The following is a 72,089-nucleotide window of genomic DNA, read 5'->3' on the forward strand; positions in this document are numbered from 1 at the left end:
GTTCAGCCTGTATTCTGCCTCTATTATGTCTTTATTCACTGTAAGTGAAATCCTCTCCAAGTATATCATGTTTGCTTGACAAGATCTGTTTTTCATAAGACCGTGCTGACTGATATTAGTTATGTGCCTTCTCTTTAATTCTTTATGAGACAATTTTAATTCTTTATACTCTTACAGGCTTAATGCCTGGACCAACAAGCCTACATACTGACTTTCTGATGCATGGATAGAGCTAACAAATATTGGCTGTTCCAGCTTCAGCTGCTGCAAGAGCTGGATCTGGATTTTCTCAGTAGAGCATCCCATAGCAGTAGTTTTCACCTCCCAAACCAAGCCCCCTTCAGATGGCAGCAGCACATTGTGTCACTGTCGCACTTTGGTGTGTAGTTGTCTGGGTAGTACCAGCTGCTTGGGAGCTTGATTGGTGCTTGGGAGCCTGAGATCTCTTTTCTTTCCTGAGAAAAAAACTGGGCCCAGATGGAAGCAATTCATGGGCCAGCCTGGCTCAGAACTGCTGAATAAGCTGCTAGTTGCAGCCAGGAACTTGCCCAGTATTCCAGACTTTACTAAAAATAAGCATCAGCAAACTAGCTTTCTCCTCAGCCAATGCTTTTGCTACTCTGGGTAAACTGTCTGGCCCTCCTTAGCTTACATTCTCTCTCCACTATCCACACAGGATGGCAGTTAAAGCCTCCCTTAATTATTAATATAATGAAAGGTACTTCAACATTCATGTGTAATATAATAACTCCTTGCTTCTTTCCAAGTACAAATCAGAAATATTTATTAAACACTTCACACCTTTATATTTAATGACATTTTGACTATACATTCTCTATTCATGTATTCTGGCTTTTTTTTCTGCTTTCAAGCAATAAATCTGCAGTGTACTATAGATGTCTAAAAATTAAGTGCTTCTTTGTGTATTCATGGTATTAGTCTGAAACAGCTTCTCTTTTTTTTTTTGTGCATTTTACACAAAAGGAATCTTCTACTGTTGCTATTTATGTCTCAATTTAATTCCTACTTTATTTTCCAAATCTTTAATAAAAATATAACCGATAATAACTATAATTTTATTTCTCCCTGGATGTGGAGTGAACACTTTCATCCTGAAACATTAGGAATATTTGTTTTTAGAGAGTTCCTTCCTCAAAAGACAAGCAGCCTGTTTTTCATTTGGCTCATATTGCAAGAAAAGGAAGTATCAGGTATGTTATCCCTGCTCTATGTCTTTCCTTCACAGCATGTATCCAGACATATTAAACTGCATTCCCTGAAAGTTTTACACCTTCCTCTTTCTGGTGGGAGGGTAAAAGCTACTTTTTGGATCTTATTAATAAGCTGGATCTGAAAACAGGCAGAGAGACCAGTGCCAGTGCCAGACTGCTGTCTCTCTTGTGCAAATCTTGTGGCAAATACGCTGGCATGTCGTCCTATGTCTGCTGTTGGGTCCGTGATGGACCCAGAGCACGCTGTGCAAGAGCAGTGTTTATCTGTGCAGCTGTATCTCAGTAGCTACCATTTCTGCACTATGTGTTACTCTTGACTCAGAATAAAGAACATGATGCTACCTCTTTTAGCATTCTTTTACATATAAATGTCCGTAACAAATGAGGAGAGTGTCCTTGGCTGGGAGGAGAGCACGGAGCTTAGAGCATCTCAGGTTGGATCAGCTGGGTCAAAGGAGTTTGACCACGGAGAATTTAATTTTGATAGTTTTTGCAGCATTGAGGCCACTGGTACTGCAGAAGGATATTTCATTTTGTTTCTTCATTTTAGATGTATTACTGTTGGAGAAGGTGACAAAAAGTTTTAAAAGTAATGAAACGGTGAGGTTTTTCCATAGAAAGCAGGATCTTACAGCACATCCTTCCATGTCCTAACCTCTTCAGAAAACTTGTTCCACAGCTGTAGCTGCTTTATTTCCAGCACTTTCCATTTCCTGGGCTTTGTAAGCTGCACTGCCAAAAGCATTAAATTCTAATCTGAAATAAAATGCAATGAGTGAGTATAAAGAAGGAAAATGTGAAAAAGAACTTAACACAAATAGCTTTCTTGATCTTTGATTAAACTGAGGTACTTTGGACAGTCTCCTTGAAAGCCTGTTCTTTGTCATAGCTAGAACTATGCAGAGGAGAACAGTAATAATTTAAAAGTATTTAATGTTTTATGCAGAATTTTTCATATCTGGAAATGCAAGGAAAAATGTATCATCTAAAAACAGCTTAAATGGCTGTTTATATTGCATTGCTTATATTACGCTGGTAATACACTTTTGTTACTCTACACCTGGAGCACTTTTATATGATTTCAAAATGAATAGAGATGCTGAGACGAAATAGCTTTAAAAGTTTTGCTATTAATGAACATACCAACACAGGAGTTCTGAAGAAGTTCAGTGTAAAGCAAGTCCTTTTTTTCTTATTTGCAAGAGCCTGGATGCTTGAAAGTGAGCCAAGGTATTCCCAATACTTATTTTGATGAAGTTTGTGAGTGGACACTGCATATTGTATTCTACTTCTCAATAACCTTCTGAAGCACTAGAGGACTGCAGATTTTGATAAGAGAATCAATAAAAATATTTTGGTGTGTCCCTTGGATGGCTTTTTTTAGGAAGGTTGAATGTATTTCTCAGTTTTATTCATAGAACGTGATAAATGGGTATTGGGTTATTGGTGCTACAGAATACTGAGAAATTGCTATGTGATTTCAAGTATGTTGAAATGCACGTACTTTAGTTTAACTGAGGCTGATGGTAATTTCTTTCTCCTGAAGTAAATTTCATAGCACTATGCAATCAGCAATAATATCCATCTGGTGTTTTATTCTGCGTAAAGATACCATTGATCCAAGTTACTGCCAGCCAATCTTAATCCATCAGCAAGGATATTTTTCACCTATGAACTACTAGTGTTTGAGTTGCAATACTGCAAGTGTTAGACCTAAAAATAAAGACCTGCCTTGTTTCCATGTTACATGTAGTAGTAGAATACTGATTATTAACCTAGCAAATCTCAAAAGGACTTGCCTACATTTATAAGTACCCTGAAGAAACCCACTCCTTAATATCAGACCAGAAACAAATGAAAGGAGAGTGCAATTACTAAAAATTATCATCACTTTAAACTATGGAAAAAAGGAAAAGAAGTTAAAGAATTTGGCACACAGATAATTTTGAAATTCAGTGGGAACTGAACTTCTCAGACAGCTAGATATCTTAAATTTGGGGCCAGATTTTGAAAAGATTTTACTTATTGAATGCAGATGTGCATATAGTCATGTTCTCAGAAGCATGCTGGCTGCCTAGCACAGTGACATCCCACACGAGTGAATACTCTGATATCAGCATATTAAATATTTTTACTTAGTCACATGCTTCTATAGCTGGAGCCAAGTAATACCAAGAGTAGGTACAGTGTTTGAAACTCTCTGCTACATTTTTCTTATATATTGTTGACTGTTAATGACTTTTAATTTTCTGGCCATTTAAAGAACTTTATAGTTATATTTATTCTTAGTCAAAAGATAAAATACGTGATAGAACATTGTGGTCCTGAGACTACTACTGTAATCATGAACAGTCTTACTTATCCCAAATCTTCTGAAGTCCATTTCACAGGAATTAAAGTGAAAATCTTCCTTCACAACAGTTGTAGATATTTAATTAAATATTTCTTTATCAATGGTAACGATAAAAAAATATTTCCAATCCTTTACTGATTAAGTAAAAGACTGTCTCTTAAAGCGTTAAGCTGCTTGTTTTTGAAATCTTCACACAAGTAATTTCAGAGAATATTGATAACAGAAATGTTTTTCAATTAAAAAGTGCCTATAGAGGCCAAAATAAAAGACTCCATGATTTTTATAATCCAGTAATGTTAGCTACATTTGAAAGTAATCTTTTTCTAAGTAGGGCTTGAAATGAAACAATAGGCACAGTTGTAGGTTGTATGTATACAAATAGTATACAACTGTATAGGTTGTATGAAGACCTTAAGAAAAAAAGGAACTACAAGTCTGCCACAAGAATTTTGTGTAATAAAAAGAAGATTAATTTACCAATTTCTTCTGTTCCCAGCGAGAGGAGAGCAGAGAGATAGTGAATTAAAAATCCCATCAGTTACTAGTTCAAAAGCTGAAACCCCATGGTTAGTTTTTCTCTTGATATGATTCTAGGTTTTTAATATCTCTTAAAATATAAGGATTAACTTTAGGCTAAAAGAGTTGTGTTAATAGTACATGAAGCTCTGTCATAGTCCATAAAATAATTATTTTCTAAACTTGTTTTTCTCAGAAATTCAGCTGGCCACCTCACTTCACCTACGGGGAGATGCCATCCTTCTGGAGAGACCTTGCAAAGCCCACCACTATGCAAAACAGCCACCTGATTCCCCTCATAAAAGTGCTGCAGGGAGACCTGCTTTGTGTTGCAGTCAGAAAAGGAGCTTGAACTAGGGAAGAAAAACTATTTTATAAGCTTGGAAATACCTTAGCCTTGCCATACTGAGCAGAGACCCTTCCAACATGCCAGTGAGGACAGTAAGGTGCTCTTGCTGACTGCTGGGCAGATGCAAAGCAGCAAGCAGGTAGTGGGCATGGAGGGACACAAAGAGGGAAAATGGGGACCCAGGGACTGCTTGGGAGAGCAGGCTCAGAGCTGGCCCCTCTCATGACCAAGCTGCCCCCAGTATCAACCAACCTCATGTCAGGACTTTACTGAAAACAGAGGAAAGAACTTGAGAAAAGTGGAAGTGTTGTCTGCTGCTCGTAACAGGAGGGAGAAAAAGAGATGCCGAAACTCAAAAAACTATAGTAATCTCAGTATAAAGACTCCCAGTTTAAGCAGTTCCCATAATCTACTTTTCAGACCCAACACTTTTCCAGTAATAATTTTATAATCTCTCTGACTCGTAAATTCATTGAGTTCTTTTCTATATCAGTCAAAAATTTCCTTACTCGGGTCCCAATAGATGCAGTAAAAGACAGAGATAATGGTAAAAGAAAAAAAGACTTAGTAATACTCCTGCCTCTTCCCAGAGACTGTCAAATGACTCCTTACCACATATCCCACTGTAGTAGTAGCTGCCTAATTAAAATTCCGTGCAGCTCTTTGAAAGTAGAGAATGTTTGTCTTAAGATGATATGTGCTCTATTTTAATGCATTATCTCACTCTGCTATTTACTAAATGTTGCATCTGTCTGATATCTACAGTGCTATATATAACTGCTAACAGTCTCATGATGCCTAATGAGCATACTCAGTTACTCCTGATCTATGCATTTTTCTTGGAAACTGCTAGGAGTATATTTCATTGTTGTAGCTATGTCTAGCAATTGTGCTTTAGTAACTTCTTCTTTAGAGAAAATGGTGTGGAGGCTGTCTTGTCAGATGCAGTTTTGCACAACGTATCCTGAGTAATTGCTCAGAGATGAGGGAAGATGTTATGATGCTTCTATCACTGGAGCTTCTTACTGCAAAGAAAATGAGACAAGCATGGCAAACAGATCCATGTTTCCCTGTGTTAGTATTAATGGAAATAATCTGAAAACATACATTGTGATTTGCCCCTAAGTATGAACAGAGATCTGTGGGGAATTGTGCCTCTATTTAACTTATAATGCCTTCCAATGACAGAACTATTGATTGTTACCTCTGCCTTCTGCGCTTGATCTGTCCTTTCATGAATGAAACATATAGGAGTGAAACTTCAACAATTTACTGTTATGAGTCTTATTGCCACAGAGTAAGATCACTAGCATCTTTCATGCATCATTCAGTAAGTCTAAGACAGGGCTCTTCAATCATCGGTTCCTCATAAACTGTAGTATCTCTGAAACTTCAATGCTCCATGGAGCTTTTTCTTACAAAATAGATATTTAAACAAAGCATGCTTCATTGTTTCTCTACATACCATGTGGCATATGGTTAAATTGCCTTTAGGATATCCATTTTGTTGTACAGATAGGTCTTATTTATTTTTTTACTGTTCCTTTTCCTCACCCATTGTGCCATTAATTATGACTGTAAAGTAGTCTATTAGTTGAGATTAAAGGATCTGGTTACAGTCCAGACCCCTGGCAGTACAATTTCATTCAGCTTTAAGTTTAACTTTCTGCAACCTTTTTTAAAACGAAAGCCATTGCTGCATTTGAAGTAATAACATCATTTTAACTAAATCCAAAAGCATTTCAGAGAAAAGGTAAAATTAGAGGTCCTGAATTTAGAAGCTTGAAGACAGAATAAATGCTTTATAGATATTGTCTACTACACTGAAAAAAATCAGGAAAATGTTAATTGAAAAAAAGAAATCACATCTATTTGGGAAAGATCCAAATCAACAGCAACTAATCTCTTCCAGGAGATAACCAGCAGCTAGTTTCTTTCAGTGTTGTGGCTTGCCAGGAATAATCATGTAATATTGAACAGTTCAGAGGTTTATTTAGACTGCAGTCTGTTTAACACAGACTGTTCTGTGTTTGTGCAGTGCTTTGTCTACTCTATTACTCTCTTTTACTCTATTACTCTCTATTACAGAGTAATAAACACTCTCTCCTCCTCAGTTCTGGGACATGCTTAGCTCTGTAAACTTGTTGGTTCCTGTAGCAGAAATCATGAATAAAGAAAAAGCCCTACAACATTATGTTTATTCCAGATGTCCACTACTAAGATACAATTAAAATGTGATAATTAATTGAATTAGAACTTTGCCTAAACATATAAACATTATATAAATATATAAAATATATAAATTTATGTTTTGCAGAAATGTATTAGACACATAAATGTTCCTTTATATATATATAACCTTCATTTAGAAAGCCAATACTTTGATTGTACAGTGTGACTGTCATTTTTGATGCAGTTTTTGTATGAATAGGTGGCTCAATACAGAGAGTATTGTGTGGGAATGACTGACTGGCTAAGGGAAAATGAAAACCTGAGATACTGTTCATAAGTGTTAAGAGTTCAGTGCTATTTATCATGCAATTGTCTGGCCAGGGCTATGATTTTTAGAAATTAAAAATCAATTAACTAAATTGGGTTGTTTCAGGGTTTGTTTGTTTTTTGTTGTTTTTTTTTTTTTTTGTTCCTGGCAGTAAAGCTGGATTTGATTTGTACTGAACTGCAGCTCACAGTTTTAGTAATTTAGTAATTTTGAAACACAATCTGTGTTACACTTAACAGTCTCACTATGGGAAGCCTTGATAGCTTGACATTTAGCTCTATTAATGTTCAAGGAGGAATGAAATGCAACCAGTCTTTTCACATGTATATGATTAACGATTACAACAAGGCAAATAGACAATTTTTAGGATAAAGTATTTGGTTGTAACTGAATAGTGTACATTTGGACCATACTACTGTGATATAGCTTGGATGCAGGAAGGAAAGTCAGCAAACTACTAATGTTCTGTGCAGGTACCAGGTTTAGACGTTGCTCAGGTGTCAAAATGATGACTACAGGACCTAGGCAAGTGGTACTGAATTATGGATACTGTTGCATTTTTGCTTCAACATTTTTTATTGCCAACAGAGAACCTCACTTATATGAGCTCTTGTTGTTTCAGTTGCTTAGTGAGAAAAACAGAAAAAAAACCACAGCATGAAAGGGTGTTACAGATCACAGTACAACTATCATGTAATCTTTCTGGGGCTGAAAACTTATGTGAAATCATAAAGTAGTTTCCAGAGGATACAAAAATCCCACTGGAATTCTGACAAATTTTAAAATCTGTCAGTTCATTGTAAGGATATTATGAGTGACAGCATAGCCTTGGTGCATATTTCCCGTCAGTGTTTTGTCTTTAATTTTCTATTGTTGGCAACAACCTTGTATTAACTTTCAGACAAGAAATCACTTAAAAATAGCAACATTAGAAACACCTCTTCATAATAAAGAGATGACATACATACAATTTACAGTGTCATTTTTGATCATGACTACACATGAATTATGGTCAGAAGCTGGTTGTCTTCAGAAGACAGATTAAATATAGTTCAGACACTAAAAACCCGCAAGAAAGAAGAGTGTCTGTATTCCACACAAGCTAGTCTCTGAGGCTTTTCTGTGAGATGATGTCTACCTGTCATCTGAAAGAGCTTTAGAGCAAATTTTGGCATGTTGAATTTGGTAATTCCTGAAGCTTTTATTGACATTGTTGGCTATTGTTCAGCCTCAGATCATTCTTATTATATTCAGGACGAGCCAGACTTGGTATAACTAGCAGTCAGTGTGTATGACTACATCTGTATCTAATCTGACTAAATGATGAGCACGAGAGGCAGAGTGCAAAGTATGTTCCTTTTAGATAGTCATCCCTAAAGGAAATTCTTCATGTGAGTAGCAGGGTTCACAGTATTAGCGGTGTGTAAGTCTGGCTTCACAGGCTAACTCTGTTTTGCTTAATTGATTGTTTGGACATAATCCTAATGGCCCTCAGCACTGCTCCATATGCGGAAAACTACAATACAGCTCAGGTGAATATAGACAAGGCTGTGGTTCCAAGAAACACTTTCAGCTTTGATTGGAGAATATGGCACTTTCATGGATTCACAGGAAGGTGTGAAGGGTTGGCAAGGACCAGCAGAGGCCTTCTAATCCATCCTCCTGCTCAGTGCAGGTGCAATTAGATCATGCCATGCAGTGCCTTGCTTGAAGGATAGCCACAGTTCCTCCTATAAACTTCCCTTTCAATTAATGAAGATGATAAGTGAAATAAAACCAACCAACCAACCATTTTTTAACATGCAGACATTCTCCTGAAGTGAAATTCAGCACTGTGACCCGAACCAGCCCAGTCTGAAGAGCAGGAACAAACCTTGATCTCTCGGTTCTATACCAGCCTCTGACTGTTGAAATATTACCGTATCTGCTGTGTTTCTTCTTCCATGTTTTATCAGGGCTTTCTCTTAACACTGGGAAGCAATTGGTGAAAGGATTGCTCTCTGCTATGCAAGTAGAATGAGCCTGGCATATCAGGCTTCTTCTCACCTTGGCCTCCTGGGTCCTAGTTTAGTGTAACAACACTGCAAAGGAGTCACAGAGGCACAGTGAAAAGCTGACTCTAATACTCTAATGAGGCATCAGATCACTGCATGGAACAAAGCACAGAATTATTTTTAAATACTGTGTCCCCATTCACATCAATTAAAATGACAGGCAAATATGTTTTTTGAAGTAAATACTTTTACACTAATTAGGTGCACGTCAAAAGCTAAATTACATGAAATAAATGACAGAAAACCTCACAATTTCTTTTAAAAGTGAAACTATAATAATATAGATTAAAGCAACACAAATGTTCTTATGTAACATATATTTTGAGATAATGAAGTTTTTAGGCACAGGGTGTGACTCTTAGTCTTTGATATGGATGACAGACCTTTATCTCACATTTGCAAATTTCATATAAGGAGGGAGAATTGGAGGAGAATTGGAGATAGGTGTGGGTAGGGAATAAGAGTGCTGATCTTAATCTTCCTTAGAGAAAGAAGAACAAGTAGGCAGGAAGAGTAATCTAACTGAAAAAGACGGAATATGTATTGAAATGTTGTTTTCTTAATCAAAAGGGTAAGTACTGAAATATTCAAGAACTTCCCTGCTAGCACAAATAGACATGGCCTGCTTTATTCCTTTCTACTTATATCACATTTGCATCAAAGAATAACGTCTGCCTTTTCTGAGCCCGGGTCCAGCAAGACTTCTGTAAGCCAGTGGCGCTTCTGCTTTGGATAAAATAAATCATGTGTGTAAATCTTTGTACTACTGCACTTCTTAAATAAGATGTAAGGGGGGAAAACTCTGCAAAGAGCTGCAGGTAAGTGTTCACAGAAGTAGCAGTGTAAGGACTTTGTCCAGAGAAGATTCAGTTTCAGAGGCTGTTGACCCTGAACCTTTTCCCATCCAGAATTCTATATTGGCAATTGCATATAAATAGCATGAACTGTGTATGTCTGAGCATAATGATTGTTTGTATAATACATCCATTCCCAGTCCTCCCTCCTAGGGCAAACTCTCCCACTCTGTGGTTGGTTGTTGCTTTGGGTATTCTTTGTGGTCTGAATAAAGTTTTGAAAGTCATTCTTACTTGGTTTCCCCCTGGATAGAATCTGCATGTGTCAGGGGACTTTAGTGTTGTATTCCTTCCCTTCCCAGGAAGAAGGGGAGAAAGTGGCACTCCGTTATTTAGTACATTCAGAATGAGTTCCACTCTCATATTAAGGGCTCATAAGCATCTTTCTTGGATGCTGTGTTTTGGCCTTCAACCTACAGTCTCTCCCATTAGTTCATTGTCCTTCTGTACCTGTACAAAGCTGTGATTGAAAGACTGGTAACAACACAGACCAAATAGGAAGGTGCAGGATTGGAAGCGTAGCAGGGATAGCAGAAAAAAAATTGTATGAATGGTTTGTGTTGTTGACTCCTAGACCAACAGGTCATCAAGGTCACATCTACTTGCAGCCTGTCATAACACCCAGATCAGGAGGAAAGCAGGCAGCCCAATACTAGCTTAAACCAAGGGACAGACTACAGTCATTAAAAGCCAGTGAATATAAAGAAGAGGCTTGAAGTCTTAAGTGACCCAGGCAGACAGACAGGAAAGGCGGACAGGTAGGAGACTCAGATAGGTAGACAGGTAAAAAATCCTAATGATATACAGGGGTGACACAAAAAAGCAACATCCAAAAAAGGGTCTATCTAAACACAGCATCTGTCACCAAGCTAAGAAGAACCTAAAAGACATACTGAGGACTTGACAGCTTGTGTTCCTTGTCCTCTGTGAAATTCTGACAAAACTACTTGGATATATGTATCTTGGTGCATGTATCTGAGCATGTTGGTATGAGGGTGTGAGTGATTACAATTCCCACTTCCATTTCCTAGTACTTATACTTCTTAAATGGAGTCCTTCCATGAGTTTCATCACTTCCTTTCTTTTGGAGAATTCAAAAGTTTCTTCCAGATGAATGGAAGATCTTTCGTGCCCAAATGTAGTTGCTCCACTGATTTCATTAAAGGCATAGAAACACAGAATAAGGAAGACCAGGAGGGATCTCTGCAGGTCACCTCATGATCTGCATGAGGTTCAGGTTAGAGCAGGCTACTCAGGGCTTTCTCTACTTTACTTTTTGAAACCAGCAAGGAAAGAAATTCCACAGCCTCCATGGTCAGCTTGTTCCAGTGAATAATAACATTTTTTGTATTACTCACCATCCCATTCCAAATGTACTTTTTTTTCTTTCTTAATCTTGTTGCAGATTAAACATTACTCTTTAGTAAATAGTCTTTTAGAAAATCATAGAAAACAGGATATGTCAAGAGGCCAGAATCTTTTCTGAAACCCTGTGCAGAAGTTTACAGTTAATATTCCTGTACTTAACTGACACAGCACCGATTTGGATAGATCACTAAACTCTCTCCAATATGCTCTGGAGTCTTTTTACTTCTCACCTTTGGCTGAAGTAAATATCTTTGTGACTTCTGCAGGTTTTGCAACTTGACTACCACAGTGAATGTAGTTTTTTTAGTGTGGTATGAACTTCCAGATAATCCATTTCAGTCTTTTGACGGGGAGACTTCCCTCCTACTTCATATCTGAATCCTTGCCAGCTTTTAGTTGTCTTTGCATCACTTTGCTCAGCTTCTGTAGTAACTTCTTGTGCAGTATTTAATGAAAAAAAAAATGCTAACAAAAGCAGAAGGTCAGTGAAAAAAAACCCCAAGGAGGTCAGCTGAGCAGTGCACATAATGTATAGTTAGTGCTATGGTACATGTACTGTAAACAAGCATCATGTTGTGTGTTACAGCTTCACATCTGAAACAGGATTCATATCCAGAAAGTACCATGGGATGGGAGCTTCATAGCTAAGATGCCATTTCTCATATGAATAAGGCGGATCACCGTCATGTGCTTCACAAGCATTATCATCCCATTAAATAAAGAGGATACTGTTCTCTCTTAAGTTTTGTGTAGCTGATAAGATAGCTGTTTGGAAAAATTCTGTGGATTTTCTTTAAAAAGTAAAAAATACTAAGTACTGTTAAAAATTTTTACTAAATGTTATGAACAGTAAAACCATGCTGACTTACCAACTATACATAATTATAATCTCATTTAAAAAGCCCAAAGTCTTTCCTTTTAAGATTTTTTCACATTTGTGATCAGTAAAGCTCCATTAATCCCTTTTCTATTCATATCATACAGGCTGTGTTATTTATTCAGTTGATTTCTATTCAGAACAGGTAGTATAATTTTAGTGAGAACAACACATTTCTAAAAACATGTTAAATTCTGTCAGTTTGTATGACAAACTTAATCCACTTGTGATACAGTGTCACAAGGGCATTTTTCTTGTTTCTTTCTGAAAATTAGAATATATTCACGTTGTTTATAGGTTGGATAGTGGCATAGTCACATGCATGAACATTATAGGTTGAAATTGCAGGTGTGCACTCATATGCCTTGAGTTAATCAGAAAAGGAAACTGATTTAGCCTTTCAGAAGCACTTCCAATTTAGCAAATACTTGAACTGAGCTGCATGGCTCTTAACTCCTAATGACTGAATTATCTCTTGGTAGACTTCTGAAACCTTTTCAACAAGATTCAAGGGCTAGTGGTAGCTGCATATGAAAAAAAGCAACTGGAGATCCATTGAAATGGAATATTGGTAAAAACAAATTTACAAGAGATCAGTTTTATATATGAAGCTGTGAAATTTGTTTTTCTTCTCTTGAACCGACATAGCTGCCTTCCAGGCCTAGAATCAGCACGTGTAGCTTCTTTTGGTCCATAAATTATTGAAGTTACTTGAAGTGCCTCAGCTCTGTTCATTTCCTGCTATTCTTTTTCTTCTCACAGGTCTGTGAGAAATATAGACCCAAAGGATTTCTTCAGACACTGTTCATGTCTGAAAAACAAATGCCAAATAATAAAGAAAAAGATATCAGGTTTTGTGTCTCAAGAGGTCAAACATGCCAAACATAGACATAGACATGGAAAATTCAGAGAGGAATGCCTACTGTCAGCACATGATCCCCAACACTTCTGTAGGACACACATACAGTTGATTCACAGTCAAAAGAGCCAAAATGAACTGCTGAATAAATAGTTTGGTTGACTCCTTCCCCGCTACTACATACAAATGTACTTACCTGCAGTGTGTTGTGAAAGACTTACACTAATTATTCAGCTTGTGCTGTTCCAGTGACTTAATAGTTACTATTAAGTCATTTGCAAAACAGCAATCAATAAAACCTGCTGTTAAAAAAAACCCCAACATTCTAAGCTTTTTGAAACATGCTTTCCAACAATATTATTCTGAATATAAAAGTTGACATACCATATGAGAAATGGCTAGTTACGGCAATGAGAAATGTGATTTCTACTTTTGTGGAATTACACCCTTGTAAACGTGTTTTTAAAAAAGGGTAGCAATTAAAATTGAGTTTCTTTTTCTTGTTTTCTGAATTCTGTAATGATACATTAAAAACATTTAGTAGGTGTAGTTCATTATTGAAAAAGCATATAATTATTCTGTTCTTAAATAAAACATTCACTGAATTGCTATTGAATTAAATTCATAATACAAAACACCCAGAGATTGCTACCATAATTGCAGAGTAAGCAGACATTTGATTATATTGCTTAAAAAGTGAAGGGAAAAGAAATTACTAATATTTCTCAATAATTACAGGTCCCACAGGTATTTTCTTCTCCCTAAAAAAGAGGAGTAAACAAATGCTGTGAGTCATTACATTTCTGTAATCACTTACAAAGTCTAGCACTAGGAAACTTTCAAGAAAAATTGTTGGTTAAATGAGCATAAGTGATCACACACGCTGCACATTTAACGAAAATCCAGTCTAGGATGTAATTAGGAAATGAAATTATTTATTAAGGTTACTTTTTTACCTTTTGATTCTAAATCCAGAGAACTCTATTACTTGGATTTGTATTTGTTCAGTCCCCATTGGTTTGAATGGAGAGCTCTGACTCAGTAGTGTTTTGGATCCACTCTACATAGCTGCAAGGTTACAGTATAGAATTTGGGACACTGAAATTTTGCAAACAGCTACACTTGGTAGCAGTATCAGGTTTTATCACAGAAAATAATTTTCAAGGAAGACATAACAAAATACCATGGATGAAAATAAAATGGGTTTGCAGCCTTATGATGCCATTATAAGGAGTCCATTTGTACTGGACTTTATATTTAATTAAGTAGTAACTTACATACAATATAGTTTATATAAAAATGTAAGAAAAATAAGAACATGTAATATTCAAAGTTCTAGATTCAGTTTTCACCTGTCATTTGGACACTATTTAACTACTCTTTCTCTTAAGAATAATCAAAGCATCACATTAAGAATCTAATAAACAATACTTTTTATGCAGTGCTGAAGGCCTGGGACAAAATATTTAAAGGCTTCGGCAGAAAAATTATGTATTATATACCTGAATGAACTCATATTTCTGTAGGCAAAGAGAATGTTACAGAAAAAAATGTTACTCTCTTCAGTTTGATATTCTCTACTAGATTTTTCTAACTTGCAGTCAAAAGTCACTTTCAAAGATTAAAGCAACATACTATGTAATCCAAAATGCAACATGGAGAGCTGGAAAGTTTCGAATACTGAACGCATCAGTAGTGGCATTGCAAGATTTAGCAGACATTTCAGGGATGTTCAAGCTAACATATATTAACCGACCAAGAAAGACATAAATGACAAATCACATCACAGAATAAATATTCCCTCTTATTTCACCTGAAGTAGAGCTTCCTAACAGCTAACTGTGACAGGGAACAGACAGGCTCACTCCTTGTTGCTAGCCTTTCCCATTAGGATGAACTGATGTAAAGAGTCAAAAAATTTACAACAGAAAACTAAAAGGCAATTGAAGGAGCCATGTCAAAATCAAAGAATAAGAAAAGCTCATCCAGACTTATTATTAGAGTAAACTTCTTTTTCCTGCCACTAGCAGTGAGCTTATTCTCGATGACAATTTCCTAAAAGAGCAGCATCTTATATTGCATATAACTCCTATACGTATGATGAATATATGCTGTGTATGTATCTGTATCTTTGTAGCTACACATATAAAAATATTTATATATATACACACACACAAATGGGTGTATGTTTTTATATAACACTTACACATCCATACACATGTAAAGTAATACTTTATCTATTAGTAGCATCCTGATCATATGGTTATATATGTATATATATGCTTACATATATGCATGTACATACCGACATATATATATATAAAACCTGTACATCCTGTATGTTACAGGTTATTACTGATAGGCTACTAAACCTGCCTACTACTAAGGGCGGAACTTAAATTAGTGTTGTTTTTAATTTACCTTAATAAAGTTAGATATTGTACTCTGTAAGAATGTTGGTTGGTTAAATATTTATGAGAAAGAATAGTGGATCTTGCAGTTTAATTTCTAGCAGACATCAGTGAGCATGGCAGTTTCAATAAAATTTTCTGCATTTTGCCAAGCTAACTAGATGCACAACCTTCTGATTTCCCAGACTTTCACAGTTGGCTGTGAAAACTTTCCCCTGTGTGAGTAGGAACCATTTACTTGTAGTATCCAGACAGGCTCAGGCAACAAGTAGCAGGGAACAGTCAAAAAAACCAATAGTTTTTGACAGCCTATTATGAAGTGCAACACAATGCCAATTAAACTCTGTTTTAAAGGCAAGAAAATCACATAGAGATGTTGGAAATGTGAATGCAAGACAGTAAGCAGACAGCTGGTTGCTTTACAAAGGGTAGGCTCCAGCTGTCCACGTGGTGCTTTGGAAAAGCAGGCTTATGCTCTCATGTCACAGCTGTAGCACAAGTGGACCTGCCCATGCTCAGCCTGGCCAGCCCTCAGGAAGGTGCTGAGCATGCCTGTGCTCTCATGAGCAACCTGGGGGATTTTCAGGGGATTTCTCACACATAAAGGAAGGGGGTTAGCTGTAGGTGGTGACTTGCTGTCTAAACCAATAGACATAAGACTTACAGCAAAAGTATTTTGTTTTACGGGTTGTTTTGTTTTTTGTAAGAAAAACTGGAGATGGAAGAAGGGGTGCAACCCTGATGGAGAGAGTAATGGGAGACACTGAATGGAAAAGGAAGGTCTGAAGCAACATTTCTCAGTAATTCTTAGTCTCCCATAAACCCAACACATTTATGTGAGGTTACCCTAGGAAAATATTTATTCCTACTACAAGGCTTTCCCTGAGAATGGTACACAAAACCACCAGTAGGTTTCAATTTTTATTTTCCTTCTCTCAAGTTCTATTAACTATACTCCTTGCTGGTTTAGCTGAGCTGTTTAAAATCCCTCCTGTCAAGCAATGGAAAGTTTCTTATGTTAACTTAAAGGCACTCACAAGGATTTGTTTTTTTGCCACTCAAATTGAACTTTCATTAGGTTTTGGTTTATTACTTTGATGTTTGGGGAAAACATCCAGTGATTTCCTCACTGAGTCCAGTCACAGGAAGATTAAAAAGCTTCTCATGACCCTCCTGTAGTTACACACAGGTAACAAAGCATTCAGAGGTCACCAAGTCAAAAACTCTTAAAAAAACCCAAGAATATTTTTCATTTTTCTTAAAGGTGGTGATTACCTGGTATTATGACTATTTTAGAGCATCTAAACCTTTACTGGGAAGCACAAAGTGTAGATTCAGCCCAACCTAACCAGGAAAGTTACCAGCAGGATTAGCAGCAAAGTAAAATACAAGTAGGTTATATATCCTGGGGGTTACCCACTCATGAAGTATGCAGCACTACATAACCAAAAGACTTTTTTCCAGTATCACAGAATCACAAAATGGTAGGAGTTGGAAGGGACCTCTGGAGATCATCTTGTCCAACCCCCCTGCTTGAGCAGAAACACCTAGAGCAGGGGGCACAGGACTGCTTTGAGGCGGGTTTTGAATGTCTCCAGGGAAGGAGACTCCACAACCTCCCTGGGCAGCCTGTGCTACTGCTCTGTCACCCTCTGTTGTGGTTTAGCCCCAGTCAGCAACCAAGCACCACGCAGCTGCTCGCTCACTCCCCCCTGGTGGGATGGGGGAGAGAATCAGAACAGTAAAAGTGAGGCAACTCATGGTTTGAGATAAAGACAGTTTAATGGGTAAAGCAAAAGCCGCGCACACAAGCAAAGCAAAACAAGGAATTCATTCGCTGCTTCCCATGGGCAGGCAGGTGTTCAGCCGTCTCCAGGAAAGCAGGGCTCCATCACGCGTAACGGTTACTTGGGAAGACAAATGCCATCACTCCAAATGTCCCCCCTTCTTTCTTCTTCCCCAGCTTTATATACTGAGCATGGCGTCATATGGTATGGAATATCCCGTTGGTCAGTTTGGGTCAGCTGTCCTGGCTGCGTCCCCTCCCAGTTTCTTGTGCACCCGGCAGAGCACGGGGAGCTGAAAAAGTCCTTGTCCAGTGTAACTGCTACTTAGCAACAACTAAAACATCTCCACATTATCCCCACTGTTTCCAGCAAAACTCCAAAACATAGTCCCATACTAGCTACTACGAAGAAATTTAACTCTATCCCAGCTGAAAGCAGGACACCCTCACAGTAAAGAAGTTATTTCTCATATTGAGGTGGAACTTCCTGTGTTTCTGTTTGTGCCCATTTCCCTTTGTCCTGTCATTGGGCACTATTGAAAAGAGTCTGGTCCCATTGTCCTGACATCCAACCTTTAGATATTTACAGGTATTGATGAAATCCCTCCTCAGTCTTCTCCAGGCTGGACAAACCTAAGTCTCTCAGCTTTTCTTCATAAGGGAGATGCTCTGGTCCCCTATCATCTTGGTAGCTCTCCACTGGGCTTGCTCAACGAGTTCCACATCCTTCTTAAACCGGACGGCCCAAAATTGGACACAGTATTCCAAATGTGGTCTCACTAGGGCAGAGTAGAGGGGGAGGATAACCTTCCTCAATCTGCTGGCCACACTCACTTAAACTGGAGTTAAGTGTTTTTCTGATTTTTTAAAAACTTCCATGATTTTCATCCAAAGTTTGTGTACAAGTGACAAATCAGTGCAAACCAGGTGAGAATGCATTGACTGGATCATTTGACTGTTATATCAGTGTATCAAGTATGCTCAGATGCTGGCAGAACTACTGGACTCTCTCCAGTAGTTCCCTATCTTTCTTGAACTGGGGAGCCCAGAAGTGGATGCAGTACTCCAGATGGGGCCTCACCAGGGCAGAGTGGAGGGGGAGGATAACCTCCCCTGACCTGCTGGCCACACTCCTTTTAATGCAGCCCAGGATGCTGTTGGCCTTCTTGGCCACAGGGGCACATTGCTTGCTCAGGGTCAGCTTGCTGTCCGCCAGCACTCCCAGGTCCTTCTCAGCAGAGCTGCTTTCCAGTAGTTCAGCCCCCAGCCTGTACTGGTGCATGGGGTTGTTCCTCCCCAGGTGCAGGACCTTGCGCTTGCTCCTGCTGAACTTCATGAGGTTCCCCTCGGCCCAGCTCTCCAGCCTGTCCAGGTCTCGCTGGATGGCAACACAGCCTTCTGGTGTATCAGCCTCTCACCCCAGTTTTATATCATCAGCAAATTTGTTGAGGGTACACTCTATCCTGTCATCCAGGTCACTGATGAATATGTTAAACAGGACTGGACCCAGCACAGACCCCTGGGGAACACCACTAGTTACAGGCCTCCAACCAGACTCTGGCCCATTGATCACAACCCTCTGAGTTCTGCCGTTCAGCCAGTTCTCTATCCACCTCACTGTCCACTCATCCAATCCACACTTCCTAAGCTTACCTATGAGGATGTTATGGAAGACAGTGTTGAATGCCTTACTGAAGTCAAGATAAAACAACATCCACTGCTCTCCCTTCGTCAACCCAGCCAGTCACGCCATCATAGAAGGCTATCAGGTGGATCAAGCATGATCTCCCCTTGGTAAATCCATGTTGATTAGTTCTGATAACCTTCTTGTCCTCTACATGCCTGGAGATGACCTCCAGAATGAACTGTTCCATCACGTTTTCGGGGATGGAGGTGAGGCTAACCAGCCTATAGTTTCTTGAGTCCTCATCCTTCTTGCCCTTTTTGAAGGCTGGAATGACATTTACTACCCTCCAGTCCTCAGGCACCTCTCCTGTCCTCCATGACGTTTCAAAGATGATGGAGAGTGGCTTAGTGGCAGCATCTGCCAGCTCCCTCAGCACTCATGGGTGCATCCCATTGGGTCCCATGGATTTGTGAGGATCCAGTTTGCCCAGATGATCTCTAATCCTATCCTCCCCAGGCAGGGGGAAGCCTTCCTTTCTCCAGATTTTCTCTCATACCTCTGGGGTCTGAGATGCCTGAGGGCCAGCCTTAGCAGTAAAGACCAAAGCAAAGAAGGCATTCAGTAGCTCCGCCTTCTCTGCATCCTGCGTCACCAGGGCACCCACCTCGTTCACCAGTGGGCCCACAGTTTCCCCAGTCTTCCTTTTACTACTGATGTATTTGAAGAAGCCCTTCTTGTTATCCTTGTCATCCCTTGCCAGATTTAATTCCAAGTGGGCCCTGGCCTTCCTCGTTCCATCTCTGCATACCCTGACAACATTCCTATATTCCTCCCAAGTGGCCAGTCCCTTTTTCCACGTACTGTGAACCTCCCTCTTCCATTTGTGTTTCTCTAGGAGCTCTTTTCTTATCCATGCAGGTCTCCTGGCTCCTTTGTTCAACTTCTTCTTCCTAGGGATGCACTAATCTTGAGCTTGGAGGAAGTGGTCCTTGCATATTGACCAGCTCTCTTGGACCCCCCTACCTTCCAGAGCCCTAGCCCATGGGATTCCTCCAAACAGGTCTTTGAAGAGGCCAAAGTTAGCTCTCCTGAAGTCCAAAGTTGGCCCTCTTGAAGTCCAAAGTTGTAATCCAGCTCATTGCCCTACTTCTACAACGCGGTATCCTAAACTCGACCATCTCATGGTTACTGCATCCAAGGCTACCCCCAACCCTCACATCCTCAACCAGTCCTTCCTTATTTGTTAGGATAAGGTTGAGCAGCACATCTCGCCTCATTGTCTCCTCCACCATTTGCATCAAAAGGTTGTCCTCTATGCTCTGCAGGAACCTTCTGGATCGTGCATGGCTCACTGTGTTGCTTGTCCAGCAAATATCAGGATGGTTGAAGTCCCCAAGATGACCAGGGCCTGTGACTGCGAGGCTACTTCCAGCTGTCTGTAGAAGACTTCATCAGCTTCCTCTTCTTGATCAGGTGACCTGTAGCAAATGCCCACAACAATGTCACCCATATTTGGCTTTCCCTTAGTTTTTACCCACAAGCTCTCGACTTGTTCTCCTTCCACTCCTAGGCAGAGCTCAATGCATTCCAGTGGCTCCCTCAGATAAAGAGCAACTTTATATGTCACTAAATATTAGTATAAATCACTAAATATTTTCTCTTTGTTTTACATCCTGTGGGTGTCAAAAGAAGAATAAAACCTGATGAAAGGTTGAATCTTGAGAAAGTATCTTGGCAGCCACAGAATCAGCCACTTTTCCTGGACACATAATAATTCTTACAATTTTTGAAATGTAGACTGAAAAAGACAGAGGACTTCTAGCTGTGCACTTTCTTCCTTTTTTCAGATGGAAGAAAGAGCTCAGTATGCCTTCGTCTCTTTCAGAACCAGGCCCATTCCTGATTTTCATACAACACCTAAATGATTCCTAGAATCCATTGCCAGCAGACATTCCTGAGGTCAGCTGCTTAGTCTGAATAAAAATGAATGTAACAATTCTATGTGCAGTTAAACACCCAGTAATATATAAAGAAAGTGGAACTACAAAGTAATAATACCCCTTTAGTTTGAGGTTTAAGATCATGGCATAAATTGTTGAGAGGGGAAAAGAAATTTTCCCTTTGGGCAAGCTATTCCATGATGAGGTTTCCCATATCTTCCTTTCTTTTAAACATCTGCTGTACTAGATAATCATTCTTATTAGATAATCATTCTACATCATAGCAGACATAATATATAAAACACAATCCATAATAATATTTTACACATCATTCCTTCAAGGTCATAAATATTTACACATCAGGCCCAATGCTAGTGAATGAACACCTCAAATGTAATTTCTCAGATGCCACATCTAACTTCCTATCAGTACTCAGGCTGATTAAAGCCATCTGAGGCACACGTATCGCTGACACACATTTGCCAGAGAAGCTACAAAGGCAGAAGGCCTCTCTACTCCAACCTCACTTATTTACAGGGACTGGAGCAATGCTTTCTCCCATAGCACGTGACGTTGTCACCTACTTGCAGTTCCTGCACCTCAGTACAGGTTAAGTCCTCTCCTGCTTTCAAAATATTGTGGCAGCACACATTTCTACCAATCTGCCCAGCTTTAAATTATGTTTTATACAGTGAAAAATAGGCAACCAACGTTTCCTGAGGAATTTCTCTTCTACAATTCATTTATGAGCAAGTAATTGGGCACACAGGGAACAGATCAGTATATACAAGCAGTCAGTGTTTGGGACCCTATACCAATGCAGCACATTCTTTTGGCAAGTTTTGCTTCTGAGTAGGTTTAGTGTGGTCCCCTGGACCAAACATTCCCATCAGACATGCAATTTGAAGCCAGTCAGACCATCGCCTTCAGGAGCTGGAGGCAAAGCTTCTGGTATCTTAAGAGTTATATTCTAACATTTCTCTTAGTTTTGTGTTTCTTGGATATTTTTCAATGCATGTTTGAGGACTTACTCCACTTCCAGATCATATTTTACTAAAAAGGAAAAAATTTATCTGCTAAACCACAGATACAACAGAAACAAGAACAGAAATAACGTTGCACCTACTATTAAACTGAAGCTTAACTCTATGTTATTTGACTCTGATGCAGAGAAGTAATTAATCTTGTGTGTACATGTGCAAGCACTGGGTATAACTGTTTCCTCTGGAGTTACTTATACCTCCTGCAGCAGTGAGACATCAGACTTTCTAGTGGGAACTAAATCAGGATGTATGAGCAATCCCAGATTTATGACTTTCAGGAGTCTTCAAACAACATTCATCTGCCAATAAAAGTATTTCCCAAGCTAATGTATTCCAAACTGGGATTATCTTTTCGACCATAAAGTGTCTAACGAAACTATTTACACAAGTGCAGAGACTAGCTGGACATTTTTATACAGTTTATCATCCAGTATTTGTAAAAGCAAAGAGACTGTTAAATCTAACAAGCCTTAGTTCTAGCACACTGCCGCTGGGCCTGTTGGACCCACCCAAAGCTCGGGGTGATTTGGAAGAGGTAAGCTCTGAAATTTGATAGCATCTGCATTGAGGAATAAACTGGCAAAATTAATGACGTGTTTAGTATGAAAATCTTATCCTTCCCCTGCTTTTATGCAAAGTGATGGTGCAGCCCTGAATTCTGACTGATGATGACCATCCTTGGTGAAGGAAGTGTGGAGACAAGCACAGCTGCTTTCCGAAGAAGCCTTGCAAGTCCAAATGTGTAGGCGTACTGAGGGCAGTAGCTGGAAGTATCTGCATTATCATGGTGCGGTGGGTTGACCCTGGCTGGATACCAGGTGCCCACCAAAACTGCTCTGTCACTCCCCTCCTCAGCTGAGCAGGCGAGACAAAATATAACGAAAGGCTCATGGGTCAAGATAAGGACATGGAGAGCACTTACCAATTACTGTCATGAGCAAAACAGGCTCAACTTTGGGAAATTAGCTTAATATATTATTAATCAAATCAGAGTGAGGTAATGAGAAGAAATAAAGCCAAATCTTAAAACACCTTCCCCCACCCCTCTTTTCTTCCTGGGCTCAACTTCACTCCTGATTTCTCTACCTCCTACCCCCAAGTGGTGCAGGGGGACATGGAATGGGGGTTGCAATCAGTTCATCACACATAGTCTCTGCCACTCCGTCCTCCTCATGGGGAGGACTCCTCACACTCTTCCCCTGCTCCAGCATGGTGTCCCTCTCCCAGGAGACAGTCCTCCATGAAATTCTCCAATGTGGGTCCTTCCCATGGCTACTGTTCTACAAGAACTGCTCTAGCATGGGGTCCCTTCCATGGGGTGCAGTTCTTCAGGAACAGATTGCTCCAGCATGGGTCCCCATGGGTCACAAGTCCTGCCAGCAAACCTGCTGCTCCAGTGTGGTCTCCTCTCTCCATGGGGCCTCCAGCAGGCCAACAGCTTGCTCTAGCACAGGCTTCCCATGGGGTCACAGCCTCCTTTGGGCATCCACCTACTGTGATGTGGGGTCCTCCACAGGCTGCAGGTGGATATCTGCTCCACTGTTAACCTCCATGGGCTGCAGGGGGACAGCCTGCCTCACCACGGTCTTTACCATGGGCTGCTCTGGTGTGGAGCCCCTCCTCGCCCTCCTTCTTCACCGACCCTGGTGTCTGCAGGGTTGTTCCTCTCACATATTCTTACCCTTATCTCTGGCTGCAGTTGCACAGTTTGTTTTTTTTTTTTCTTCCCCCTTCTTAAATATGTTACCCCAGAGGCACTATCACCATCACTGGTGGGCTTGGGCTTGGGCTTGGGCTTGGGCTTAGCCTTGGCCAGAGGTGGGTCCATCTTGGAGCCAGCTGGCATTTGGTTCTGCTGGACACAGGGGAAGCTTCTAAAACCTTCTCACAGAAGCCACCCCTGTAACCCTTGCACTGCCAAAACCTTGCCATGTAGACCCAATACACATGGATTAGATTCAGTGTATCCAGATCTCTTGATCTTTCATTACATTCAGCCTACTTGGATTTCCAAAAATGACCAAATCCTATTTTGATTTAAATCTGCATAGTGACATTGACTTACTTTGTCAGAATAAGTGACAGTATTGCCTGTCAGTGTCTTGTATTGCCAAACACACCTAGATTTACAGCCTGTAAGTCCCAAGATATAAGAAGCATTATAATATAAACCTTTGAATACCAGGAATACAGTCAGACACAGATCACCCTTGACTTGTTGGATAGCATATTGGGCTATATCCAGAGAGGATATTCACTGTAATTTCTATATATGTCAGAACTTTGTGGGCATAGTAGGTGATCTGTATTTTGAAAATAATGCAGCCTAATGTCCTCAGATCTGCCCCATGATCTTTATTCCACTCTGAGGGAGAAGCGAGGTCTCCAAGTCTCACCAGAAACAAGAACGGGAAGGAAAAGAGAGGTCTTCACACTAAATCTCCTACTACACTGGAAGAGCAGGTAAGGAAGGGACTCTGATCATCACTCTGCAAGGCATGGTGAGGCTTATGAAGATCTAACATTTTCTCCATCATCTCTGTGAGATGTTTTCAAATGAAAGAGAATATCTACTGAGTACCCAAAAGTACCTGAAACTATACCTGTGAGAAATCTGGCTGGCTCCACTGATGGCAGCGTATTTCTGCTATCCTTTTCAGTGCATCTGTAACAGGCCACCTGCTACTGGCTCAGTGTTTGCTCATCAAACACATTTTATCAAGGGTCTTAGTGGTTCCTCGTGGCAGTTTGGGACAGCACTGGCAGATACTCTCATGCTGACTTCTCAAAATGTGATTTTCAGTAAGACAACTTGAACATGAAGCTAGCTCCACACTATGTTTCCTGCCCTGAAAACACAAGAGTCAGCTAAAAAAACAGTTTTTAATAACCTGTAGTCTACCCATTAGTCAATTTTTTCCTTTTTTAGTTAAAAAAAGTTTTTATGAATTAAAGAAATATTATTGTAATTATATATACAGGAAAATATGTAAGATATTAGTAGTTTACTTTCTCAAAATGTGTATGTGTGTACACATATATTTTTATACCTATATACTTTTACACCTATAGGCACAGGAAATAAGGGTTTTTTAAATCAATTGTAGATCCCTCACATTTGAAAATTGGAAGACACTGCAGATTGTTTTGGTTTTGTATGTCTGAAAAGCCTCTGTAGCTGTCAGCTTACTAAGTGCATTTGATATCCTTTGTGGTATGGGGTGACTCTCAACTGCACAAAATTTGTCTTATTATCATCCATCACTACTCCAGTCAAATCGTTCTGGGGGCAAGAGAACGCAAGATACATTTTAAATGTGATTACACTGAAAAATAAAGAGGCTGTGGATTTCTATGCAGTCTTTGTCAACAGTCTGTAGGAAACACTCATTTTCCAAGCAAAAAAAATTTCTTTTTCTGAAGTCATCTTTCTCTTTGCTATTAATGAAATGAATAGCAAAGCTAAGTTGAAAATGAATCATCATAGGAATTATTTGAGAGTAAAACTGATGCACAGGCAAATATTTGTTATGAGTTTGTATGCAAATAATCCTCTATGCAGCTGTTGCAATAATGGATTTTTATCAATTCAAACTCTCTTATATGGTAATATGCCTATATCATATAATTTAAAGAGTAATAAATACCTTGTCCCAAAAACTTTTTACCAAAATAAAAACAATAATCAAGCACGTAATTCGCTATTACTACTTGCATATATATTTTATATTAAATTTAATCTCTAAATTCTACTTTGGTTTCTTTCTCAAATGCAGTAAGTTTGTCTACCAGTTTTATTGTATCTGTCATTGCTAAAACCAATTAACACTCATATAAAATATTTGTTTGTAAATTTTGTTATGCATCTCTTATACATGAAACACTTGTTCTCTTTTCCTTTGTATGTTAGGGTTTTGATACAGGATATTATGAGAAGGCTTTTGCTAGGAAAGTGGGCTGGAACTACACCCTTTTGGGTGTGTGGTCTCACTTCAGCTCAGCCTCAATTCAGGTGGCAGGACATTCAGCAGAGGATGGTCTTTCAACAAGTGCCATGCTGTCACGGACATTTATGAGCTTTGGGCTGGAGGTTTGGTAACTAGACAGTATGTAAGGGGAGTGAAATGGTGAAATGAAAAGTGATCTCAGTCCTCATGCTGGAAGCTGGTCACAGCCAATGCCATCTAAGGGACAACCAAGGAATGCATGCAGCGGGATGTTTGCATTGCAGATGAATAACAGTTGACAGGTCTGAGATATACACATAACTTCAAGCCATATGAATATCTCTGGACAGCCTCTGAAGTTCAGGTTGACCTGAGGCGTGACATCTTGTTCACTTTGTAGAAACCCTGATCGTGTAGGAAGGACCCTGGACATCTTGTCTAACTGATACTGGTCATGTGATATTACTAGTAATAAATGAAATAGATGAAGACTATGGACAAGGAACTTTGCTAGAGGCCTACCTAAACAGTAGGTAAATAATTTTAAGCCTTTAAAACTCATAAGATATGTGAGGTTTCTTAATTTTGATACGATTAAGAGAGCACCATCACAAGTGTCCAGAAGTGTCCATAAACACCAAGTTCATTAATTAGATTGGCATCAGCAGTACCTTCATTCAAGGTGGTTGAAATATTAATTCTTGTGACTGCTTGGCTATGCATGCCAGCCTACATCACCTGGTATTCTCCTGCTTCTAACTTCCATATTGACCTTTCATAAGGGCTCACAAGGGGAAAGTCCTGCCTAACAAATTTGATTTCCTTCTATGAAAGGTTACCCACCTAGCTGACCAAGGAAAGCCAGTCAGTGTGACCTTTTTGAATTTCAGTAAAGCTTTTGATACTGCCTTTCACACTATCTTCCTAGACAAAATGTCCAGCATACAGCTGGATAAACACACAATGCAGTGGGTGAGCAATTGGCTGATGGGTCAGGCTCAAAGGGTTATAGTAAATGGGGTTACATCAGGCTGGTGGCTGGCCACTAGTGGGGTTCCACAGGGATCCATCTTAGGGCTGGTACTCTTTAATCTCTTTGTAAATGACTTGGATGCAGGATTAGAATGAATACTAATTAAGTTTCCTGATGACACAAAACTGGGAGGAGTTATTGACACTCTGGACGGCAGAGAGGCCCTGCAGAGAGACCTGTATGGGCTGGAGAGCTGGGCAATCACCAACCATATGAAATTTAACAAGGGCAACTGCCAGATTTTACACCTGGGGCACAGCAATCCTGGATACACGTACAGATTGGGGAATGAGAGGCTGGAGAGCACCTCCATGGAGAGGGACCTGGGGGTTCTGGTCAACAGCAAGTTGAACATGAGCCAACAGTGTGCCCTGGCAGCAAAGAGGGCCAACCATATCCTGGAGTGCATCAAGCACTCTATGCAGCCAGTCGAGGGAGGTGATTGTCCCGCTCTGCTCTGCGCTGGTGTGGCCTCACCTCGAGTACTGTGTGAGGTTTTGGGCATCACAGTACAGCTACTAGAGAGTGTCCAGAGGAGGACCATGAAATTGGTGAAGGATTTAGAGGGGAAGCCATATGAGGAGTGGCTAAAGTCACTTGGTTTGTTCAGCCCAGAGAAGAGGAGACTGAGAGGAGACCTCATCATGGTCTGTAGCTTCCTCACAAGAGGACAAGGAGGGGCAGGCCCTGATCTCTTCTCTCTGGTGACCAATGACAGGACCTGAGGGAATGGCAGGAAGATGTGCCAGGGGAGGGTTAGGTTAGATATTAGGAAAAGGTTCTTCACCCTGAGGGTGGTGGAACACAGGAACAGGCTCCCCAGGGAGGCAGTCATGGCACCAAGCCTGATGATATTCAAGAAGCACTTGGACCATGCCCTCAGAGATATGTGTGAATTTTGGGGTTGTCCTGTGCAGGGAAAGGACTTGGACTTGATGATCCTTGTGGGTCCCTTCCAACTCAGGACATTCTATGATTCTTTCACAGAAAAGGCAGGGATTTGTCTCTTTTGAGTTCCCTTGCATATGTACCATGGCCAAGGAACAGAAACACAACACATAATCTATTCACATCTGTGTAAATTTAGGGTGCTAAAACTGATTTTACTTCTAGCTCATATTTATTTTCAAAGAAATTATCTACTCCCAACTTGGGTCCATTTTCAGCCTTGCAGAATGTTTTCTGTATGTATACACCTTTCTCATAAACATTATCCTCTGAATCATGATTGTAGGTAGCATTATTGTCACAGTGCTTGCTTTCATTTTTATACGTAATTGCTCCATTACTTGCTATTTTGTTTGAAAAATCATTCTGTTTTAATCAGCTTTGGCAGAGGAACCTTACCTTCAACTGGTCGCTGCACATAGCTAAGAGCAGGTCTGCTTCCAAATGCAATTTATTCTGATTACTAAATAGAGGCTGAGTTTCTGATAAATGTATACCATTCCTCTAAGTCCTAATTTCTGCTTTTGCAATTACAAGGCAGGGGCCCTTCCACCAGCCTTGTCTCAGTGTTTTTCTTGTTATTACTTGACATAAAATGTTGTCCTTGTGCATCCATACCCTGAGAATGGTTTTGGTAGGCGTCTGTGCTTGTCACGGAGGTACACAAAGTCAAGTTGGGCAGGTGATGTAACCCAAAATAATATTTATTCTAACTAAAATTGTTTTGATACTCCAATGAATATTAGCAAACCGCAGCTTTGGGATGCCAACAGGAATTAATACTACACAACTGATTTAAGAATTCTTAAGCTTTAGAATGATGACTCAAGATGTGCAATCACTCAATGAGGCGAGGGCTCTCGACCTCAAGGAGTTACCCTGGGTGGTGTCCCAACCCAAGGGTAGATTCCCCAACTGCAGACACGCTGCTTCAAGGAGGACAACTCAATTTGCCTCCTGGTGGGACCCCATTTTTACCCTAGTCGAATCTGACCTGTGGTCATATATGGTCATGTCCGTTTCCTATGGGCCGAGGGCTCTGTCTATTAGTGACTGTGTATGTGACAACAGACACAGCAAGGCAATAAGGATGGAAAAAGAAAGGGCGGAAAAAGAATCAGTGGCCACTTTGCTTCAACAGTTGGAAAGCATGGGTCTTTAAGAGGTGAGTGCACCTGCCACAGTGCTGGGTCAGTCTGACAGATTCGATGGGTAGATGATTTGATTCATTCAGTCAGATCTTGAGAGACGGCAGATGTCTATTTGATGCGTATGAGAGCAGAGGCCTGTTTTAGACAACTACTAACTTAGGCCAACCTTGACACCACTGTAGAGTATTTCTAGGTTCACATCCTCCAGATGCCCTGCTGTTTAATCTGCCTACACAGTCTGATGGTTTCTTTAGTGGTGTTAAGTAGCATGGGACCCAGTTGCTAAATTCTTAGCAAGTTTTTAATTACTTGTGCTCATTTTTCCAGATAAAGGGATTCTTCTGCCTGCAATATTTTAAACCACTTTATGATTAAAATTTGGAGAAAATAGTTCTTTTAAAATTTAGATTTGTTAAAACGTATGCCATGTATGCTTTCTGTTTCTTTCATACACATATATACCAACTGTCTCATTTTTTCCTCCCAGCTCTCCAACACAAAACCACTCTTTTTACCTAGAGAATAAGATCCCTGTTTTAGCCATGAATAATTTGAGGATTCCATTGCTCTGCTCTCACCTCTCCTTCTTTGGGGTGGCAGAAGGTAAGCCCAGAAAAGCCATCAGATCCAGGGTGCAGCCCAGGGCTCCCTTCTGCTCCAACAAAGGGCTTGTCCCTAGCCAACACAGAAGAGCCAGGAAATGATAAAGGTTCATACTCTGCTGCCTTGGTGTCTGTATCTCTGAACAGGGAGAACCAGATCGGATCAGAGCAGCAACTGAATGGGGCAGCTGGTGCTTTACAGTAGTGCTACATCCTGTGAACTGATGTTAATTAATGTCTTGTGAACTATTCCTCTTTCTAGTCAGCTCTTCCAAAATGCTAGTTGATATTATGCCTGTTGACATTATATGGAGGTGAAACATTTCCATAGGAGGATTATGCTGATAAAAGAAAATGGGAGCACTTCTTGATGGAAGATACAAGAGAAAAAGAAAAATTAGTAAACAGTTCAGTACAAATTAGTTGTAGGGGTAAGACCAGTGTTGCCCCTCTCTGCAGTTTTGGCAAAGACATACTCATTGATTCTTCAAATGAGTGGGCAGTGATGCTTGCTAATTCTGAGAGATGTTTGTTTTCTTAGCTGTTCTTGCTAAGTAACAAGCCTTTAAAAATTCCCTTGGGGGTAGGTGAAAAGTGGAAAAATTTGAAATAAACATATGTTAATTAGTCTCATTAGAAATTCTTTGCACGTGTTGCAATTAAATTACTTGTAGTTTCATTTAAGAAAGTTTAAAAGACTATACGTATTACAATGGTTTTAAAATTGCTCTTTACTTTTGAAATGACACACAGGTTCTCTTTTTAAACTGCCTTTTGTTAAAAATGTAATTTGGTAATTGGAGTAAGATAGCATACTAGGAAGAGAAGGAGGACTGGACATAACAAAAAGGCGTGATTTTGGACATTTAATAGTTTTCCCCTTGAAAAAGGTATAGGCTGAAGAAAGAATAAATTTGAATAACCTCTGGAATGTGGATCTGAGATTAAACCATGCAGTAAGATACATTTCCCTGGTCGTGGGCAATTATGGCAATTTTGACAGATGTTCTGGAGATCCTGAATTCAATTTTATTGTCTAATGCTTGCCATTTATAAGATTTCATAAAAGCATTAATTAAATACACAGAAACAGTCTTATTAGTTGTCCTGCTTTCAGCTGGGTTAGAGTAAATTTTCTTCACTGTAGCTAGTATGGGGCTCTGTTTTGGATTTGTGCTGGAAACAGTGATAATGTGGAGATGATTTAGTTGTTGCTAAGCAGTGCTTACAGTAGTCAAGGACTTTTTTCATCTTCCCATGCTTTGCCAGGTGCACAAGAAGTTGGGAGGGGACACAGCCAGGACAGCTGACCCCAACTGACTGAAGGATTATCCCACACCATATGACATCATGCTCAGTATATAAAGCTGGGGAAAGAAGGAGGAGGTGGGGAGATGCTGGGAGTGATGGGGTTTGTCTTCCCAAGTAAGTTATGTGTGACAGAGCCCTGCTTTCCTGGAGATGGCTGAACACCTGCCTGCCCATGGGAAGCAATGAATGAATTCCTTGTTTTGCTTTGTTTGTGTGTGCGGCTTTTGCTTTACCTATTAAACTGTATCTCAAACCATGAGTTTCCTCACTTTTACTCTTCTGATTCTCCCCTCCATCCCACTGGGGTGGGGGGTGGGGGTTGTGAGCGAGCAGCTGCGTGGTGCTTGGTTGCTGACTGGGGCTAAACCACAACACTCGTTTGCTTGAACATCAGATAAACTGTTTTGCTCATTTGCTTTTTGCAGAAATGGCAACACATTATAAGATGGTCCACTGTTCCATGTACTTTATTTTGCAGTGCATATACAGTTGCTAATAAAGTTGCAAGAGATCTACTTCGATAGGAATCTTTTAACGATGCAAGCACACAAGCTCCTTTTAATGACCGTATTATTTCTGGAGTTTATGCCAATTATTCAGCAGTCTTAGAAGGACCAGAACTTGCAATACTTCAAGCAAATTACATAATGATGACATCATGTCATTACAACACAACAAAACATGTCACTAATCCATCCAAGCAACCCATACTTTGAGTCAATCAGAGTGAACTAAATTCCTGTTGCTTCATTTTGCCAGTAATGGCTCAAACCACCTATGGATTGGTGAAATACAGAACCCCTTACAATTTGTATCTCTGAAACACATTTGGATCACAAAAATGAATGGTATATTTCTGGCAGAGACCCAAGCCCTACCTGCACGCAGACATTGTGCTGGGCTTCTTTGAACAGTTATATTAAGTCAACACATTTGGTGTGAATGATAATTTGGGTACTGCAAGTGCAATTTTTGCATACAGAATGGGAAATTTGGCTGCAACAGCAGTTACAGGAGACAAATGCTGTGCTCAAACTCAGGTAAAAGCTCTGAATCCTGAATTGTACAAACATATTTAAGAACATGAAGGAAGGTGATGTGTGGAAGATTATAAGCCAAATTATTATTATTATAAATTTTATTTTATTATTATTTATTTTATTATTATTTATTATTATTATAATTATTATTATAATTATTAAGATTATAAGACTAATCCAGAAAAATGAATTGAATTATTAGATGAGGTTGTTTCAGAGAGAAGGCTTTGTAGGTGGACACTGACTTTTGCTGTAGATGTATATGTACGACAATACAAATGTTATCATTTTGCCAGAGGAACAGGAGGATGTGCCAAAGGACTGGGCCTTTACGTAGCTCACAGATGCAAAATAATTAAGTACACCTGTCAGTTTGCATGTGTGAGTGGGGAAATATTTTGGAACACTAAGAGGAAAGCAAGCAAAATGAATTTACAGACTTATGAAGGCAATATTAGCAGCCATGATAGTTAAACATTTTACATGAACATCATCTGATAAAAACAATACCTTCAGAGGGACTGAAAGCCAGGTTTCTTCTTTTGCATTTAAGTGTCATAAATATCAAGCTAGAAACGTATACCTCTGCTTAGTCCCTCTTTCTGGTCTCCAGAAACACAAGCTCTTTTCTGCAAAGCTGAAAGAAGTATAAAGGAGAGTTATGGGAAATCTGCCCTTCCCCAGACAAAGAAGAAAACAAATCCAGTTGTCCTGCATTTTAGCAAATCTTCCTACCACAAAGGTAATTTTGAGGGTTCCTTCTTCTTCTTACATGTTTGAAAAATATCACATCAGCTACTTCACTTTGTGTAGCTTTATACTACAGTTGTTTGGATTATTCTACCCTAGGCTTCCTAGGCTAATCCTATGAGAAAGTGAGAAATTCAAGGACCAGAGATATTGAAACTGGTGAGCTGAAGGCAAAGTGAAGGTTGGTCCACAAATTAAATTTCTCTGAGGTAATGATGTGTGTCACATCTTTCTGAACCAGTGGAAAGGATCAGCTTGCCCTGATGGGCTCATTCATTCACAAGTAGGTATGTGTAGTCTGGCAGGGTTTTCATCACCATGTCTATTTATATGGAATGTATGATATGAAGATGAATGAGAGAAACATGCCTGTTGCTTTGGGAACTACTCTTCTTTATGCAATGTATTTTTTCCTTGTCTCACTATATGATTTTAAGTGGTTTAAAACACATTTTATTAGACTATAGAGAAAATGCTGCAGGGAAGTTTTTAAATTTCTAAAGTGATAATAGTTAAGAATCACTGAAAGAGATAATCTGGATTTCTCCAAGTATGTCTTGGTCTGATATAAGGTATATCTTAGGGAGGGCAGTTCTAATGACCTTGCAAAAAATAAAGCGTTCTCATAAGACAGTAATTCTTTCCAAAATCTCCAAATCCAGCCTTTTACATTTCCACAGGTCTTCTTTATGTGGATAGCCATCGGCAGCTTTTTCCTATAACTTCTTCGTGTAGATGAGGCATCACTTCAATAATGATATTAGAGCTCTAAGATTATAACTTCAGACAGTAAGGAAACATCTCCCTTTAAAAGGTGAGCAAAGCACCTGTACCTTCTCTGCGGGCAAAATAATTATTCTTCCTCTTCCCCCTCATCACAGACACATGCATGAAAGATTTAGGAGCAAACTGTTGTTGAACGCTTATAGAGATTTTTGTTTCTGAGCAATTTTCCTAAGTGAATCGAGAGCTGAAATCTTAGTTCAGAGTTCTAAAGTTTCACCTGGATCTCTGAAAAAAAGTGATTCAGCTCCATGACTCTAAGCATGACAAGATGAGAAATGTTGTCCTTTTAAGCTTCTAACTTTGCAACCCCATACGGCCACATACAGTGAAATTGCCAGGTGTCAACTGTGAAGAAAATTCTCTTTCATCTTCAGGCACAGTGACTCTTATTTTAAGACTACAAAAGTAGGAGTCTTTGATGTTTCTCCTTTAATTTCACTGGTTTAAGGTTCTTGGACTCCAGAGCTACTCCAGGGTAGTAGAGAGTCCAGGACTATGGCATCAAATACAATTTTGATGTTTTGTTTCTGGGAAGAGGAAGAAAACACTTTCCCTGCTTTCAGTTTTCTTTTGCATTAGGGCAAATCTACAGGTCAACTTTACTCTTGACGAGAGATATCATTATTTTATCTTTATGCATTGAACTGTTGATAAACTGCTGCTAAGCACAGTATTTGTCCACAAATCCATGTCTGCTGTATTGTAGTTTAATGTTAAATTTTTGAAATGAGAAGCCTAAGAGGTGAAAAGGCAATTCCAGACCAATTCAGATAAAAAGCAAAAGTAGATTATTTTTTTTCAGATCAGTAATTTTGCATTTTGAAAACTGCTTGCAACGTTTGGAGCTTCAGTGATAAACTCAAAAGAACATGCTAAAGAGTAGACAGACTTTAAGGATGTGTAGGGTAGGAAGAATAGATTATGTATGCCTGCTTAACAAGGGCTTACACATGCCATCAAAGTTCCTAGCTATCACAGCACACCTTGCTATCAGTCAATTAAATTATAGACACCTAATTAAGTTCAATTCCTTTACATTTAGAAACCTGGCCTAAAGGAGAGGAGACATAAAGAAAGGCAATGTTTGCTATGAGGGAAAAGACAATCAAATCTAGGCAGTGTAGTATGGTCTGTCTACTATGCATTGAATATTCACAGTAACAATATTTAATAGTTTCTTCCCACCCACAAAGACAAAAAACTATTTTACTCATGTTAGGCATTTCAATTTTATCTGAACTAACACATGATTAATTGCATTTAAGTACTGTGTGTAGTTTGACCATTACTTATTTGAAGTACAAGGAGAAATTACAATGAGTTTTCTTGCATAATGGATGATCTTTTTTTCTTGTTAGCTTTGCAATGGAACATCTCTGTAAGGAAGTTCAATCTATTACACTTTTCTCAGATACATTATTTATGATAACTGTAAAAGTGCGCTTCATTTTTCTTGCAGTGAATTTATAAAAGATTCCTGAAGATTAATATCTATTATTGCCCTTTCTAACTTATACTAGTTCTTATGTTATCGGTGAACACTCAGATGCTCTTTATTTCTGGAATCATTGCCTGGAAGGTCCAAAGGGTTTTTGTTCTCACTGCCTTGGTGAATTTTTTTTTTCAGGATTGTATTCCTGGCTATTTGAATACTGCTGAGGGAAAATTGTTGAGAGGTCTGGTGGAAATAACTTTTTCAAACACAGAAATGATCAGGTGTCTGAACAATGTTGGACCTACTGAGGTCAATGCCTTTACAAAACTTGGACAGAGTGTTTTCAGACTGCCTCTGAATATCAGATGCTACTCTCTGAAGAGAAAAGCCTTTTAGGAGCTATAAATGGGTGTAGTGAAGGGCATGGGGACTGTATATTAGGAATGTTAATACCCATCACAGTGCAAACCACTTTAATCCAGTGGAAATATCTGGAGACATGTTGTGCAATTTTGGCTGAAACTGCTCTTAGTCACCTAGTGAGACTGTAATTATCCTCAAAATACAGAGGAAGAATTTTGAACTTTAAAAAGGGTACAGTAAATTACAAAATTATCAATGGATTAATTATATAGATTTATACATATGTAAATATACTCACTTTAACATATATATTGCATGATCTTATAATGGAACATTAGTTGGCAGAATTATTTAAGAAGTTTTTTTTCAAAGACAGAAGTACTTATGAAATTTTAAGACTGTGCATGCTATATATACTACAGCTAGCCCTACATTTTGAAATGGTTATTGACTGAGGGGGTCTGAGATCCAAGAAGCATAGACTTTTTTAATCTAAAGGCAAAATTTTAATGCTCCAGCTACAGGTCTACTGGCATCATTGTTTGTGAAGGAAACTTGGTTTTATGGTATTATTTCTCTTACAGGCCTGTTGCACTCAGTACTACTTTGATTTGTAACTGTGCTAAAGTTGTGGTGAAAGAAATTACAGGAGACTAATTTATATCTGTTACTATTTAAGACATTATTAGAATAATAATTAAAAGTAATAGTAGAATATTGTACCTTTTTGAATAACTACTATCAAATTCAAGATCGCCTTAATAATACGTTACAGAGGATGAAGCAAGAACTATTTAAGATTTACAATGAAACTTTAAGTGGACCCTTACATTGTAAGCATATTGAGATTGATAGCCTCAACAGGGTACTGCAAAGGAAACCATATCTCACGCACTATTTGTGTGACGACAAGAGTATCAACCGAGAGTATTTTGGTTGTGTCCAAGTACTCAGCAGTTAAAGCACTTAAAGCAGTTAAAGACAGCATTCTATTCCAACTAGATTATTTTTATTTATGTGTGCAAAAACATACATTCTCCTCTGTGAACATACTTATTACTGGAGATGGAAAAAGAAAAATCAAATATTTATCAGGGATCATATTACCCTTAAAAGCATTTTCTTTCAGATTGTAGAAGAATTCTGAATCAAAACATTAGCTGACGTCTCTTTGTCTTGATCTCACTGATCTCATCAGAGTAGGCAGATTTCTGCAGTTTTTCTTCAATAGCTTTTTGTAACACTTCCTGATTTTTTGTGTATAATTTTTCTCCTTTTTTCCTCCTCTTTTGTCTCTTTAATTTATTCCTCAGAGATGTGTGCTCATTCATCAGTCATGAAATATTGTATCCTTTGGACCATGTGTTGCTATTTGTTTTTCTTTTGTCAGAGCACAGAAAAACAATGTGGTAATAAAATATCACAACCATCATTCATTTTCAAACCCTAGCTACTGTCTATTTAAAGTAGGGGTCACTAGTGTACAGGCAAGCCCTACTTTAAATATATAGTGTGTGTTTTCTGACTTCATAGTGCGACTTCCTAGGATAGTGCAACTCAGCTGCTCTCTTCTCTTTCCTCTGCAGCTTCCTATTAAGGTACCAACTAGCAACGTAATAAAATAAGTAAATAATTAAAAGCTGAAATAGATTAATAGACTCTAGCTAAACAGCGTGGTCCAATGCGTTTGTTGACACACACACAAAAAATTATAAATTCCTTTTGAATTCACATACTTTACAATGATTTGCACCTGTTACTAAAATAAAATGTTTGCTTTCAAATTAAAATTTTTAAAAAAGGAATTATTCAAAGTTTGAAGATTATTAAAACACAAAAATTGTGAGCACAAGTTTAAGGAAAATGTAATCCAAAAACTCTCTTACATTTTTTAAAGATGACAAATTATTTGACTAAGTTCTTGACATGCAGCTATTAATTAATGTATGCTGTTTTTTCTCAAGGTAGTAATATTAACCTAGTACTGAAGTTAAATACTTTCTAGCACATATTCTTATATGGCTCTCCCTGCACAGGGTCAAATGGACACTGAATAGTCTATTTATTCCTGGTCAAAAAAAGACTTGGAAGAGCTGTGTATTGTTGAAGCATCACAGATGATTGTCTTTCAAATGAGTTTGAAGAGGACTGGAAATGAATATGAACATTTGAATGAACACCCTGAACTTCGTTATTCTCAGTGTGTTGGTTAGTTGAGTGATTTTTTTTAACTTTTTTTTTTCTCCCCTGGACCTTATTTTAGCAGTGACAAGTCTTGCCATTTATTAGAAGCATTTGGATAATAGTTTTCCTTTTCAAAGAGAGCAAGTTATCTGATTCACTGAAGGCAATTATTCTGACAACAGCAGGTAGAACACAGTCCTCCCGCCCTTGCTTCACTTTACTTGCATGTGAAATGAGATCTGCATATAAGCTTCCTGAGAAAATCACTATGTATAAAGCTACATACAAACTTGCAAGATCCATTCCTTTTCTAGATATTTCTACCCACTCAATAGTGAAAATTTTCTTTTGTATTAAAGGGAAGATTTTTGCACTGTGAAAATCATCTGGAAATTGGCCTTACAAGAACCTTTTAGCTATGTAGATGCTTTTATCTAAGTAAATGCTTTACTTTAAATTACAAAAAGATATTGTTACATATTAAGAAAATTCAAAATTGATATGCAACTACATACAATTAATCAAATGGAAAATTATGGATTGCTGAAGGAATTAAGAAAAAACAACCCACAACTGCTTACAGACCTATTCACTGAGATTAGTTACCATCAGAGAAAGCCAAACAATTTGAAAGCTGACTTGATTTTGTGTGCAACTGAAATTCATCACAGCTTTGTTGAAAGTTCCATTGAGATATGTGACCAATTTGTTTAAGCTACTTTTCACCCTTTAAAATTTAAGATATTTAAGCAGACAAATTTTGCATAAACCTGGGCTGTTATATTTCAGCTAGTTGGGAAAAATGCAGTATTATTTTCTAATATCCAGCCATAATCAAGGAAGTTATGATAAATTTGTTCAAGTTTCTCTGTGGATTTTGGTGAATCATTTCAACAACTGTAACAGACAAGCTGAAAGTCCATAAGGGAAAATCACTAGATCAAAGTATTTTCAAGAAAAAAGAGTAGATAACCTTGCTCCCACGAAAGCACTGTGTTGTACTTTGTTGTGGGGAATAACAGGAGTAGTAAGAAAATTTTAAGAAGTGTTAAAGAACCAAACCCAGACAGGACTGTATCCATAAATACCAATAACAGTTTCAGCTGCAAGCTGAAAACCTTTTTGCAGTAAATGAAAAGGACAATATCCAGGGAGTATTGATCACTGGTGTGATTAAGGGCTACAACTCTGGTGGTGCTGGAAACCTTGTGATATTAACAAATAACAGACAAAATATTTCCATGAGAGCATCATTCATGTAATTGAACATGTTAATTGGAAGATTGTACCAGAAATGTCCATTAAAATGCTTAAAGATGTCACATTCAGAGATACTTTTTGTGTCCATTGTCCCCCGCCTCCTCCAGTTCTGTATTTCTGCTCAATGAACTTAAATAGTTAATCTTCTTGCTATGGCAATGTTGATTGAGAGTTTCCTTAAAGGGGTATATTAAATTCCATAAATCTTTAGCTAGCAATAAACAAAAATAGATATACACTTCCTCAGTTTATGCAACAAAGAACTTACACTGTGTAAAATATTTTTATTTATGTTGCTTACGTGGCCTCACTGAATAATTTTATTATGTTCCATTTCTTGATATTATTGACCAGAATGTAGGCTTTAATCTGGAGGAAAAAACCAAACATTCTCTGCACAGCCCTGCCCCCCGATCTAGACGAAACCACATACAGTCATACAGTGGCAGAGATGGAGTCATCAATTTTTGGGGTTTTTTTTTTTTCATTCATTAGAAAAAGATTAATGGCGTAGTCATGTGACAGTAAGCTCTGTCTCTCTGATCTTTCTAGAGCTGAGATGATTAACAACCATGCCTGGAATGAAAGTGTGGAAGATTATATGCTATTGCTACCTGGAAAGGGGAAACCTAAGAGAGTGGTGTTTCATTATATACAAATGATCTAAACAATAGCAGAGAAAGGAAAAACCAAAAATATGGATCAAATTGGACCTTTTGGGAGCAAAAGCATTTTAGAAATGGATGATAAAAGCTGCCCTTGCACCCAGCTTTATGTTCTGTATGTCTGCTATAGATGGATAGATAATGGATCAGATAATGAAGTCTATGAAATCAGGAAGATATATACCATCAGGGACAGTATTATTGTGTGACACATTCACTTCCCAGATGCAGCTTGATAAATGAACATGAATAGTGCTAGTGCCCAGTAATTCTCAGATGTGTTTGCTGAAAGTTTTCTATATCAAATACTCACCAAATCAGTCAGAGCGGATGATGGTATTTGTGTTCTAGCTTTGGAAAGAAATGAGGACATTACAAAGGATTGATGATACCAAATAACCTTGGAAAAACACGATCACAAGCAGGTTTATTTTAAATAAAGCAGCAAGCAAAATTAGATTTGTAACTAAGGTTCAGATTTTGGAAGAGCAAACCTGAATAAATGTAAATAACAAGCTAGTAAAACCTGCTGAACCAAAGCACTTACATACTTCAGTATATAAAACATTTGGAATTTATCCAAAACAAAAGAGGAAAACCTGTCTGGAATAAGGGGCAAAAACTGTCTGAAATTTATGTTCAGAAAAGGGAAATTGTAAGAAACAGTGCCAGTTGTAATGCCTCAACAGATATATTAAGTAAATTAATTTCAGAGACTGGAGCAAGAGGGGACACATTTGCAAGAAAACCAAACACAGAGGAAGTAAACCATAACACTGAAGAGAGTTATACTAAAATTCCAGAAATTATTCAGCGAAACAAAAATAAAAAATAAAGTGCTCTAAAGTTAAGGTGGAGGAGAGAACTAACTTTAGCATGATCTTCAAAATTAATCACCCTGTGGAACATGAAGATTTTAGCAGAGTAGTTCCTTATCTTTTCTGTAGCTAATTTTGAGAAATCTGGTCATTGTTCAGTCCTCACAAGGGACTTTGGGCATTATCACTTCCCTCTTGGCCCATGTTCCTTAGAGCAGTGTTTTCATGTGTCTTCCCATGAAGTTTTAAGGCTTCTCGTTATTCCTGTATGTTTTTTGTTACTTTTAAAAAGGAGCTAATCATCTATGGGTGCTCTGGATAACTGCATATCTGATAATTTAGACTATTTACCTGTGCTTTCTACTCTGGATTTACAGTCTACAAACTTGTCTTCACTTGCAATGTGTCGATATTTGATTTGATAGGAAACCACTGGCTTGTGTGAAGTAGATGTGCCACTAGCCACCTGTTTTTTACTGCTTGGTGTCACAACACAGGCAAAGGCAAATTCAAAGATAAGTACTAGAACTTCTTTCTGATAAAAGCCCACCTAGTCTGATCTTCTCATTGCACTGTCTTATCACTTAGTTACATAAAAATGCAATGCATATTACAGACTTAGAATAAAATGGAGCTTTGTTATGAAAATTTCCTGTTTAATAATTGGATGAGTACAAATAAGAAAAAAAGTCAGATGCATGTGGAAAGCAGAGACTTTTCTGGTGTTATCTTAGTGTGATTAGATGAGCTGTAGCTTGCATGTCCCTTTGTTGTTTCTCTTCTAAGAACATTTCTTATCAGTGTTACCTATTTCACATATTATGAATAAATGTGTTCATCTGAATTTTGCACTTCACTTGATAAAAATAGGCATACGTTGAGGCAAGTAGATATCAACCAGGCATTCCTTACCCATGACTATAGGAAGTGAGACAAACTTCACACATGGTCCACCTCCCTGGTGTATTCTTGACTGTACTCAAAGGGTAACCTGGTGAGTGGCTTTGCTTAGAAATACCAGAAGTCACAAGGAACATGCCACAACCCTGTAAATTTAGTATAATTTGCTGCCTAAGATGCTCTTGTCTCTGTGGCTGGTTCTGAAGTTGGCACAGGCATAACTGCTTCAGGTCTGGCTGCACCTTTCACACAGAAGGGCTGATGGCTAGTAAGTCATCTAGGCAAGTGTGAAAAAGGCACCCTTTTACTGCAAGCTGCATTCATCTCTTACATTGCTTTATTTAAAAATGTTGTTTCTTTGGACTGCAGTTTACTAGCCACAACAGGAATCTGATGCTCTGTGGTGCTGACTGCTCATGTTTACGTCTATTGCTTCTCTGAGGGCACCTCCTTAATTGCTGCCCAGTCCTTCTGCAGAAGCACATAGGGCCACACAGAGGGTCATAGCAGCACTGTGGGATGCTGGGGTGGCAGGCAAGGCTGGTGAAAATGTAGGGAGGGCATTTTCCTCTCCTCTGGCAGTACCAGGACAGCGCTATGCACTCCTTCAGGACATGCCACAGAGCAATGGGAAAGGCGAGTCCTTGCTGGTCAGCAGCATGTGTTGCACTGCCTCTCTCGTAGCATAATGGAGAAGCTGATGCAGATACAGGCCTTTAAATGTAGGTTTTTTTCTAACCATGTAATCAGTTTCTTAGGAAGAAAATTGGAATTACATTATTTATGATATGGATGAAGTTTAGCATTTAGAATGCAATCACTTGATACTGGAGATGGTGTGGAACTGGTTAGAAAAAACATAGCTGTACCTACTTCAGTTTAGATAAGATGTAACTCCTCATGTGTGACTGAAATCATAGGATCTGAAATCATCTTAGGATCTGTAACTTCTCTTATGAGCCTGTTTCTGTCTTCCCTGTGACAACAGAAGTCTCCCTTCTTTGTACATCTGAGTTAGGGTCTGTGTAGGGGAGCACTAGAAGACATCTGCAATGTGTCCCTTGTCTTCTAAAGTTGTTGGAAGGTCTTAGAAACAGAAGACCCTGCAATGTATCTCTACATGCAGTGAAAATGTGTCTTTCTGGTGGTAGAAGAGCTTTTAAAAACCCCAGGTTGTTAAGAATGTCTTCTTCATCTATTCACCCCCTCTAATACTTATAACTGTCATTCAAGTTAATTTTAAAAGATGAAGCTTTATCTTCTCTCAGTATATCCAGGGTTGCAGTTACAATGTGTCACTTGTCATGCTAATCCAGTTGTTTGCAACAGGAACCCCGTCTGCCATACTATTGCCAGCTAAGAGCTGGTCTAAATTGAGCTTCTATTTGTACAGTATTGAGCAGTGGTATCATTATGTACTTGCTGCTGCTTGTTTAGGAATGCTCATGATGATTAATTGAGAAAAAGTGAGCTGTTTGTTGACAAAACCAAAATAACTACACAAACATTTAAAGGTTGCTCAGAAAGCCAATGAAGATTACTAAATGATGGCATGACAATTAGCAGTGACACCCATAAATCCAGTCACTTAAAAAGAGGACATTTAATAACTAAACACATCCTAATTCTTATACTGTGCTTGTAGTAAACAAGCATATTTATTTCTCCAATTTTAAGTTAGTGACAAAAATACTTGCCAAGATATCTTTTTTCCCCCTCTCCATCATATTCATTACCAAAAAGCACGTCTACCTTTGAAATACGGGTAATTTTTGAAATTACTTCTTTCATGAAGTAAGGGGTTTATTCCTAGAGTGTGTTTTGTATTATGATATTGTGTTATTTCTTTGCTGGAGAAAAACTTGTAGAGAAACATGGAGAGTATTAGACATGCCAAGGACATCTTCACTATCCAATAAATATTTTTCAAAAACTATTTGTTACCAGTATTGTGAAAAAGAGTGAAATTACCTGTTGCTGTCTATCTTTTCTCCCTCTAACTTTCTCTGAAAACTGTGTGGATAATTAAAATTCAGTCTAGTCTGGGAACTTTAACTAACAATTGAGATTTTACAATAACTACAAAAAACATACACAGAGCCAGACCCAGGCCATTGAGAATTTCTCAGGTGGCTTTTCAGCTTTCAGAGACATTTCTACCAGACAATACTATTTTAGCTAGCATTTTTATCACAGGCTTCCAAACATTAGGGTTTTTTCTACTTTGAGTTGTATTTTTAAAGAATGACTCATAAATCGCCCTTTCCTCTGGACCTTCAATCAATCAGCCTGTTAAAGGGAAAAGTTCAGTTCTGAATGAATGTATATGTACACATGGGTCAGGGGACAAACAGAATTTCAAATTAACATAATTTCTGATGGCTAGGGATTTGATTGAAGAATGCCACTTTGCATAGTTTCTTCTTTTTCAAAAGAGAAAATACCATCCTGGTATTTTAGGTTATAGTGTGAGGACAAAGCAAATATCAACCCCCCCACCGTGCCCCTCTGGGCCTAATGGGCAGATGCTACTGAACTTTACAGTGATAAGTGCTTATCTTCCACAGTGAGCAGTTTTAACTTACCAGAAGTAAAGTTGCACCTAAGAATGGTTCCGCAAGAGGGGAGAAGGTAACTTTTTAATGAATGTAAGTCTGAAGAGCTGTGAACCTGTTCCAGTATTGCTTCCTTGTTACTTAGAGACAGCATTCTGAGCATAAGTGCACTTGTTATGCTTGCTTGAAAAAGAAAGCTTGACTCGGAGTGTATTTCTGGGTATATAATCTTACTTAAAAGCAGATTCCACTAGATATAACCCAGTCTTTACTTCAGATCAACATCTCCATATGCTGTCTCACACTTACCAGCCTGAGTTCCCCTCATGTCCAGATAACTGCAATTTGTGAATCACCTTTCATTGTAACCATCCTGATGATGCTGTAGAAAAAAATGTTCTTCCTCAAAAATGGCTTTCTCTCTCAAATGGAGCTGACAGGATACACTTCTGCCTGGGAAATTATCTGTTTGGCTGCAGTAATCCCAATTTGGAAAGGAATTAAATGGAGTGGCTGTGTCTGGTCGAGTGACTGAGTCTTGAGAATGTGTGCAAGGCCTGCATGCATTTATTTCTTTTAACCTTCTTTGGTTCAAAGCAGGTTATTTCATGGGAACATTGTCCAAGGATAAAGTCCGGTTTCTGTCACATAAATGTGTGAGAGAAATCATTAAATCAAACACATATCCATTTATTCAGATAAGCATAATTTTTAAATTCTTTGTAATAATTAATATACTGCGTTTAGTGTTATATGAAAACAAACTGATGTTGCTTTTGATAAGTGTTCATTAAAAAAGATACAAAATCCCTCAGAGATAAAGATCTGTGCTGCAACTCTTTTCTTGTAAAGTAGCCAGAAATGTTTATTTTTTAAAAAATGTCTGTCTTCTGCTGGGTTTTAAAATATTAGTTTTGAATAGTTTAATCTATTTATAATAGGGAAAAAACTACTTTTGACCTGATGATATAATGGCTCAAAGACAACCTCATCAGAGAAAATGAAGCATTATTGTAATCTTAATTTATACCCTTTAAATAAATACAAAACTTTTCATTAAGATAAAGTAGCAAATAAAATAATCATGCTGGAGCTATTCCTGGATTTAATTACAGAATATTGATTTAAATTGTCTTAGTTTGTCATCAATCTTTAGCTATCTTTTTCTTAATCTTTTGAAGAAATTTCCAAAACAAATTATATCTTTTAATCTCAATGTGAAGATATTAAATAAAAGTGATATGTCATATAAATTTCAAAGATATATAACATTCTATAAATAATACACTTAGAGCTATTACTAGGCATTTGACCCATGTACTTCCTTGCAAATCCAGAGTGGTGGTTAATAGAACTTGAGAGGTTTTGGAAACTATTATTCCCAATAATTCAGTGGAGCCAGAATCTTCTGGGGCAACAGAAATTAAGTGACAATTAGAAGTAGAGAATAAAGAAGTTCTTCAATAATTCTACTGAATCTGATTAAATTCTGCCAGAAAATAGGGTAGTGTGAGGAGTTTTCTGTATGAATGTACAGTGTTGTCTAATTAAGAAAAAGAAGGCTATATGGAGGTAGAATATTAGATTAGATATGTAAACAAGTAACTGTAAAACTTGTTTTATCATTCTGTTGATGCTGTTCTTTTGGGTTTGTTTGTTGCTTTTTTTTTGTATGTTTTGTTTTTGTTGTTTGTTTTTTGGTTTGTTTTTTTTTTTTTTTTGGTGGGGAGCATCTTTCAAATCATTCATTCTTAAGAAAAGCATGGAGTTGAATTCCATATTTTATGAAAGCCACATGGATTCTTTGTTCTTAATTTCTGCTGGTTGAGAATTGACAGCTAATCAAAACAAACACTGCTGTACACTGCTTTGATACAATAATGCATTTTTGTTTGCTCTCTGTTTTGGAATCATGATTTCAAACACAAAGTCACTGTGGAAATATACATCAACTAGAGAGATAAAATGACCAGAGGCTAAAAGTAAACTGATAATTTTTGTGGCCCAAAATAAATGAAATACAAAAAGACAGATCATTGTACACTGTAAAAATTAAAGTTAGTTTTAAAAAGGTATTGCTATGGATATTAATGCAAAACAAGATTTCTAATTTTGATAGCCAAAGACTTTGCAGTCTGCAAAACTTTGTGGTATGCAGTTCACAGACCTTTTCAATTTTGTCTCTACTGGGATGTCTTACCTCTTCTCCTCTCCAAACACCATTATGTGGCTATTTCCAGCTCTCCCTGTTGATGGGGACATGGTAGCCTTGCTAGATGGAGGCCCATGACAGAATGGAGAAGTGTATGACTCAAAGGTCTAGAAAATTCGAACTGATTTTATGCTCAGGTATGAACATTTTTTTCTCTGACTGTATTACCTGGAGGCTGGAAAAGAATCTCAGAGTCCTGGTGGACAAAGTCTCCCACAATATTCTCCTGGAGAAGCTGGCTGCTCACGGCTTGGACAAGTGCACTCTGCGCTGGGTTAAAAACTGGCTGGCTGGCCGAGCCCAGAGAGTGGTGGTGAATGGAGTCAAATCCAGTTGGCGGCCAGTTGCGAGTGGTGTTCCCCAGGGCTCAGTGTTGGGCTTGGTCTGGTTCAATATCTTCATTGATGATCTGGATGAGGGGATTGAGTGCACCCTCAGTAAGTTTGCAGATGACACCAAGTTGGGTGGAAGTGTCGATCTGCTGGAGGGTAGGAAGGCTCTGCAGAGAGATCTGGACAGGCTGGATCGTTGGGCCGGAGCCAATGGTATGAGAATCAACAAGGCCAAGTGCCGGGTCCTGCACTTGGGTCACAACAACCCCATGCAATGCTACAGGCTTTGGGCAAGAGTGGCTGGAGAGCTGCCTGGCAGAAAAGGACCTGGGGGTGCTGGTTGACAGCTGCCTGAACATGAGCCAACAGTGTGCCCAGGTGGCCAAGAATGCTCACAGCATCCTGGCTTGTATCAGGAATAGTGTGGCCAGCAGGAGTAGGGGAGTGATCATCCCCCTGTACTCGGCACTGGTGAGGCCGCACCTCGAGTACTGTGTTCAGTTTTGGGCCCCTCACTACAAGAAGGACCTTGAGGTGCTGGAGCGTGTCCAGAGAAGGGCAACAAAGCCGGTGAAGGGTCAAGAGAACAAGTCTTATGAGGAGCAGCTGAGGGAATTGGGGTTGTTTAGCCTGGAGAAGATGAGGCTGAGGGGAGACCTTCTCGCTCTCTACAACTACCTGAAAGGTTGTAATGAGATGGGGGTCGTCTTTTCTCCCTAGTAACAAGCGATAGGATGAGAGGAAATGGTCTCAAGTTGCATCAGGGGAGGTTTAAATTGGATATTAGGAAAAATGTCTTTACTGAAAGAGCAGTCAGGCATTGGAACAGGCTGCCCAGGGAGGTGGTTGAGTCTCCATCCCTGGAGGTATTTAAAAGAAGGGTAGATGTGGCACTTAAGGATATGGTTTAGTGGTGGACTTGGCAGTGATAGGTTAGCGGTTGGACTCGGTGATCTTAAGGGTCTTTTCCAACCTTAACAATTCTATGATTCTATGATTCTATGAATATCTTCACATGTTAAATGGTGAAAGGGGGTTTCTATTTCCAGCTTCTTACCAACTCAGGTTGGTGGAATTTTGCTCTTTCCATCTTTTTCCTAGAGCACAAGGTATATGACCATCTTATTTCACACACAGGAAAACAGAGGCACAAGCTGATGTAAATCTAGGTGGAGAATAAGGCTTTTGTAGGATTTAACTCTGCATATAGTTGTCTTTGCTATAACTACCAGTATGAAAAACAGAAAAATAGGGCTATTATAAATCAAGAAAAAAGCATGTGTCCCAGTCTTCAGCTTGAATATAACATCTCTTGATTATGTGGGCCTAAAAAATCTTCACTTTTTTCAATAAGCTAAGTGAGCTGTAAAATGATCAACTCTGCTATGTGGCATCATGAATTTGGAAACGGCTCATGGGAAATCAGTAAAAGTCTTGATTTGATTTGATGTTTGGTATAGAAGACCAAAGACATATACTAAGGATAAGATCTGTCCAGCAGAAAATAATGTCCACTGAAGCCATGCTATAAATGTTTTATATGCCCTTGGAGCTATGCAGCCAAGGCTCCTCCATCACAGCTAAGGCAGGAAGCAATCCTTGCTGTATTTCTGGAGTCTCTAATGACTTAGCTAGAGAAAAGAACAGGTTCTGAGTTTCAAAAGCTGGTGACAAGGACAAAGACAGTTAGGGGAATGAAGTGATTTCATCCTGGGAAGATCAATTCGATTACTGCTCCCTCTGGTGATCTCCACTACCTGACAACAAAATATTCTGAATGGACTAAACTTCTGAATGGACTAATTCTTAAGGCACAAATTATGCCTGGTGGAAAATGGGACCTCTTATCATGCCACAGATAGCTCTGGAGGAGGAATACTTGCATACCTTTTCTTCATATTATTACAAAGTCTCTGGTATTTACCTGTGTAGGAATTTTGGAAGCACCCCTTGACATCAGTGCCAATGAAAATATGCAGGAAAATGTCTGTTGATGGGTTAATTCTGAGGTCCTAAACTGTAAAAGATCTGCAAATAAGCTGTTTTGCAAAAGTGGTTAAGTTTCTCAGGAAAAGTTGAAATGCACTTTGTGAAACTATTTATATCTAGCCTGAATTTCAGGCCCAATTAGACATAAGAACAAAAACCTACCAGGCAGTGCAGAACTACTGCCTTTAATTTTAGACAGAAGTGAATGTGATCTTCAAAATCCAAACTGAATTTGGATTAAGAACAGAGATCTTCAGATTTTGGAGTATGAAGAAGAAGGATTTATGGTTTAACAGGTATGGAAAATGGTCCAGTTCAAACCCCCCATTTTCTATGATGTATATTTTCAAAGATTTTGCTCTGCTTTTAATTATGAATCAAAATCCTACTGTCTCAAACTGATTGTTGCTTTGCAGTATTTTGGCTATTGGTATTACTACTTATGAAGAGTGGAATAAACAAGTATTTTAACTGCTGTGAACCAGGTGTAATGTCTATGTTGAAATCATTTAACCTCTCCCACTTCCATCTTTTCTTCTTGGAAACAGGATGTGATAGCTGATATAGCTTATCTCTTTTAAATTTTATCTATTTTTCTGTCCTCAGAGAATGTCTTGTTGCTCCTCTTCTTTTTCTTTTTTGTATCTCCGGTTACCTGTTTATTATGTTTCATGCTACAGGAAATAATGGGATGCAGATCAGCCTTCTGAATGGTGTTATTTTAAACGTCAAGCTCTGGCAGAATTCACACAACTATGCCCAACATGTGTTACAGCCCCCTTATGGGTCAATTTGTTCAGAAACCTTTAGTGGGGCATCTGTTACAGCTGCACTGGGACAGCAGATGGGGGAGGCTCCCAGTCTGTCCTTCCTGGGCCTTCCTTGTGTTGTCTCCCAGGGTCCTCCACTTTATCTGTTCCCAGTTTTACCTCTCTTTCTTATAAATTATTGGAGGCCAATATAAATTAATTCATTAATATAAATTAAGGAGGCCAATGCCTCCAATTAGTAGGATCTGACAGAAATGCCTTTCAAGACCCCATTTTCAACTTGACATTTGAACATACACTGCCAAATTAATTTAAAAATATTCTAACCTATGCTAGAAAAAAAATCCTGTCATTGCTCAAAAGAGGATAATAAATTGAATTTTCTCTTCTAGGTGTATGATTTGTTCACTTTTTAATATTCCCTTTTTTCCCCACTAGAACTAATGCAGGATTCCTCCACAATGTCTGCACCCTTTCTCTGTTACTGGGGTAGATTATTCCCCTCTGCTTATTATCAAGGGTTAGAGAAGAAGAGAGAACCAAAGTTTCAGCAGCTTTTACTCCACTCCCATGGTGTTTTTTCCTGTTCTGAAAGGGTTGGGGTGTTTTTACTGACTTTTCCACATCAAGACACCTAAGGATGTTAGGAATAGGTTATTCTTTAAGTTCTTTTAAAAAGTGTTTTTCTAAATGTCTCTTTTTCACTCCTCGCTTCCAGTAGATTTTGGTTTGTCTTATATAGCAGGCAAATTAACTTCCTTGTGAATTCATCAGGTTTTACTACATTTTACTCATCTTTTCAAACAGTCTTTTCTAATTAACTTTACTCTGGCTCTCATGTAGAGGTTGAGACTGCATGTATTTGTGTCAACTGGATGTCTACTAGGTTCAAAACAACTGCTGTGATTTCTGCCTCTCAGACTTGCAAGTGCAAGTCACAAGATTTCTGCCCAACTGTGCAGAAAGAGCAGAAGACAATCAGTTGAAGAGTTATTTCTCCTTTTCTATTTCATCCAAGAAAATGTGCAAGCGGTTTTCAAGTTGCTGGATGAATGCAGGCTGTCCCCAGAGATGTTTTGTGGGAGCGAGTTGTTTTGGTCTATTGATTTAGATTAACCTACACTGTAACCTCTCCTGAGACTCAGTATATGCTTGGCAAGATTTTAAAATAGATGTGTAAAGAATCCTTTCATGAATTAGGTCAAAAGCTGGTTCAATACTCCTTTGATAATACAGATATAGCAACAACCACCTTATATCTACAAAAAATCCTATCAGAATTTCAAAATATTTTTGTCATGCAGTCACCTCTTCAGCAACAAGAAGAAAAAGGTGGGCAGCACTGTGCACAGAATCACAGTGGTTGAGGCTGGAAGAGATGTCTGGAAGTCATCTGGTCCAACACTTCTGCTCAAACAGGGTCACCTAGAACTGATTATTCAGGACCATGTCCAGATGGCTTTTGAATATCTCCAAGGAAGGAAACTCGGCAACCTGTGCCGTGCTTAGTCACCACTACAGTAAAAAAGTGTTTCCTTATGTTCAGAGGCAACCTCCTGTGTTTCAGTTTGTGCCCATTGCCTCTGGGCCTGACTCCATCCTCTCCGCACCCTCCCTTCAGGTATTTATATACATTAATAAGATTTCCACTGAGCCTTCTCTTCTCCAGGCTGAACATTCCTAGCTCTGTCAACCTCTCTTCATACACAAGGTTCTCTGATCTCTTACTCATCCTTGTGGCCCTTTGTTGAACTCTTTCCAGTAGACCCATGTCTTCCTTGCACTGAAGAGACCAGAATTGGCCACAGTACTCCAGCTGTGGCCTCACCAGTGCTGAAAAAAGGGGGAGGATCACATCCCTCAGCCTGTTGGCTCATGTTCAACCTGATATCCACCAGGACCCCCAGGTCCTTTTCTGCCAAGTTGTCTTCCAGATGTGTGGCCCCAGAATGTGCTGGTGCATGGGATTGTTCTTTTCCAGGTGCAGGACTTTGCACTTCCCTTTGTTGGACTTCATAAGGCTCCTGTCAATCCATTTGTCCAGCCTGTCAAGGTCCATCTGGATGGCAGCATGACCCTCTGCTGTATCATCCACTCCTTCCAGTTTGGTGTCATCTGCAACCCCCTGAGGGTGTTCTCTGCCCCATTATCAACATCATTAATGAAGAAGTTAAACAGGACTGGACCCAGTATTGACCCAATATTGGTTTCCAGCTATACTTTTCTCTATTGATCGCCATGCTCTGGGCCCAGCCATTCAGCCACTTTTCAGTCTACCTCACTGTCCACTCATCCAGCCTGTACATCAACAACTTCTGTATGAGGATGCTACGGAAAACAGCATCAAAGGTCTTACTGAAGTCAAGGTAGACAATATTCAATGCTAACCTCTCACGTATCAGGCCAGTCACTACATCACAGAAGTTTATCAAGTTGGTCAAGCATGACTTTCCCTTGGTGGAGCCATGCTGACTATTTCTGATGATTTTCTTAATGTGCCTGGAAGTGGTTTCTAGTATTAGCTGCTCCATCACCTTCCCAGGGATTGAGGTGAGGCCTACTGTTCTGTAGTTACCTGGTCCTCCTTCTTGCCATTCTTGAAGATGGCGATAACATTTGCTTTCCTCTAGTCTCTGTGCACTTTTTCCACTTACCATGATTGATTAAAGATTATCAAGAGTGGCCTTGCAATCACATGTGCCAGTTCCCTCAGCACTCGTGAGTGCATCCCATCAGGGCTTGAGCCCAGACGACTTGAGCATTATTTACTTCACGTTACTTCTTCAAGTTACTTCAAGTTACTTCTTCAAGTTACTTCAAGTCACTTCTGTGACTTGATATCTTGTCTAGTTCTCACTGAAACCAAATAAGAGTGCTGACTCCTGCTGGCTGTTGGCTTAATGCAGCTGTAAGAAGACAGTCCAAGTCACTACACAAAATAAACACAGGCAAACAAATGCTGTCCCTGCAGACAGTCTCATTCCAACATGACCTTCAGATAGGGCATCAAAGAGAAGAGAATTCATTATTCATTCATATCCACCCCCCACCCCCCCCCCCCCGAGTCCTTTTTTGAATCCTGGGACACTGAGGCACAGAGGAAGTCACTTTCCATTGCAAGGAAAGAAGACAAGTTCCTCAACATTGTCTTTTCTGCTCTTATTACAACACAGTAAAATGTGTTGTGAAACTGGTAAGAAATAGATAGGAAAAAAATAAAGGTATAGTTACATCCCCCTACTTTTGACTTATATGGTTGTTTAAAGAAACAGGTGAAACATATGCACAGACTGAATGAATTTGTCAGAAACAATTTGAGACTTGAATTGTATTTTCCCAGGCCAGTGAAGTTTTTCCAGAGCACAGTGTCTTAGAAGTGACAATAAGGCATGGCTACCTAATCCCAGGTGGGTTTGAACGACATTAATTTTGACAGCTACTGAAGGATCATTATTTTTCCTGTATGAAAAAATTACGAGGATAGAGGAGATGAAAAGAAAGATTATCCTGACTTCATAGAGAGCAAGTGGTCACTGATGTTGTGTACATTAAACCTGCTGCACATTCAGAGCCTTTGCTTGTACCCTAGCCTGGACAGCAGTATAGTTTGAAACTTCATCACTGTACAGGGGTACAATAACATTTCCACACCAGGATCCCGGCTACTGGCCCTAAAGAATGACCCTTGCTTGTAATGGAGTGCTACATAAAACACAGAGAAAGAGTTCCTGATTCCTTTCCACAGCGAGCAGTAATACATCATCATGCTCACTCTCCTGTTACTTCCACAGCTCCTTTCATGGTAGGATTTCAATCCTTACACATGAATTCTCATAGTTTGTTGGAGTTACATATAACAGATTTTCAAAGCAAATCAGCAATAAACCAAAAAGATATTCCAGGTTTTCCAGCACTTGCTGTGTTGTTTCCCAGCCTCTGGACCAACTTCCACGATGCAGAGGGCAGGATGTGATCTAAGACTGAAGAGTAGAAGAGTTATTACTAGGCTGCACTGGCAGCCTGCATGGTATGGAGTGTTTTGCACTTTCCAAAGCCTTTGCACTTCAGCTCAGTAACCTGGGAGGCTTGCCATTTACCTCTCATTGCTTTTGTCAGATTGAAAGACCCCATGAGGAAAAAAGCTGACAACATCCTGTTGTCAGTCTCTGCTGCCTCCAAAATCACAAGTTCAAAGGAAATAACTGTCTGTAGACATTTGTTTGTTTACACAGAAATAACAGATGGGCATGAACCATGCAATTGTATGGTGCCTTCCCTCTTTTCATGCATTAATTGATTGTGAAATCTGCAGCCAGGGGGTTCAATATTGGTTGCTTATTCTCCATTATGATTTCACTGTGCTGACATTTTCACAGAGAATTACCTACATTGCCTTAGCCCCCCCCCCCCTCACCTGACAGAAACAGACAACTCAGAAGGGTTAAGCTATCTCCAGACACATCTCATGGATTTGCCTCATCAAAATGGGTATAGTATTCAAGGCATTATGTAGATATCACATTCCTCCGAGTGAGATCTCAAAGTATATATTTCTGAAACATGACAGTAGATATTTGTCTAATTTTGAATGACATTGCTTTTATGATCTCACCAAACAACATATTCCAGTGCTAAGCTATCCCTGTGCTCAAAAAGCTTTGCCTGTTTTCTGCTTTGCTGCACTGTAATCCCATTGCTTCTTGCTGTATCCAAAGTGAATACTGCGAAAGTGTGCTCCTTTCCTTTTTCTAGTTACTTTTTATGTACTTGCCCTTTGCAACTCACACCAACCCACCTAATGTCCTTAATGTTTCCTCTAAGATCATGTATTTTGACCAGACATGCTGATTTCTAGACTTTTTTTCCTGCTGTCTCCCACCTTTTCTTGAAATGCAGGGTCTGAAACTGGCAGCTGAGGCTGGTCTAATATGACAGCGTAAAAAAATCACTTCAGAAATCTCTCATTTTTCCAGCAGTGTGATCCTGATGATTCAAACTTAGCCTAAGATTTTCTGACAGCTATAAGGGTGATGCAGGAGGAGAGAGGGGCCACCAAACAGGGAAGCAGGAATGCAGCAGTAAGTGTAATATGCTCTTTTGAGTGTGGGAGCAGAGCCACGGTGTGATAAATGGATACAGGCTGTGATGACAGTCCAGCAGGTATTTAAAAGCATTTTGCTGCCACCTAGTACTCTGTATTAGTAGAAGCACTACTCTTTGGAAAAGCACTGAAAAGAAGACTGAGATAAAAAACCAGACCCCAGCCTTAAGTGTGTAGTATCTAACATAGCTTCACATGTCAGAAATGGAAGAACAAATCGTGTGAGCCAATGCCTCTGTGTGGGATACCACTGTCCATATGGAAGTTAGATCCATAAGGTAGCAGTGTTTCTGTGAATGGTAGTGTTCCAACTTGCTCTAGAGCTGTAAGCATAGGGGACTAGATAATTGCTTACTGCAGTATCTTTAAAATGTGCTCTTGATAATTCATGTATACTCCTCGTCCATGAACTTTTCTCAAGTCATTGCTTTTTGGTGCTCTCTGACAGTCCAGACCCACCCAAGCACAGCTTCCCTATCTGTCTGTGGTATGTCTGTCAAAATGTTTTATCTGACACAACCCAAGGGCTTGTTGGACGATCTTTGCCCTGCACTCCTCCACTTGAAATCTAGGTAAAAAGTCTCTCATTAACACACCGTGAACAGTGCTTTGTCTAATTCTACTAGCTATAAAGAAAAAACCAACCTAATCATGTCCCTGAATATACCCTATTTTATTACATTTCTACTACCCAGAAACATGTATTCCCCTGCAAAGTACAAAGAGGTATCTCCATTCTTTTGTCCATGGCTGATACTCCTAGTCAATCCTTACCCTTATGCTAATATGGCAATAATTTTTTATTTTACCTCACCAAATTTCTTTCACACTATTTAAGTACTGTTCAGCAGATTTATGAAGTATGTACTACCATGATATAGTTACCTGGGTAAGTACTTTTAGGATCCTAAAACTCCATGTATGCAATTCACCTTCTAAATCATCAGTAGAGAGAATTGCTATTCTTTCCTACATCTGCTTCCAAATAACATGGGTACAACCCCTCACACGTAGCTGAGAGGCATGATGAGAAAATGCAAGAGTACTGTAAACTGTACAAATTCCTTCCCTGACACTTAGCATTTATGAGACACATACATTACTTTAACAGAGCAGTTTCATATACATATGGAAAGGACATTAGTTTATTGCCCTTTCAGGTATAGGTAGTACTTTTTGTTGCTTGATACACCATTTTCTATTTCTGTTGTTGCTACGTGACCAAAAATAAATTTCTGGCAGACTACCAAATACAAGTCCTTCATCCTGACAGTTTTTACAAATGCTTGTTGCTCTCCTATTATTGGTTACCCACCTACGGCCCCAAGATAGGATGAGATGTGCATCAATGGATGCACAAATCTTAGCAAGAGCTGTTGTTTTTGTAACTTTCCCTCATGGGGGCTAAGTTGCAGTGTTTTGCAGAGCTCCACTCATCTATGAAGAGTGATGAAAATTCTGGGATTAACACATAATATATTTATCTTTAGAAGATACAAGCACTTTCTATTCATTGAGAGATTTTGACCTTTGAGATAACTTGCCTTCAGCACAGTAATATCAAATAAGGACATTCAATTTAGTTCCACACTATGATTCCATTTCTGAAAGCTGACATACTTGGAAAAGGCTGCGTAACCTGTCTGCACCTACAGGCAACAGAATGTAAAGGGACTTTGTTTAGTCTACATGACCATGAGCCTTGACTTTGTATTTTATGTATAATTTAAATTCTCCGAAGTGCTTTGTTTTGTTTTACCTTTTGTTTTGTTTTTGGTTTGTTTTTTTTTTTTAGTTCTGATTTGGAAGTTTAAACTCTTGCTGCAGGGATTTAAAACATCTGTTGTTTTTTAGCACATCGAATGATGAATATTTGCTGCTTAGTGTGAAAGAGTTATTGGATCAAAGGATATATTAAAATTGACTGGCCTACAGATTAGAACTAGGTTTAGAATTCAAATACCTCTATGTATTTCATATAAGCTTTTAAAGGAAAACAGGTACAACATTTGTCTTAGATATAAATTAGAGACACAGGAAAAATGCTATTCAACATTACTAGTATTTTGACTCAAAACGAAGTATTTATCAAATTTCTCACTTTTCAAAAAATATGCTTTGGAAATTCTATATAGATATAGAATGCAATTTGAAAAGAAATGACTGGTTAGAAATTAAGGTGCTTTCTCATTTCCCTTTTTTAATAATATCTCATCAGTTGTGCTTACTGGGGTATGATATTCACTTTTATCCAAGTACAACATTACAAACTTATCTAGCTTAAACTTATACGTATTATAGAGCATATGTGTACTCGGGCATCAGAATATTTTGACTATCATTATGTTGTTTATTTTTTGGTTTATTTCTGAGAAGAACATTAAAGATAGGTGATATTTAGTACAGACTGAAATGTCTCTTGTCATCATTAAAAATATCTCCTATTTATATTGTAAGGGAAGGAATGTGACATTGAACAGAACGGGTCTGTTGAAGTATCCTTCTATAACACTGGACTCCGTATTGCCAGTTACTAAAAGCCTACAGGCTTTAGTACATGCTAAAGAATGATGCTGGCAGGTCTGACAGAGAGCAAAGTGACAGCAGCTCCTATAGACAGCACTGAATCCATAATATAACTGCGCTTGTTGGCCCACAAAAGAAACCATAAGGGTAAAAACAGTTCCCCCATGCAGAACTAGGAAGCATCAGTACATAATATCCTGGGGTTGTGTGTGCACTTGGCTTGCCACTCCAGAGGAAAAGAACAGCTCTTAGGAGGCAGCAACAAAAAAGTATGTCACTTTTGCATTGATTACCTGCATATTTTGTGTTTCACAGCACAGGTAGGAGGAGAGTTGTATAATCAATGTGTTCCCCCTCTCACCTTAGGAATTGCCCCTTGAGTGCTGCTCTGCTATGGCTTTGTTTGACTGATATCGCAGGAATTTTGTTAGACTCATCCAATCCAAACTGTTGACAGTTCTGCTAGCTTGAACTTCTGGTGCAGTTGGCATTTAGCATTCAACAACTGGAGGAAGGACAACACTTAAGGGAATTTATATAGACAGTAGTATCTACCTGAAATTTCAGCATTCTCTCTGCATGTCTTTGTGAGCTTAGGACAATCTTTAAATACATATTAATAATGAATGCATTGTCTGTTATTGTTGCATTTTTAAGAGATTCTCATTAAATCATTTGAGTTAACATCTGCAGGAAATTGCTGTGGATGATGAATTGTGTCAGATCTTGCCAGAAAGAATTTCATTAAATAAATGAAGATGTCCCAGAGAAACTCCAGGTGGATCCAGGGAAGAATTAGAGAATACAGCTGGTCTTAAAATGTCTTAACCCATTTAAATCCAAAGCAGTAAAGCCTTTACGGGTGCTGACAAAATATGTGCTAATTTATGCATATAAATAGCAAATTTACATTTCATTCTGAAAAAAGTGGTACATACCTGTCTATCCTCCAAACAAAGCTCACAAGAAAAAACAATAAACCATATGTTGTTTCCTAAAAGAACACTTAGTTTGAAAGAAAAAATTCTACCTCACATCTCATTAGAAAGTATGCAACATTTTCACTGGAATTAAACTCATTGTGCTACTTTATAGGAGAAAGTTGCATGGAATTCTTTAAGTGGAATGTAAGACTAGTGATGGCCAAATATATTAGGATGTAGCTTTTACCTCAGTTTATTATTTCCTGCCTTTTCTGCGCTGTTTCAGACAAATGTCTATAGCCTTATCTTTGCAGCCTGTACAATTTTTTTTCTAGTTCATCTCTTATATGGAAAACCCCTTGAAATCCCTAGGTAGAACAGAAGAGGAGCTGATGCTGAACTGGCTATTTAATAATATAAGCCCCTGTTTAACAATATAATAATCTAGTCTGAAGTGATTGAGATCTACTTATCCAGCAGCTCTGAAAGAAGAGGTGGAAATCAAACAGAAGAACTAGTATTAATGGTGGTATTAATGATGTGTAATGCTAAAAGCTACACATACTTTCTGTCAAAAATTTCCTCTCAAAAATTGATCACTTAACAATAGATAGATATATTTGTTACTAAGTGTAATAGCTGCTAATTACAAATTGGACAGAGAAGGGCCTAGTTGCAGCAATGCATTCTTTGTGTTACATTATTGGCAATACTGGGTTACAGCCAGGTGCCTTGGGAGAAATCAGGACCAGATTAACCCATAACTTGGATAACCCACTGATGGACAATGGAGAATTAATGATATTACATGCTGTAAGAACACATGGCCTTAATATTTGAGGATGAGACCTTTAAACAGATGCTGGTGATTGCGTGCTTCTAGCTTTCTGCTTCTAATACTCAGGCACTAGCAAAATCTTAAAGTTGCTGCTCAGCTGCTTCTTAACCACATAAATGACTCAATTTCAAACTGTGACGTGACTAAAGATTTTAAACATATAACATCTTCCAAGCTCAGAAAGTCTTCAATACCCAAGGTGGGACCCCTTGAATCAGTCCCTTTCACTATGATCATGGGTGGGATTTGATCTTCTGTTCATCTGAGTGGATGAGAAGAATTTCCTATCCCAGAATAGCTTACCTAGGGATACTACTTTAATTGTAGATAGGAATGGAAAAAGGAGTGATGGAGACCTGTAAAAGAAATATTGTGCCTTAGTCAGACAAGCGGGCTGGGAAAAAAAAGAGTTTTTGTTGATAACTACTTTTGAATGTATGTTTACCCCTCAGTCACAGAATTGACCCTAACCATCTGCCTCCTATACAATCAAGTAACCTAATGTATGTTTTGCAGGGAACCTGACTGCTAATGCCCAAGGACACAGTTAATGATGCAATGATCCCCCTATCTATATTCATATTCATCCTAATCTACATAGGTTGCATAATGGAATTAAGTCACTCCTCTTGGGTCCACTTCAGATCCTTCTGCACATGTCTTCCTCTCTTTGGTGGTCTCTGGTGGTCTTCACAGATGAAGTACACTGGCCCTTTTTATCCATGTACAGTCATGCGTCACCTAAGGATAACTCAAGGCTATTTTCTCTTGCCATTTCTCCTTTATTTTCTTTCAAAAGGAGCATTTGTCCTTGATTAATGGATAACGCTGACAGCCAAGATATCCTGTCTTTAAGCTTAGGTTAAATATATTAAAACATCAAACACTACATAAAAAATGCTTTATCAAAAAGGGGTTTAGATTCATGTTAATTAAACATAGACAATACCTCTTCTTTCCAAGGGGGGTTGTTCCCTTACACCAGCTCCCAAGCGCAGGTCCAGGGAGCAAGTGTTTATGTATTGCTCAGGGCTTTATCAAAATCACAGGTGCTTAGAATTGAACTATTTAAGAAAAGAATATTTTTTAAAATATATTTCACGTACAATGACCATCAACAAATCAAAGCTCTTGCAAAGATTACATTCTTATGAGAATTTGCACCTAATTTTGAGAGCAAAATATTCCAGCAGATTGGATTCTTCAGTCTGGAAAGACGTATCAGCCATCATTACTAGGAAAAAATGCCAGTAAACCCTCATTATTCTGAAAACATCTGTGTCACCTTATTTTACTTTTCAACATCTCGGTATGAAATGGCAGAATTGTTTGTTCTTAAGGAAGACAAAATGAGCAGCTGACTATTAGAAAGACGAATTTATCCTAATGTGTCAATAAAATCTTCTAGTAAAGAATTGCAATAGTTTATATGCTTCCATTAGAAACCAAAATAGCTAGCAAACAGCTAAAAGAAGAAATAGAGTGAGCGTGCAATGCGAATCTAACACACAGAAACACAACACATCAAAACACAATAGAGGGTATATGGAATTTTCAAATCACAATTAAAAATAATGAATACTGGAAAAGTTAATTTGTGTATACAAAATATTTTCACAACTGAATATAAAGTACCTAGGCAAAAAACCTCTTTATGCTGCAAGTTAAAACTCAGTGCTTCCATTCCTTTGGTAGTCACAAACATTCCATTCTTCAAATAACTTTGTGAAATTTTCCATAGCATTGTAAATCTGGGAAAATTGGTAGTGATTTAGCTGGTTCTCCTATTACTTGAAGGGATGACCTGAGAGCCATATCAACCTATTCAAATATAACAAGGCATAATTTAGTCAGGATATACTTCAAAGGATATTGTAATTAATATGCTGCATATCAAATCTCAAGTATATAAGCAATTTTTTATTTCTTCAGTTATTGATGCCTTTTTTAAAGAGATATATAAATCTTTTATATAGATGAAGATATTATTTAGCACAGATGTGATTCTACATAGTGATCATTTTAAGCATATGTTGTTGACTTTATGTTCATGAAATACAGTTGACAAGAACTCACGGATCTGCAAGTCTAGGGATACCAAACATTTATTTTCATTGTTAACAGAAATTTGAAAAGAGTTTGGGGAAACACTGTTTTCCAGGAATTACTCTAGTTCCATGTTCAGAGTAAGCCAACTTAAACCTGCAGTAGCACTAAAAGAAGCATTTTTCACTGTCCCTTGGCTCTATGGCCCTCTCTGCTCTGGTACTTCTGGACTAGCAATTGTTTTTAGATTAGTTTTTTGACTGAGTTGAGCTGACTCAATTCCAAATTAAGCATACTATAAACTTTCTTCATCCTTTTGCAACTCCTTTTTCCAGGAATGCTAAAACTAAAACAAACAAGAATACAGCATGCCTTCCTAAAAGAGAGCTTTTACTTGCACCCTATCAAGAAGAATACACATGAAGTATTGTAACAAGACAAACTTCCTTTTCAGTTTTATTTTATCATGTGTGACATCTGTCAGTGAGACATAAGAAGAGCCAGAAAGATGTGAAGATTCAGATATAGCTTGGAGAATAGACGAGTAGACTTTTGGGATCATATGCCAGTTAGAAAACCCTTGCAAGAGTATGTGGTTTTTTTGCATCTAGAGAAGCTGAAATTTCTATAGTATCTGTAAAAACCCAAAACAAACCAAAAAAAGAAATGTCTGTTTAATATTCTTCTTTAACCTGAGCAACCTATAAGACCCTGAAAAGTGCATCAGCATTGTAGGGAAGTCTGAAGGTACGCAGTCTTCTCCTCTTTACAGCCTGTTTGCATGGTCATACTTGCCCCTTGCATATTTCTAAGTATTAGGTTTTAACTATTTGATTAAATCCTAAAAGATTTGATCTGATTGTTTCCATATTTGGACATGATTTCCAGGTGACAAATTTTATGTGATTGCATACCTTTGTGATTACTAGATGTGTTTGTATAAAATATTTTATATAGATTATTATATATTTAAATTCTTATCTTCTAGAGAGTCTGAAAGTATCAGACCTCTTGTAACGTCAAAAAAAGAAAAAGCACTTTATATCCTTATTTGAATAATTCGCAGGGCAGAATAGCATATTTTGCTCATTCTTTTTGTAGTGTAGTAGTAACAGATAAAATTTTAGTTCTGTATTTTCATAGTAGAACCTGGAAAAGCAAAATGAAAATATTTTTCTGATTTTTGTGATTTGTGCAGAAGTAAATAAGATTTCATGCTTTTGATATACATTCACATACTGCTTGCGTACAGTTTTTTTTCCTTCCTTCCTACTTGTTTCTATGTTCTTTCTTCCTACTGGTTTATATGTTCGTAGTTGCTATGTGCTTTTTCCAGACTCGTAGTAGAAATGGGTTTAGTGTACTTTTTATATTCAGAAAAAATCCAGGTGAGAAAGATTTGCTGTCTGTTTTCAGATAGATAGTTATATTATTTTTCATATTATTGTTCCAGAAACCATTCTTCCAAGTCACTGGTATTTGTCTTCTGATATATATTTAAAATTTTCTTTAAACACTTTGTTCTTTTTTTTTTTTTCCCCACTCTGCATTAGATTGTGCTAGAAACCATTTCCATCAGTTATCTCTGACCTATGGATTTTGGTTTTAATTTCTTTTCCACCTTTTTATTTCTTTTGTATTGATTTTAGTATTTCTTTTTCAATAAAAACTTTCCCTTCATGTTAAATGTAATTGCTACAGCTTCAAATGTCCCATTACTTTGTTCTGACAATGCATATGAAATCCTTAAAACTGTAGTTTTGTCCCCTAAGTGGAAAAGAGGACAGAAGGCACAAACCAAACCTCCCTCCTTCTCCATTTTACTCAAGAAACACACCACTGCAAGAGATTTTAAGTAATGTCTGTGTTTGGTAAAAAAGAAGTCTCGATGCTGTTTATCAACACATAAATTTAGCAAGATTAAAAATTTTAAACCACCAGTCTTCATTTACAAAGAACAGCTTGTACATATTCTCAAATACTAATTAAAATATTGTAAGAAAACTAGTGAGGCGCTTTTGTTCCAAGTCCTATAACGTGGAGAGGAGGACAGAAGGGCAACATCTTTTAGCAGTCTGGAGCTCCTTCCCACTCCCTGGGGTAAGATATTAAACCTACTTCTCCTTTACATAAACCAAGTGAATTCCACAGAGAGGCAACTTCCTCCTTTTCAGACTTTCGCTGTGAAAGAGGGTAATGGCCATCATGTTGATGATGTGGCAATGCAGCCGTCTTCATTATTGATTCCAGCAGGTGAAATGACTAAGTTTTACTGGTACTTCATTGAGAGAAATGAGGGTCTGGAGCTTCATTAAGATAACAATTGCGGAGACTTGTTTTACACAAAAGCTACGCCTCGTATGGCCTGTCAAAACAGAGGAGGAAAAGCCTCTTCACATATATCACCGTGTTTCAGTCTTCAGACACACTTTAATTAATACCAAAAGATTCTCTGGTTTGGATGGAATGAGGATGAAAGAATGCAAGCAATCAAAACAGTCACTGAGTACCTTTCTATCTATGGTCTTTTCTGTAGTGTTTTCTAACAGAAGAGACACATACAGGGGTGAGTGATTGAGTGATTTTACCTGCTGAGTGATGAAAAAACCCAAAACCTAAAGATAGATGGGGGATACTTTACAGTTAAAATGGCTGGAAAGCAGCTTGCTGTACTTCTACTCTGAGCCTTCCATTATGAAATCTTTAATTACACCCATGAGTATATTTACTTCTTTTCTTTTCTAGCATGATAAACTGTAGGGTGAAGTCTGTGCCTCCAGCGTAATCAGAAAATTGTTTATATATAACTCTCAACACACATTCCCTATATATTTCCTTCACTGAGGAAAAATATTTAACAAGTGAATAATTAGAAGAGTTTTACAGGATTTGGAAATTATTACCACAGCTACTTTGAATTTTCATAGGCAAAAATATTCATCCGGTCAAAGGACCATTATAAGTATTAAGTGATTAAGAAATTATTTCATTGCATCTCTTTCATGAAAATGTTTTTAAAAAAAGGTATTCCAAGTCTTACATTCTCCTACTCCAAAACATAAAACAGGACTTTGGAACTGTCACCTCAAGGGTTTTCCACATGGACACACAGATTTCAGAGTACTTTTAGAAGTGGTTGTGAAGGAAAGCTGAACGGGGTTTGTTCTGTCTAAAACGAAAAGTAACCGTCATCTGTAATGGGTCAAGTTTGACTGTTTCTGAACTAGCAAAATTGAATTTCATGGGAGGAGAGAACGATTATACCTCTTTTTGTTGCCTAAATATTATCAATGACTAGCTCAACTGCTACTAATACTTGGTTGGTGTGAAATAACTCTGTGCCCTGAGTCTAATTTTAGGTAGACGAAGAACGGTAATTAGCATTTCTGACAGTTGTAATCTTTGGTCTTCGTCTGAATTGTTTGAGAACTCAGTTATTTCTACTTTAAAAAAATGTCATTTTCAGAACATGACTTACATGTACCAGACAAAAAGAATAACTTAATTTGCCTTAGCTTGTACTAGCTTTTCCTGTATGACAGAAGGACTTCAGAGCTATGGAACTCAACAAATAATTAGGAAAAAAAAAGCCTAGAAAAAAAACCCAAATCTACATAATACTCTTTTTTACTTGCTGTTCTTGATGACAGATTTTAATTTACTTTCTTCCACCTCACTCACCCATCATCATAAATGGCAGAAAACATTTTAACTAGCAAAAAAATAAGCATTAATCCTCCATGTAAAAGCATGTACTTGTGTGTTAAAAAATGTTCACACATTAGAAAACAGAAAAAGGAAGATATTAAATCTGTGGCAATAAATAGCAAAATTAATATCTTGTTAAAATCAATAGCCTTGAAGGAGATTTAAAACCTAGTTAAATATGCATGAAATAATATTCTCCAGACATTAGCACCCATACACAAAAAAGACTAACACTGTAGCTCTCTGCCCATTAACTTTGCAAACACGTTTAGGAAGGAGAATGTCTTTGCTCACATTGTTCTGTTTTTGCTGTTCACTGCAGCCAATTAATTTCTCTACTGCCATTCAAATAAAAGAATTTAGTGCATTTGGAGGCTGATGATCCAGTGGCTTCTTACCTTCTGTATCAGACATAGAGCCCTCGCTTTTGTCCATGTGTCACCTGTTGAGACATCTCACTCCTTATAAATCTTTTGTCACCTTATAGCTTAGTCCACAATGGGCCTTAGGTTAGTTGGTCAGGTAAAAGAATATATAAAAAGCTGAAAGCACAGCATATGAAAATATGTGTGGTGAACACTAATATGAGTGGCTCTGGACCAAAACTTCTTCATCTTGGAAAGGAGATGAGAACTATTTCTATCAGCTTCCTTGGACTGGCACAAAATCTTTGAAAATAGAGAGCCTACTTCTGACCTAGTAAAAGAAATGTTAATATTGCTGCTGATTTCAGTCTTGCTCATCAAAAAAGTTGTTATTTCTATATCCATAAATTGTCCAGACAAAGATCTGTGTTAGACTTTACAGTTATGGGTGCTGAGTGTGCACCTGTATCAGTAAACAAAAGTGTTCCCAGGAATGTTCTTGGGTACTGAAACAAAATTTCTTATACTAATGATTTATGCAAATGTTGCTGAGCTTTTTTTGTTCCCTGCATTCATTCCTTCCCCCCCCACCCTGGCAATTTGCTGGTGCTGCTCCCAGCTTTGCATAATGCAAGGACCAATTGCAATTAGTACCCTGTGTGCAGGCAGGCTGTTTCCAAGACTAGCAACGTCCACTAGCCCAGGGGTGAGCCATTCTTTCCCAGGTAGCCTGAAAAATCAGCAACATTCCCAGGCAAAGCTTTTTACTACTTAAGATGCAGCCATAACTGCTAAATCGGAACATAACAGAAAAAGAAACATGACAAGAAATAACTGTATAATAAGTCAAATAATAAAATATTGTCCTTTCTATTAAGATATTTTAAAAAATCATTGCAAAAAAATTAATCTTGGTCTGTCATCCTTGAGTAATTTGTTCTGAATATAACTGTGATGGAAAAAAACATAAATAACTTTGGGCTTCCAAGGGGCTTCTTAGCAAGGTTACAGAAATATGTCAAGCTCAGTTATCCAGGTGGGCATCTTCTGCACAGGACATGGCTAATGTCAGCAACACTCTCACAAACTCAGCACAAGCATGCCACCGACTGGCCTGAGCAACCGGGGACCTACATTTTCTTCTTTTATCCTTTTGTCCCTGAAGTCCTACTCACACTTCTGATGGAGACCTGTTGCCCTCTTAGCAACACACTTGCAAGCCCGTCACAGCTGTAAGTCTGTATTACAGTTTTTGCACTATTAGTGATCATGTTTAATACATGCTTCCAGTGGGAATAGAAGATATTTAACTACAGTTCGAATAGAACTGAAGCCACTAATTTAGACAGTGACTTAGCTTTTATGTTGCATTACTCCTTGAATTTATCTCTAGAAGATTTAACTTCCTTTGCTAAAAAAAAGCTTTAAAACCAGGACTCTGTTTCTTCACTGTGAATTTGATTCAACTATTCCAAACCTAATTCTGGTTTCACAGTAAGGATGGACACTTAGAAACAATCCCATCGAGAACACTGTAGAACTCTACATAGATTAAAGTCTGTTATTCTGTTGTAAATAAAGGCAGTTTAGCCTCATGGAAATAGTTTATTTTCTTATTTTAAACTAGTTTGGCCAACCTTGTTTGTAGAAAATATTTAGAAAAGAGTAAATGTTCTATTGTGACATTTTTTAACATAGTATTTCACAAATATAATATTGTAAAAAATGTTTCATTTCATATTCCAAAGCTTTGCCATGTTTAATTTAGGGGGAAAAAAAAAAAGGTAATAAAATATAACCAACATTTCCAATAGAGAAACTAAGAACAACAGACTAAGAAAGTTTTCATCAGCTCCCATCTTCTGTTATTGCAGGTAACCAGTCCATTTTTTAATGTGTTTACTGAGATTTATTCCTGTTTTCTAAAATATTTTTTACACCAGATATTTTTTTCTATTTTACACTTAACCAGGAAAGAAAATTATAAATGCTTAAAATCAATTTGTGCTATTTTTAATTTCTAAATTTTAATAACTCACTTCTCATTTCTTGAAGAATCCTTTAAATTTCTGAAACCATAAGCCTTAGCTTTGCTTATCAATAAAATAGCACTAATGTTACACTGACAAGCAAAGATGATTAGACATACAGAAAATGTTACCTGAGTTTTGTTATTTAAACTTGCTGTTGTTAAGAATTTGTAAATTATGAGGATTTTAAAGAATGAAAATTAATGTATTATAAACCACTAATAACGGAAACACTGCACTCTGGGTGTTAACACCTAGCCCAAAAGAAAAAAAGATAAGATATACTAGTGTACTGGTGCTGTGTTTTCCACTATGAATGCTACACTCAATTTTAAAATGTAGTAAAATGTAAGCTGGTAAATGTTGGGGTTTTTTTATCACTTCTTCCATAATGAAAAAATAAGCTTTATACATTACTAGGCTAAGCACATGTCACTATAAAGCAGGAGAAAAGAGACTGCTTATTTTATCTTTATTCAATAGATTATTTTTTTTACAACCCACTTATTTGTAAGATCATGATGGTACAGAAAATAACATGTATTATTCTTTATGTAAAATAAAATGCATTTTCATTAACATTGAATAGGGACTTTTAATGTGAAATACATTTTTTTTTCTGTTCTCACGATCACATATCTACGTAAAGAATTAATTTAACCAGAACGAAAATATTTTTTAGGAAAATAATTAAGTGAAGCAAAGAAAATCTCATTAACCAAATTACTGCAACAACTAAATTAATTTTTCTTGGCTTCCTGGCTCCTGAGTATCTCTATTACTGTTCTTAGTTATTAATACTATTAGTAAGAGAGCAGTGAAATTTTAAAACAGGTTTATTACCCTATAAATATTTGTAGCCAGCTTTAAACTATCCTGAATACATATACATTGTAAAAATAAAATTTAAAAAATAATCACATTTTTTCTAGCTGTAGTGAGTCCTTTTCACCATCCTCCATTTACCAGAACAGGAGATCTCACTGATAATACACTGTGAGCTGTAATGTAACATGGGAAATAACATAGTGAATAGATGCTCTAATATATTATAGGGCAGAAAACATACTGGTATGGAAAAAGATCTCATCTCAGCCTGCTAAAAATTAACTACAGCTTGTAAAACCATTCAAGTTCAGTCTCAGTCACTCCTAACTCAGCCAAAGCAAATGGGACAGACTAGGTGATGATATTTGGGTGGCATATTTAAATAGTTGTGGTTTTTATCCCTCTGAGCTCTAAGTATGGTTTTACAATAACTCTGCATGGAAACTCAGAACTACATGACTAATACCTAGTATTTAACTATATATAATCTATATATAATTTAAGCCTGTGGACAGTAGGACATTTTTGTCTCTCAACAACAGGAATCTGAACTGTGCAATAAGATAACTCTGAGAGTTCCAGTTTGAATTTCAGTGTTTTCTCTTCTGAAGTGATTGCTTACTCACAATGTATCAGAAGCATCAGCAACCTGCATGTCACCCAAACTAGCATCTGGTGTTCCCATAGCACTAGATTGAAACAGAGGTGGTCTGCAGGCCATCACTGTTCTTTCTCCCCTTCTACTCTATGTTCCTCTTGGCTGGTTAAACTTTTGGCTCTTTCTGGCAGGGTCTTTCTTTTGATTTCAGACATTTTGGGCTACACAGAACAAAAGATAATAGCCACAGCATCAGTGGAGCATTATTATCTGCACAAGGGCCTTGTGCTAGGTCAACAATTAATCTCTGAGCTGGTTCCTCATCCGAAACTAGTAGAGAAGAATATTACTGCATGACCAAAGTAATCTCTCTTATAGAAAATGGGGAAGAAATAAACTCACAGTCTGTCATCAGCTCCTCTGTTAAGCAACTGGGAGCATGACAGTTCTGGGGCCAACTTTGAAATGCAAGTTTGAATGGGCTCAGAAAACTTCTGCTTTTTAATGGAATATGTCTTTTATGTGCAGCAAGACAGCCAGTCCAAAAAAGCACATCTTGGCAGATCCCATTTCTATGGCAGAGAGACACAAAAATAAATGTGAATAGGAGTTCATTTTAAAATAACACATTAACTTAAAGCTTTCACTTCTATCTAAAGATATTTAATCTGTTACTCTTGCAAGATTGATTGTTGTAATTTATTATTGTGAAATATTGTAATTTGTTTATTTGATAACAATGACAGTAGAGAAAAGATCCCTAATGGCACTTTTGTTCAAAGACATCTATGCTATACCTAAGCAGTCCCACTGACTTCATAGTCCACTTTCAAAAACACCAGGGGTATTGAAGCAGAAATTTGGAAATGTTTAATAGGAAATAAATGTGTCAGACAAATTTAATCCTTCTTCCTAGTTTGGTTAATTATGTAGATTGTGGATCACAAACCCACCTACAATATTGGGCTTGAGTTTAATTCCTTTTGGGGGAGTAAAATGAAGTAACATTCTTGGAAAAGGGGAACTACTGAAAAACCAGATATTCTGAGATATTATTCCACAAAATAGGAAACAGAGAAGTCAGTAAAAATTTTGCACACACTTGTATCTTAGAGCTATATCCCTGCTCGTGGTCTTAAAAAGTACGTTAACTGACTAGTTAAAAGCTGTGTAACTTTATGTAGGATTGATCTAAGCTCCAAGCACAGGAGCTATCATGAAGTGGTAAGAGGTATTATAGAAAGACAATTACAAATTATAAATGCAAATTAAAGAAACTACATTTGCAAGTACACCTTTAATGTTTCAGGGAGTAGTAAGGTCTTTACCTGATATAGTTTGCTTTTTTCCAACTATATGCTCTAATAAGTAATACTCCTTATTGCACTTGTATCTGTCTGACTGGATCTGACAATAACACTGCTACTGCACCTAACTACATATTCACATTAGGGAGCCACAAAACAGCACTACTAGATTTACCAGTACCACAGATACATAACCACATCATGACACTGTTTATATTCTCCTTTACATCTGACACAGAAAGAAAAACTACTAGTGGAGGCAGCATGGCATAGTCCTCCTCACCTTCTCTGCCTGGTCAGTGCAATTCAAGTTCTGTGCTCCAGACCAGACTGCCTTTGTAGGCAGAGGTAAGAGCTTTAAATAGACCAAGATATACCATGATAAAAGTAGGCAAGCTTTTGTGCTTGCAGATCTGAAATAGAAGCAGCAGACTCCAGAGGTATATTCAAGACAATAAAAATTACACAGGGTTTAATTTGTTACTGTGGTGGGTTGACCCTGTTTGGATGCCAGGTGCTCCCTATCACTCCCCCTCCTCAGCCAGACAGGGGAAAGAAAATATGGAGAAAGGCATGTGGGTCAAGATAAAGGCAAGGAGACCACTCAGCAATTACTGTCACAAGCAAACAGACTCAACTTGGGAAAATTAGTTTATTTTATTACAAATTGAATCAGAGTAAGGTAATGAGAAAATAAAAACTAAATCTTAAAATACCTTCTACCCACCCCTCTCTTCTTCCCTGGCTCAATTTCACTCCTGATTTCTCTACCTCCTCTTCCCAAGCAGCACAGAGGGACGGGGAATGGGGGTTGTGGTCAGTTCACCACACATTGTCTCTGCCACTCAGTCCTCCTGAGGGAGAGGACTCCAGAAACTCTTTCCCTGCTCCAGCATGGGGTCCCTTCCAAGGGGTGCAGTCCTTCAAGAACAGAATGCTCCAGTGCAGATCCCCACAGGGTCACAAGTCCTGCCAGCAAACCTGCTCCAGTGTGGGCTCCTCCCTCCACAGGTCCACCAGTCCTGCCAGCAGCGTGCTCCAGCACAGGCTTCCCACGGGTTCACAGCCTTCTTCAGGCATCCACCTGCTATGATGTGGGTTCCTCCATGGGCTGCAGGTGGACAGCCTGTCTCACCGTGGTCTTCACCATGGGCTGCAGGGGAATCATAGAATCATAAAGGTTGGAAAAAATCTCTGAGAAAGATCATCAAGCCCAACTGTCAACCCAACACCACCATTCCTCCTAAACCATGCTCTGAAGTGCCACATCTACATGTTTTTTTGAACACCTCCAGGGATGGTGACCCCACCACCTCTCTGGGGAGCCTGTTCCAATGCCTGACTGCTCTTTCAGTAAAGACATTTTTCCTAATATCCAATCTAAACCTCCCCTGATGCACCTTGAGGCCATTTCTACAAGTTACTTGGGAGAAAAAGACCAACACCCATCTTACTACAGCCTCCTTTCAGGTAGCTGTAGAGAGCGAGAAGGTCTCCCCTCAGCCTCATCTTCTCCAGGCTAAACAACCCCAGTTCCCTCAACCTCTCTCCTCATAAGACTTGTGCTCCAGACCCTTCACCAGCTTTGTTGCCCTTCTCTGGACACGCTCCAGCACCTCAAGGTCCTTCTTGTAGTGAGGGGCCCAAAACTGAACACAGTACTCGAGGTGCGGCCTCACCAGTGCCGAGTACAGGGGGATGATCACTCCCCTACTCCTGCTGGCCACACTGTTCCTGATACAAGCCAGGATGCTGTGAGCATTCTTGGCCACCTGGGCACACTGCTGGCTCATGTTCAGGCAGCTGTCAACCAGCACCCCCAGGTCCTTTTCTGCCAGGCAGCTCTCCAGCCACTCTTGCCCAAAGCCTGTAGCATTGCATGGGGTTGTTGTGACCCAAGTGCAGGACCCGGCACTTGGCCTTGTTAACTGTCATACAATTGGCCTTAGCCCATATCCAGCCTGTCCAGATCTCTCTGCAGAGCCTTCCTACCCTCCAGCAGATCAACACTCCCACCCAACTTAGTGTCATTTGCAAACTTACTGAGGGTGCACCAATCCCCTCATCCAAACCACTGACAACGATATTAAACAAGACTGGCCCCAACACTGAGCCCTGGGGAACACCACTTGCGACCAGCTGACAACTGGATTTGACTGTTCGCCACCACTCTCTGGGCTCAGCCATCCAGCCAGGTTTTTTACTCAGTGAAGAGTACATCTGTCTAAGCCATGAGTGCCCAGCTTCTCTAGGAGGATGCTGTGGGAGACAGTGTCAAAGGCTTTGCTAAAGTCCAGGTAGACCACATCCACTGCCCTTCCCTCATCCACTAGGTGGGACACCTGGTCATAGAATGAGATAAGGTTGGTCAGGCAGGACCTGCCTTTCATGAACCCATGCTGGCTTGGCCTGATCCCCTGGCCATCCTGCACATGCCTGGTGAGCGCACTCAAGATGAACCACTCTATAATCTTCCCCAGCACCGAGGTCAGGCTGACTGGCCTGTAGTTCCCTGGATCTTCCTTCCAGCCCTTCTTGTAGATGGGTGTCACATTGGCAAACCTCCAGTTATCTGGGACCTCCCCTGTTAACCAGGACTGCTGATAAATGATGGAGAGTGATTTGGCCAGCTCCTCCACCACCTTCCTCATTACTCTCAGGTAGATCCCATCCAGCCACATAGACTTGTGAGTGTCCAGGTGATGCAGCAGGTCGCAAACAACACGCTGGCACTGGCTCTGTCAGACATGGGGGAAGCTTATAGCAACTTCCCATGGAAGCCACCCCTGTAATCCCTCTGCTACCAAAACCTTGTCATGCAAACCCAATACAGTTATGTATGAGAACGGGAATTGAAAGAAACACAGTAAGGTTGTTTCTCCAGAGGAAAAGGAGAAACAAAAGATATTGACTCTTTTTGGAATATGGAGAGGTAAGTCAGGGTCAGAGAGCTTATAATATTACACAAAAGCAGTATTTCTACTGAATTTTGGTATCCA

Source organism: Phalacrocorax carbo, chromosome 3 (genome assembly GCF_963921805.1).
Source record: "Phalacrocorax carbo chromosome 3, bPhaCar2.1, whole genome shotgun sequence".
NCBI lineage: Eukaryota > Metazoa > Chordata > Aves > Suliformes > Phalacrocoracidae > Phalacrocorax > Phalacrocorax carbo.